Genomic DNA, 72089 nt, shown 5'->3' on the forward strand with positions numbered 1-72089 from the left:
TCGAGCGCGACATCATTCCAATGACCGTTTTCCACCTCCTCCTTGGACGCCCATGGCAATTTGATACAGGATTCACCCACAATGGTCGAACGAACCAATACATCTTCAAGATCAAGGGCAAGGAGTACGTACTTCGTCCCATGTTTCCAAGCCAAGTGATCGCTAACAAGCAAGCCACCCATCATGGAGAGAATAGTGAGAGAGCGAGCCACCAAAAAGAGAGTGAGCGCCACAAGCCCAATCGAGCGCCTCCACGATGAGCGACAAGAAGAACTTAGTTATATTTTCCACCAAAAGTGAGATAAGAAGAGTGTGTGAGAACAGATCTAGTGTCCTACACTATGTAATTTTATGCAAGGACAACGCAACACAAGCTAACAACTCTCACACTCTTCCTCTAGTGTTGTCTTCTCTTTTGCAGCAATTTCAAGATGTTTTCCCCGACGAGCTACCTCCAGGACTACCTCCACTATGAGGCATTGAGCACCGCATCGACCTCATCCCCGGAGAACCGCTTCCGAACAAAGCTCCCTACTGCGTCAACCCCGAAGAAACCAAAGAAATACAAAGGCAAGTAAAGCATCTCATAGACCATGGACATGTGCGTGAAAGTTTGAGCCCTTTTGCCGTCCTGGTCATTCTTGTGCCAAAACGAGACGGTAGCTTTCGCATGTGCTCCTATTGTAGACCTATCAATGCTATCGCCATTCCACATAGGTATCCCATTCCAGGCCTTGACGATATCCTTGATGAACTTAGCGGTTCCACTATCTTTTCAAAAATTGATCTTAAGAGTGATTACTATCAAATCCGCATACAAGAGGGTGATGAATGGTTAGTCATGCCTATGGGTCTATCGGAAGCACCGGGTACTTTTATGCGTCTTATGAATCATGTCTTTAGCCCTTACATAGGTGTGTTTGTTGTGGTCTACTTCGATGATATCCTTGTTTTTAGCAAGTCTCTCAAAAAGCATGTCACCCATGTCTGCACCGTTTTACAAACTCTTCGAAAAGAGCGTCTCTATGCTAATATGGAGAAATGCCTTTTTGGTGTTGATAAGCTTGTTTCTTGGGTTTTGTTGTATCTTCTAAGGGTGTTCATGTGGATGAGTCCAAGATCAATTCTATTAAGACTTGGCCACAACCGACCAACTTGCAACAAGTGCGTAGCTTTCTTGGCCTTGCGGGTTTCTATCGTCGCTTTGTGAAAGATTTTAGCACCATTGCTTTGCCTTTGCATGCGTTGATCTAGAAGAATGCACCTTTTGTTTGGGGATCATCCCAAGATACCGCTTTCAATGAGCTTAAGAATTTGCTTACTCATGCTCCCGTGCTTGCATTACCCAACTTTGACAAACCTTTTGAGATTCATTACGATGCTAGTGGTAATGGCATAGGAGGTGTGTTAGCGCAAGAGAAGCGCCCCATAGCTTACTTTAGTGAGAAACTTTCCGGAGCGCAACTCAATTACCCAATCTATGACAAAGAGTTATATGCTTTAGTCTGTGTTTTGCATGAATGGGCACTATCTTCGCCCTCATGAATTTATCATTCATACCGATCATGAAACGCTCAAGTACCTTAAGGGCCAAACCAAGTTGAACAAGTGTCACGCTAAATGGAGTGAATTTATTGAGTCTTTTCCTTATGTCATCAAGTACATTAAAGGTAAGGAAAACATTGTGGCGGATGCCCTTTCCCGCATATGCATGCTTGTTACTCAACTTGAATTGGATGTCATTGGCTTTGAGCACATAAAAGACTTGTATGAGCATGATCCTACTTTTGCTAGACCTTATGCCAAATGTTCGACGCATAAATCTTGGGAACGCTATTACGTCAAAGATGGATATCTTATGAGAGCTAACAAGCTTTGCATCCCCGAGTCTTCTCTTCGTTTGTTGCTTTTGCAGGAATCTCATGGAGGAGGCTTAATGGGACATTTTGGACTCGACAAGACTCTTGCCACGCTCTCCAAGAACTACTATTGGCCCAAGATGTTTCGTGACGTCAACCGCTTCACCAACCGATGCTCTACATGTTGCAAAACTAAGTCTAAAGCTCAATCCCATGGCCTTTACATGAATCTCCCAATTCCATATCAACCATGGGAAGACATTAGCATGGATTTTGTACTTGGAGTGCCTAGGACTAAAAATGGAAAGGATTCGGTATTTGTCGTTGTGGACCGTTTCTCTAAGGTGGCTCATTTTATTCCTTGCAACAAGATAGACGATGCTTCACATGTCGCTAATCTCTTTTTAGGTAAATATTGCGTCTACATGGAGTGCCAAAAACGATCGTTTCGGACTCCGACGGTAAGTTTCTTAGCTACTTTTGGAAGACCCTGCGCGCCAAGCTCGGAATCAAGCTACTCTTCTCCATGGCGTATCATTCACAAACCGACGGCCAAACGGAGGTGACTACACATCAAGAAGAACATCAAGGAGTGGGAGGAGTGCCTACCTACCGCTGAGTTCGCCTACAACCGAGCAAGACACTCAACAACCGGCAAGTCCCCCTTCGAGGTCGTCTACGGATTCAACCCATTGTCACCATTGGACATTCTTCCTCTTCCACTCCAAGAGCGCATCAGTTTGGACGCAAGTGCACGTGTGACTCATCTCAAGAAGGTGCATGAAGATACAAGACATACTATCGAGCACCAAGTACAACGACTTGCGACCAATCTCAACATCAACAAGCACCCCATGGTCTTCAACATTGGTGATCTCGTGTGGCTACACCTTCGCAAGGACTGCTTTCCACAAGAACGCAAGTCCAAACTTCGACCACGAGCGGACGGACTCTTCAAGGTGATTGCACGCTACAATGACAACGCTTACAAAATTGACCTCCCCCGCGATAAGTACAACGTGAGCGATATCTTCAATGTCAAGGACCTCTCGCCCTTCCATGGTGATGAAGAATTTGATTCGAGAACGGATCTTTCCCAAGGGAGGGGAGATGATGCGGAGCATCCCAAGGTAATCCCCATGGACCTACCTACGTCTCCTACGACACCACTTGGACCAATGACAAGAGCCCGAGCGAAGGCTATCGAAGATAAGGTGAACTCTCTCCTCTCCGAACTTCCACTTTCTATGCATGAGACATACTACCTAAGTTTGAGTTGTTGTGCATGATTAGATACGAAGAGGACCCCCCCGAAGATGCACATGAAGATGTAGAAGTCCCCGAGTTCATGGATGAAGAGTTACACCGAGAGAAGAAGAAGGGAGCTCCAGGACCCGGACGTCCGGCTCCAAGCCCGGACATACGGCCGCTGGAGACTTCGACCACAACAGCCTACCAGCCGTCGTGCATCTACAGGCCCCAGACATCCGGCCAGGCCCGAAAATCCAAACACCACCTTCCCAAGAGCAACATGGCCAGCTTCACCAGCCCGGACATCCGGCCCTCCGTGAACGCCCGGACATCTGGCCTCGCCAGCCCGGACATCCGGCCCCACGTGAAAGCTCGGACATCTGGCCCAACGCCTGGACGTCCGGCCTCCCTGTCTGCGCACAGTGAAGGGCCAAGCCCCGTGTACCCCTTCTAACCCCTAGACTATATATACTCCACATCATCCAACTTTCTAGGGTTAGCATTGGTTTAGATCATATTTAGAGATAGAGCATTGCTCATCCACATCAGATCTACTCCATGAGATAGACCGCGCCCCCTCTTCGGAGAAGATCCCTTTGGATTCAAGATCTCCTTGCAGAGACGATCCCTTCGTGGATTGAAGACCTCCTCACGGAGTACCTCTTGTATCGTCCGTTGTTGACTTTGGATCTTGTATCTCCCTTTGTGTTCATGGATCTAGCGCATGTGTGATCATACTTGTTGGTTTGAGTGTTCTCTTGTGTTCCCCTTGTGATTTTCCCCTCGTTTCCCTCCTCGTGTTCTTCGTGTTCATCGCGGGATCCGCTCCTTTCGTGAAAGATCGGCCGATTAGGGTTCCTACCCTATGTCACACGCTCGCTCTTCCTCTTCTCGTTGGCCTTGTCGTTGCCGTTCTTGTGCTTGCTCGAGAGTAGCTTGGTTTTGACGATGTCGATGTTCTTGCGCATGAGCTTGCTCTTGAGAGACATTGCCGTGTAGAGGATTACGGTTTGTGTGACGATCTTGACACGTTGCATGACGAAGAGTGTTTGATGTCGGTGTACTTGAGCCGGAGATGGTGTAGTCAGAGTGTCGACTTGAGCGGCTCCGTCTTGATGAGGACGAAGTGGAAGAAGAGCGGTTGAGCAACAAAGCACGAATCTCGTCCATTCTTGCGTCATTTTCTTGCTTGTGGTCGTCGATCTTGTTGTTGAAATAGTCTCTTGTATGTTGCTCGGAGAGTCGCAAGTCGGTGGCGAGGTTGTCTATGCATTCACTCTTGCTTGTTGCTCCTGATGCAAAGCACGTTGTGCACCAAAGAGGTGGCTCGTTGTGACATATGAGGACATGTCGTCATCTTTCTTGAGGAAGAGTGGGTTGGTAGAAGTACTTGGCCTAAACATCATTCCAAACAATTTTGTGAGTGGTAGAAGGAGAAGAATAATACCAAATGTACCTTGACCGAAGTTGAAGATGGATCAATGATAAGTCCAACGTGGAACAAGGAAATAGCACAATTGGTACCAATTCTTGTCGGTTTCTCACACCTACGCAGGTAAAAGGTTATGGTGGAGCTCGGTTAGGATGGTGGCACAAAATTTGATGCAATTGTTATTCAGCTTCAATAATGTTGGAAAAGATTCGCAAGTTTGCAATGCAACAAGTAGACCAATAACAATATATGGTACACGGAAACACACACAAAGAGATAAATGGGGTCGTGCAACCAAGGATGAGCCAAAATGTGGAATCCACAAAAATGCCCTTTTTGCACAACACTAGAGAGATGCTAGGACGATTGCACAATAAGCAGATACGAAGACTTGTGCACAACCTACTAAGAAAAAATGCAATGGTTCTCTCCCAAGTACGCTCTATGTATGGTGTTCCGATGATATGGACCAAGATGATCTAGTATGACAATCTTAATGTTGTATGATGCTATGGTTCTTGCTTAAAAGCCCTTTTCTTATCTTTCTCTTTTTGCTTAAAAGCTTGTTTGGCTCTTTCTCTTTTGAGCTCTTTTCTCATGCAATGTTTCACGAACCAAGATAGCAATTGTGCATGCGATGACAACTTTGTGACACAAAATATGATACCAAGATATCCACCAATGATATGTTATGTATGCTATGGGAAGGATGATCACTAATGTGCACAAGTCACGTTGCCCACAATACTCAAAAGCTAATCTCGATGGGTAAGCTACGCAAAAAGTAAGGCTATGGGGTTATCAAAGCAATGGCAAGAATGATGTATCACGATACCAAGATGAGGTTACCGATTCTTGCTTATGGTATGGTGTCAAAATGGTGGAGTGGTTGTAGTTGATGACGCGTCTGTGGCGAAGATGAGCGGCGGTGATGTTGATGACGAACCGTACCTAAATAGCCAAATCACAATAGGACACGGAACCTCAACTCGAATTCTCAAAGCACAATGTGGCCAAAATCATGTCGGAGTGCGCAGCAAGTAAGCAATGGTGGTTGTGGGAAATGGTGGTGGTATGCGAATGCGTACGCGGAAGTGGGGCGGTGGCTGAAATTTTCGGGGGGGGGGGGGATTTAGTTTCGTTAGGGTTTTACGGACGTCCGAGAGGGGGCCTGTCGTCCGGTCGTCGGACGTTCGGTGCCTGTGCGAAATCCGGGCACGGGATGAACTGCTAGGGTTCGATGTGGATGAGGGGAAAATGATCGAATTCGGGCGATTTTGTGGATGAAAAAGGCGGAGATGAAGGCGAAAAGCTAGATCCACTCAAGGCAAAGCAAATCCACGGATAAAATGCAACAAAATTTCATCACACCAACAAATCACAAAAAAATTGGGGATATTTTTGTGGGGAATTTTCAAATTTAGGACGAAATCAACAAAACAAGGCTATAAAACACAACGGGTAGGCTCCGAAATCGTGATCAACGTGGCTCATGATACTAAGATGATGTAGGGTGGAACCCTAGATGGCCGATCTTTCACGAAAGGAGTGGATCCCGTGAGGAACACATAGAACACAAGGAGAAAACATGAAGGGAAACGCGGGGGAGACATGAGAGAAACACTAAAACCAACAAGAATGATCACACATGCGCTAGATCCTCGAACATAAAAGAGGTACAAGATCCATGGTCAACTAGGGACGATACAAGTAGCACGATCTTCTCCATGAGGAGGTCTTGCGATGCGGAGCATCCTATGGACATCACCATATCAAGAGTCCGTTCGGCGAGTGACACGTGCTACATCTACTTCACATACACAAAGGTGAATCATCTCCTTTACACGTGCTCATATGACCCCTTCGAGGATGGTATACTACTTGACACTTCTCCCGTGTGCATGCATAGGTATTGTTAGAATGCTACGGACGACATGGAGGAGTGCAAGCACCAAGGAACACCTACACTATCCGCGAAGGAAGCATGGACGCGAAGACGCAAGAAGAAGAGCTGTCGAAGAAGCTCCAGCAAGCGGACGTCCGGACGACACCGGACGACCGGCCCCTCCCACCGACCGGACGTTCGGCCCCCGTCGGACGACCGACACATCTACACCCCGGCCAAATCAGCCGGACGACTGAAGAACACTGGACGTCCGACAAGTCCAAGCGCCCGGACGACCGACACCGACCGGACGTCCGACGCCACCGGTCGAGAGAATAAACTTCTGAAGTCCGACGCCCTCTAGACGACCGAACCCCCACGAGCGACCGGACGTCCGACACTGCCTGTGTGCAGCCAGGCCTTTGGCCTTGTATCCCTCATGCACTTACCCCTTCATGGCTTAGACTATAAATAGACCACCTCCACCTCCTTTCCAGGGTTAGCGTTGTGTTAGCTAATTTGTGAGACAGAGCTTTGCTCATCCATATCAGATCTACTCCTTGAGAGAGACCGCGCCCCCTATTCGGAGAAGATCCACCTTGGATTCAAGACCCCTTTATGGGAAGATCCCCTTGTGGATTCAAGACCACCTCACGGAGAAGAACCGGATTCCCTTTGTATTGTCCCTTGCTGGATTTGGACCGTGTATCTCTTTGTGTTTCGAGGATCTAGCACATGTGTGACTAAATCTTGTTGGTTTGAGTGATTCTCTCGTGTTTCCCCATGTGATTCCCCTTATGTTCTTCGTGTTCTTCGCGGGATCCGCTCCTTGCGTGAAAGATCAGGCATCTAGGACTCCACCCTACACCATCTTGGTATCACGAGCCACATTGATCACGATTTCGGATCCTCCCTTCGTTGTTTTCTAGCCTAATTCCGTTGTGTTCTTCCCCAGTTTCGAAAATCCCCACCAAAAATAGCCCCAATTTTTTTTTGTGATTTGTTGGTTTGATGAAGTTTTGTTTGATTTGATCCATGGATTTGCTTGGTTTCTAGTGGATCGAGCATCTCCCCAAGTTTCCCCATCTTTCACCCACGAAATCTCATCAATTTTGACCCCAAAATCCCCAAATTCCGCCCAAAATTGCGCCCTGGATCTCGCATCTCGCTTTGATCCCGACCCACCGGACGACCGACAATTTACGGACGTCCGGAGACCATGGAACGACCGGACGTCCAACCTTTTCTGGATATCCGGAACCCCTAACCCAAGCCAAATTTACGGATTTCCGACCCGACCGGACGTCCGGCCCCCGGACATCCGTCCTTTTACGGACGTCCGTAACCTGTAGTTTCAGATTTCGGCTGATTATTGTTTCGGCCGTAACTAATTCATCTGAACTCCGATTGTGACGTTCTTTAGCTTGTTTTGAAGCTCTTGACATTCCGCTTCCCACAAAAATACCACCAACACCCTTTGACTCCATCAAATTTTGTGAATTTTGGCATCTTTGCCTAGGGCTTCCACCACATCATCTGCTACACCACCACCGACTTCCGCAACCTAACCATTTTTGTTCCTTATAGCATTTGAGGTTGTTTGAGTTGTCACTTGAGTCCCCTAAGGTGTTTAGGCTACTCAGGGACGATTTGTTCTTCATCAACCACCACCACCTCCATAACATCCGCATAGGCTTGCCCACCATACACTTCCACCACCCCGACTGAACCCAATTTTGTTTGTGTTGTGAGTTGTGTCTACTAAGGTGTTTCGGCTACTTAGGGACCGTGCTTCCAACTCCAACACCGTGTATAGTCCACCACCTTACACACCATTTCTGCATTGCGTACTCCACAACCCATCATTGACATTCCGCAATTACATTGAGCTTCCACAAAACCACCACCACATCCCGCTACCACCATTTGACATTTGACATTTGAGATTTTGAGTTTGCGGTTTTTACCGTTTCCTAAGGTGTTTCGGATACTTAGGGACGAGTCTCCATAATCTTGGTATCTCCATCAAGATCACCGCCACTCATCATTGCCAAGGACGGTAACCTCCATATCATCTTAGTATCGTGGTATCCCTCCATTTGTATATTCCCTTGGCATTGCATTGTTAACCCCTAGCCCATTTTGTGTCACTTTCCTATCGGGACTAGCCATTTGAGTATTGCCAGCAACGTTACTTGTGCACATTAGTGATCTACACCAGATATTGCATACATACCATATCATATTGGTATCATATCATCCCTTGTGCCACAAGTTTGTTCACGCATATATACAATTGCTATCTTGGTTTGTGCATTGTGCCAAAGTGGCCATACAAAAAAGAAAAGAAAATAAAGCTTTTAAGCAAAAGAGAAAGAACAAAGAGCTTGTAAGCAAGTGCGATAGCATCATACCACATTGCATAAGATTGTCATATCCGATCATTTTGGATCATACCACCGGAACATCATACATATATAGCATACTTGGGATAGAAGTTCATACATTTTGCATCTCATAGGTTGTGCACAAGTGTTGTATCCGCCTATAGAGCAATCGTGCTAGTGTCTCTCTTGAGTTGTGCAACACGAGCGTTTTCCGTGGATTCCACATTTTGTGCTCATTCCTTGGTTACATGACCCCATTTATCTATCCGTGTGTGTGTTTTCGTGTGCCACATATTGCTATGGTCTACTTCTTTCACTTGCAAATTTGTGAGTCTCTTTTAACTTTATTGTCTCTTGCTAACATTTTGCATTAAATTTTTGTGCTACTATCCTCACCGAGCTCCACCATAAGCCTTATTTGTGTAGGTGTGAGAAATTGACAAGATCGGTACCATTTGTGCTATTTCCTTGTTACATCATTGAGGTATCATTGATCCATCTTCAACATCGGTCAAGGTACATTAGGTATAGTTCTTCTCTTTATCCCACTCATATTTGCTCGAGTCTTGTGATGGATAGGCAAGGCATTTCATCTTCGGTCTACAACAACAATGACGAGTTCGATGCCACGAACAACTCCAACGACGCCAAGATGCAAGCTCAAATTGAGCAGATCAAAGCCCTCATCAAGTCCTACAAGAGGTCTTCCTCATCTTCGAGAAGACGCTCAAGAGCACATGCCTCTGAGCTACCATCTTCGACAAAATCACATCGGCATCGACACCATCACCAACAAGGATGTGAAGGTCAAGAGCTCAACACCAACAACCGCTCAACGACTTCACCATATCCCTTGGCATCTTCGCCAAGTGACTTCAAGGCATCTTCTCCTATGGACATACGGCATCTTCGCCCACAAGCACTTCAAGAGAAGCTCCCCAAGCTCAAGTCCATGACTTCCACGAGCTACTAGGACCTCGACACCAACCATGAGATTCGTTTCTATGGGACTCTAGAACCCGAGGAGTATCTCGAGTGGGAGCGTTTGATGGACGACTACCTCAAGCTACATCAAGTTCCTCCCGAAGATCAAGTGAAGTGTGCCACAAGGAACTTCCACGACTACGCGTCCACACGATGGCTTCACACACCTTCAGAGACCTACACCATGAGTTGGCCCAAGATGAAGAGAGCTTTGCGGCAAGAGTTCGTGCCTCCAACCTACATGGAACAACTTCTACGCCAATTGGAGAACACCACCCAAGGATCCAAGTCAATCGACAAGTACTTCAAGGAGATGAAGATACCACTACTAGGGAAAAGCCTATACACAGAATCTTACCAGCAGCGCGCTTTAAAATCAGGCGCTGCTGCTAAGTAGCAGTAGCGCGGGTTTTTAACCCTCTCTACTACTAAGTTGATAGCAGTAGCGCTGGTTTTTTACCCTCGCTACTACTAAGCGGTCTCTACCATGCCCCCCGGGACATGCCATAGTAGTAGCGCGGGTTTTTAACCCTCGCTACTACTAAGTTGATAGCAGCAGCGCTGGTTTTTACCCCTCGCTACTACTAAGCGGTCTCTACCGTGCCCCTGGGCCATGCCATAGTAGTAGCGAGGGTTATAAACCCGCGCTACTACTAAGTTTTTACCCCTCGCTACTACTAAGAGGTCTCAACCGTGCCCCTCTAGGACATGCCATAGTAGTAGCGAGGGGTAAAATCCCTCGCTACTACTAAAGGTCCCATTTTGAAACTCTACCCCCCCCCCCGGTGGATCGCCTTTTCGGTTTTGTAAAAAGCAAAAGAAAATGATAAAAACTTCAAAAATTAAAATCCTTCGAGATGTAGTTATGTTACTACATCTACTAGTTAGGAAAATTTGAAAACTTAAATTTCGACATGTTTTGCAATGGAGACAGCCTACGGCCTCTTTGCAAATTTTTAGAATCATCAAATTCTAAAAGGAAAAAAAGTTATGCTCAAATTTCAGTTTTTTTAATTTTGGTCAAATCTGGTCAAACTGTGGTCAAACTACTTATTCAAGAAGTATTAGTGTTACTAAATAATTATTCAAGAATATTAGTGTTACTAAATAATTATTTCAGTTTTTTGGAATTTTGGTCAAATCTAGTCAAACTATGGTCAAACTTTGGTCAAAATGTGGTCAAACTCCTTATTCAAGAAATATTAGTGTTACTAAATAATTATTGTTTTTTAGAACAATAGTTTTAAACTCAAACAGCGAAATGTGTGACTTCATGCTCAAGCTAAACTCCTGAGGGTTAATAGGATTGACATCTTACTATTGTCAGGAAAACAACAAGTGCAGACTTGGAATCGAGGGAGAATAGAACCCGGAAGTTAAGCGTGCTCAGGCTGGAGTAGTGAGAGGATGGGTGACCATCCGGGAAGTTAGATGATTTGGAATGATGAGGGGTGATTAGAGATTAAATTGAGCAGCGATGAGGGTGATTAGAGATTAGAGGTTAAAATAATTCAGAAATTTGAAAATTCGCGCAAAAAATTTGAAAAAAAATTCCGCGGGTTAGTAGTAGCGCGGGTTTTTACCCACGCTACTACTAACGGACGTAGTAGTAGCGCGGGTGGCACCCGCGCTGCTGCTATATGTTAGCTGTAGCGCCGGCCCCCGCGCTGCTAATAGGCCCAAAACCCGCGCTGCTGCTAGGCTTTTCCCTAATAGTGTACCCTTGCGACGAGCCGGCGTGGACGACCCCATTTCGATGAAGTTCCACTTCATGATGGGATTGCACAATGACATCTCCAAGACGATCTTCCTCGAGAACTACAAGTCCCTCGACGACAACTACATTGGTGCTCTCAAGGTGGAACAAGAACTCATGAAGGCCAAGGCTTCTCGACCCCAAGCACACTTCTCTAAGAGCAAGCTCCAAGACGACGAGCATGAGGCTAGTACCACCATGATGTCCAAGCCTGACGAGCTCCAAGACAATGCTCCCAAGTTCGACTTCGCCGTCATCCCTCTTTGTGGCATTGATAATGCCGAGTCTACTTCGACTCTTTTTCAAGATAGTGCGGCGATGACTACGACTATGGAGCCAATCGAGGAACATGCTTTGAAGGCGATCGACATGTTGACGAGCACGGAGGATGCTTCCACCTTAGGAGGCGAGAGTGATGATGTGCCATCTTCGGCCTTCATCCATGGCGACGACAACGAGACGGTTGAGCACGGGATTTTCCCTTCGACCACGGCGACATATGATGACTTGAGTGACTTTAGCCACCATATTGAGAGCGAGAGTGACTTCACCACTAGACCCATATATGATGCGTTACCACAATTCCCATGTGAGGAGAGCCACAACCCCCACCACTTGAGTGAGATGAGTGACTCCACCATATGTGAGATTGAGTGGACCTACCTTGAGTGAGTGAGTGAACCACCACATAGAGAGAGTGAGATGGTTGATAGGTCATGTGAGGCCACTTTCAACACTAACGACTTGACCTCTACCTCTATTGTGTCTTCTCATTTGGTGCTAGGTCCCATCTATGATGACACGCCGATTCGCGATGACTTCGTCCTCCCTTTGGACAAGACGATGGCCATGGTGGAATATGATCCACCCCCACATGGTTCCATCAAGATGATGATCTTGACCACCATTTGGTCTTACCCACCTCACCTACACCACTAGAGTGGAATGAACAAGGTAACATAGGTGAAGGTGATGCTCTAGTCCCACTAGTGGACATTCTTGACATTGATTGCTTACATGATGTTGATCAACCTATTTCCATGCTTCATGCTAGTGTGACTTCCCCATGCGATGATTTACCCATTTATGATGAGTTTGATGATTTCCATGTGGAGTCTCTTAGTTGTGATGCCATTTTACATAGTATTTCTTGTGACAATTCTCTAGGCCACATCATGTTTGACAATCCGCTTGACTTGTCATGTGCTATTCATGAGATTAATCATAAGTCATATTTGCAATCTCATCTTAGTGGCTATGCATATGCCATTGAAATAAACTCAATTTGCACATATGGCATAGATGACAAGCCCATGGTTATTGGCATTTGTCTTTCTTGTGATGGTATTGATATGGTCCCTTTGCATAATTTATCTCATATGCCATGCCATGACCACCTAGCTTCGGACATGCATTGCTTTGGATGCTGTCCATTTTCTCCATATGATGTTTCTAACATTGCTCATGAGGAGACCCCAATAGTTTCCTCATACATTTTAGGAGATTTTGATTCATCCCATTCATTGCATGATCCCAATACTTGTGTGCACAATATGCTCGCCATGAATAAAAATGCTATTGTTGTGCCTTATACTTGTATGCTCAATTTGCATCCCCATCGTATTATACAAAATAACTATTCTTTCATTATGGATGACATGTTCTTATACCATGCATCAAATTTCTTTGAGCGATGCTTATCTTGTGCTAACTCTCACGTGCACATACACATCATGATGGATGATGTGTACATTTACCACACACACAATCTCTTTCGTTTGTGTCTCTTTTGTGTAGGTACCCATCAATTCTTGTCAACCTCGCAATCCCACAAGTTGACAAAACGAGCTCTAGAGAGCAATGATGACTTGGGATCCCATGGAGTGTCCATTATATATCCTTTGCCCATCTTGCCATGTTCACTTTGCATGCTATGCTCATTTCTATGCTTTTTCCATGCATTTGTGACCCATGCTTTGCATTACACATGATGATTGATTCTACTACTTGTGTGTGTATTTGCAAGCTTGGTGGAGATATTGCTTGATATTGCCATGTTTGCTTTGTACCCCATGCCTATGATGATACTTTCATCTTGCTTTGTGTTCGTGCTTGGGATATGTCATGTACATTGCCTATGACTATTATTTGCTCACATGAAATGATTGCCATGATTTCCTCTAGTATGTTGCATCTTCGCACTACTAGATTGCACGACTTGATTCCTAAGATTGCTTGCCTTGTTGCATCACCGATGATTCATACTTGCTCATTTCATGCTGTTGATGACAAACATCTACATGCTTTGCACATGATTGTTTTTGCTTCTTGTCATATATCTCCATATGTTGCCTCTATCATGCTAGATGATTTGACATGTATTGAGTGCCACAATGACCCTAGTCTTGTTAATGAGTTTGCTCCTATAGCATTCTCACATATGATTGGAGATTTTGAAAATTTCCTTGTGAAGCATGCGTGTCTTGCCTCTTTGCACCATATACCTAGTGCCATGAATATAGCCATTGTTGCATCATATTATTCATGCACTTGTGCTACTAATGGTTATGTGAAAGAGCGGAGAACCATCAAGATGGATGATCTGTTTATCTACCATGCACACACGTTCTTTGTTTTGTTGTGTGCATGTGTAGGATACTTGCACTTCGTCTCAACTTCCACTTCACGTGAGTTGACCGTTCGAGCTCCTGAGAGCGAAACACCTTCTACCACGACGATTCTACATCGCACTTCCTTGTGCTTCGGCATTGTGAAGAACGCACAGGGACATGCCTTCAAGGTGATATCATTCTCTTTTGAGAATCCCAAAACCATGAGCATGAATATTGTGGATCATACTACTTGTGTTGCTTGCACCATGAGACTTGGACCACTTGATTGCACACTTGTTAGAGATCTTGCTTCCACTTGTCATTTTCACCATTCCATGCATCATGATATATATGCCTTGTGTGTTGCATCCAATTCTTTGATTACTTGCTCCTCTCACATGTTTGGTTGCAACAATGTCGTTTCTTCATATATGCCATGTCCCATTGATTGCTACATGCTTTCCTTGATTGCCTCACACATGATGAACAATTTCTCTTTCTATTGTGTTGAGTGCCACACTATCTTCACTACACCCTATGCATGTTATGCTTGGATTTTCTTGCACTTGACCATGTGTTTAGACACTTCATTTCTTTCGGTGTTGTGAATGATTCCTATGCCTACCATAGACCTTTCATTGAGCGCTTTGCCCATGTTTGCTATGAACTTGAGGTAGATGCTTCTTCTCTTGTCACACATATTTGCATCACTACCTCACATTCACATGCTTGTCCCCTTGCGCTCAATTTATGTGCTTACATGCCATGTCACTATCCTTTGTCAAACCATATGCTTTGCATGATGAAGACACTTGTTTGGTGAATCACCTCTTGAATGCTTGGTTTTGCACTAACACTAACCACATTTATTTTTCCAAGTGTCTGTTATCCTTGCCCATTTTGAAGGAATCACTAGAAGATTCGACATTGGAGAGTGCCAACTTCAATCTTGAAGATGATGACTACTTGGTGAATGTCCACTTCTACACGGCGAAGCTATCTCTTTCCCATGGTGAGTTGGTTTTCGATCCGAGGTCGGATCTTTCCCAAGGGAGGGGAGATGATGCGGAGCATCCTATGGACATCAACATATCAAGAGGCCGTTCGGCGAGTGACACGTGCGAAATCTACTTCACATACACAAAGTTGAATCATCTCCTTTACACGTGCTCATTTGACCCATTCGAGGATGGTATAATACATGACACTTCTCCCGTGTGCATGCATAGGTATTATTAAAACACTACGGACGACATGGAGGAGTGCAAGCGCCAAGGAACACCTACACTATCCGCGAGGGAAGCGTGGAAGCGAAGACGCAAGAAGAAGAGATGCCGAAGAAGCTGCAGCAAGCGGACGTCCGGATGACACCGGACGACCGGCCCCAACTAGCGACCGGACGTCCGGCCCCCATTGAACGACCGACACATCTACACCCAAGCCAAATCAGCCGGACGACCAAAGAACACCGGACGTCCGACAAGTCCCAGCGCCCGGACGACCGACACCGACCGGACGTCCGACGCCACCAGTCCAGAGAATAAACTTCTGAAGTCTGACGCCCTCCAGACGATCTAACCCCCGTGAGCGACCGGATGTCCGACACTGCCTGTGTGCAGCCAGGCCTTTGGTCTTGTATCCCTCACGCACTTACCCCTTCGTGGCTTAGACTATAAATAGACCACCTCCACCTCCTTTCTAGGGTTAGCGGTGTTTTAGCTCATTTGTGAGACAGAGCTTCGCTCATCCATATCAGATCTACTCCTGGAGAGAGACTGCGCCCCCTCTTCGGAGAAGATCCACCTTGGATTCAAGACCCCTTTATGGGAAGATCCCCTTGTGGATTCAAGACCTCCTCACGGAGAAGAACCAGATTCCCTTTGTATTGTCCCTTGCTAGATTTGGACCGTGTATCTCTTTGTGTTTCGAGGATCTAGCACATGTGTGACTAAATCTTATTGGTTTGAGTGATTCTCTCATGTTTCCCCTTGTGATTCCCCTCGTGTTCTTCGTGTTCTTCGCGGGATCCGCACCTTACATGAAAGATGAGCCATCTAGGGTTCCACCCTACATCATCTTGAGGTTCTTCCCGTGAAGGGGTCTTGAATCCTCTTGGGGATCTTCTCCGAGGAGGCGCGATCTCCGAGGAGAAGGTAACCAAGTGGATGAGCAAAGGTCTCACACAAAATAAGCCAATCCTTTGATAACCCTTATTAGAAGTATGAGGTGGTCTATTTATAGTCTTAGTGCAAATGGGGGCGAAGTGAAGGGGTACATGGGCCTCGGGCCCGAATCCTGTGCACAGACAGGTACCAGATGTCCGGTGGGTAGCGGTCGTCCGGTAGCTCAAGAGTGTCCGGTCGTTCGGTGGTTTACGGACTTCCGCTCGTTCTGGCTCGGTCGCTGAAGTACCGGATTTCCGGAGGTGGCCGGTCATCATGTCGCCGGTCGTCCGGTGGCGTCGGACGTCCGCTCGTTTGGCTCGGGTACGGTGTTGCCGGTCGTCCGCTCGCTGGAGCTCGGCTGGGGCTTCAGGTTCCGGACGTCCAGTCCCGACCGGTCATCCGGTGGCTGTAGCTTCGTTGGCCTAACTTCTTCATGACCTTGGCACTTGGTGTTCTTGCCGTCTTGTCCGATGGGTGTAGCTGCTCTGGGGATCTCCTCCAAGTACCTGATCATGCATAGTGTTTCAGCTTGAGGTAGCAGCCATGTCTCATCACTACAAAAAAAGACACATCCGTGACATTTTGGGCCGAACGAAAAAAAATTCTGTCATACTTATGACACTTCTATCACAATAATTGTGACAAAACCTGGTATCATCATAGATGTGGTGGGCTCCTACTTCTATGACAAAAAATCATGACAGAAAATGGGCTTTTCGTCCTGGGCGGGCCAGAGACATAGTTGCATGACATTCTTTGGGCCGTCCATGACGAAAAAAACCATGGTAGAAGCGAGGGCGAGGAAAATATTGGGTTGTTCCCGGTTACGGTGGGTGGTCGGGGCCGAGCGATGCCCGTATCTCTCATACACGCATGTGCGTGGGTGCGAGGCATTGGGATCTATGAACCCGAGCGAGGCGTTGGGCCCTAACTGAACCGAGCAATTGCCTTGCAAGCTACGTGTTACTAAACCCGAGAAATCGATCGATGGCTGTTAACTGAACCTAATCGAGCAGTTCCTTCGCTACTACTGCTAACTGAAGCTGATCGATGCTGCCTCTAGATGAACAGTGAGTGTTGCAGGGGGGTTTGGATGAACATTTCCAGGTGGGGTGGATGAACAGGACCCCGTGGTGATGCCTCTCGATGAACAGGACCCCAATCGATCGAGCCGGTTGGGGCTGGATGAATAGGACCCCGTGGAGGGCAGGATGAACAGGACCACCCCGTGGAGGGCTGAATTAACATTCAACGATGGAGGGATGGATGAACAGTAGCCCGTGGAGGGGTGGTTGAACAAGAGCCCATGGAGAGGGCTGGTTGAACAATAGCCGGTGGAGTAGCGCACAGTGGAGGCTGGATGAACAGGAGCTCATGGATGAACAATCGCAGGTGGAGGCTGGAGGAGGTCGACGGTGGATGAACGGTAGCCCGTGGAGGCTGGAGGGGGTCGACGATCGAGATGAACAGTATCCCGTGGAGTCCTGTTTGTGGTAGGCCACACCCCTCCCATTGAACAGGACCCACGTTTTGACCATAGCGCTCCAACACAACTCTATTTCCTTCGTTTTGCGCTACGCCACACCCCTCCCGATCAACAGGACCCCCGTTTCGACCATAGGAGGTCCGTTTCCTCCATTTTGCGGTACGCCAGACCCCTCCCAATGAACAGGATCCTGTTTCGACCATGGCCGGTCGAACACAAGGCCGGGTCCACCGTTCTGTGGTACGCCAGGCCTCATTTCCATTGGCTATTCCGTCCAAGCCCTCCCGATGAACACGACAACGCATTCCGTTCCGACCCAGCCAGTTGGCTCCCCATGACGACGTTGTTTCTCCGTTCCGACCCAGCCATGTACACGAGCCCTAGCCGTACGTATGCGCGAGTAGGCGTTCGAGACCCTGCCCGTATGTACGTATGTGGCCGTATTTTCTTTCTTGCACACTGGCCGCTGTACATACGTGTACACGCTACGTGCGCGCATCTACTACGACACGTGCGCGCATCTACATCGACCAGTATGTACGTACACGTTCGCGACCAGAATGACAACAATACGTATGCTTCGACTAGGTGGGTCCTGACTGTCAGGCACTTCCTTGCCTGCGAAGATGTAACTGGTGGGTCCCAGCAGTCTGGGGGGCGAATCGTTTTTTTTTGCCCGGACGCACTTCCTTGCGTGCGAAGATGTAGCTGGTGGGTCCCAACAGTCATGGGGAAACATTTTTTTCGCAAAATTAGGTGGCCCGTCCTATGGGTCCCTGCTGTCAGGTGGAGGAATAATTATTTTGCACATAATAAGGAGGCACTTCCTTGCGGCCGTCGTGGACCCAGCTGTCAGCCTCTCCACGTACATACTCTTCCGATGGAAGTCGTTCCTTGACCACGGTGACCACGCCGCACCGTGAGCACCAGGGCGGTGGACGAAGGCGAGCGGCGAGGCCTAGGAAGGGGACGATGCGGAGCTGGGGAAGACGCGACAGTGGAAGCCCGCACGGAGAGGAGTACGAGGGTTCACTGGTTCGGCTGCGGTGTGAGGCTGCCTTCACCGCAGGTCCTGGCCAGCGGTGGGAATAGTAAGGGCGGTGATGCCTACGCGGCAGCACAGCTCGCCACAGGAGGCAGGAGCATGCGGCACGACCGACGCTGCTTTGGGTGGCTGGAGCAAGAAGACCAAAGGTTGAAGAAGCACTACGGTCGTTGGATGGACATCGTATGGTCACTGGAGCTAGAATCGTTCATATTGACTAAGTTGACAAAGCACTCCGTCCCCATCAACTTAGTAGGCCCACAAGTCAGCCTCCCACCAAGGTGGGTCCCAACTAGCAGGGGGAGTATTCATTTTTTTGTGCGTAATAAGGAGGCACTTCCGGTGGGTCTGAGCTGACAGTGGGGGAACATTTTTTCGCGAAATACGGTGGCCCGTCCGGTGGGTCCCAGCAGTCAGGGGGGAAACGTTTTTTCGCCAAATACGGTGGCCCGTCCGGTGGGTCCCTACTGTCAGGTGGAGGAATAATTATTTTCCGCGTAATAAGGAGGCACTTCCTTGCGGCTGTCGTGGCCTCACCTGTCAGCCTCTCCACGTACAGTACTTTTCGGATGGAAGACGTTCCTTGACCATGTTGACCACATCGTGCCGAGAGCACCAGGGCAGTGGACGACGGCGAGCGGAGAGGCCTATGAAGGGGACGACGCGGAGCCGGGGAAGACGCGATAGTGAAAGCCCGTGCGGAGAGGAGTACGAGGGTTCACTGGTTCAGCTGCGGTGTGAGGCTGCCGTTGCCATATAATAACATGGGGTGTGGGTGAGTGGAGGGATGGCCTGGCCAATAGTGGGAGTAGTAGGGGGCGGTGAGGCCTCCACGGCAGCACAGCCGGCCACGGGAGGTAGGAGCAGGTGGCACGACTGGCGCTGCTTTGGGCGGCTGGAGCAAGAAGACCAGAGGTTGAAGAAGCACTATGGCCGTTGGATGGACATCGTACGATCAATAAAGCTAGAATTGTTCATATTGACTAAGTTGACGAAGTCCTTGGTACGCATCAACTTAGTAGGCCCACAGGTCAGATTTCGAAATGGTGCGCCCCAGCTGTCAGGGGGAGGAATCATTTTTTGGGCGGGTGAAGCTAGAATATCCGAGATTGAAGAAGAAGCACATCATCCATTGGATGGACATCCAACAACCACTGCTGCTAGAACCGTTTGTTGACTATAATAAGTTGACAAAGCCTTGCATACGCGTCAACTTGTTTTTTTAGGGGACGCGTCAACTTAGTAGGCCCACAAGTGTCTGGCAGAGAACTTATAGCCCATTTGCGATTTCTAATAATGTACAACCCATTTTTGAATTCTAATGGAATTTACTACAGCCCATTTACAGTTTGTTAAAAGTACATTCCATTTTCTAGCTAGGACAACGATTAATAATTTCAACCAAACGTTCAAGACAGAATTTAACAAAATTTCCCACATTTTGATGGGATCCGAAATATTTGTATCCCGAAATTTCTAGTCAGATTAAATATAAATTTGTATTACGTAAAAATCTAACGAAACATTGCGCACGCAACAATTAAAAATTAAGATTTTCAAAATCCATAAATAATATTTTATAAACTAATTTCGTGCTTGGTGCATTTCTTTATAGTTACTGCCCAGTTTTTATAATTACATCCCATTTATTATTTTTAAAGCCCATTTTCCTATTAAGCCTAACGCATCCCTCCTAGGAAAGATTTGCAGCCCAGCGGGGCAGAGAATAACAAGTTGACCTTGCCTGGGTATTCCTCAAAAAAACGTAAAGCTGGGCTAGCCATTTTAATCTTGAAAAAATTAATATCTGGGCTTGATATCTTTCCTGGGCTAGATGGGCCACAGCCCGCCCAGTTAATACCCTGCTCTCCTTTGAACAACAACGAAAACATCGCCAAGAAAAACTCTGCAGTGCTCACGCCTCAAAAACACAAATACTGCTCAAGCTGCTTGGCCCCAGCTGTCGACCGCACCGTGTGCAATTCTCTCATTTATATTGACTACATAGGTTAACAATGGTGTGGGACTGTGATGTCAGGAAACCAGGAGGAAGCAAAAAAAATAGTTGTACACAATAAGGAGGCACTTGCGTACGTACGGCTATGGCCCTAGTGGGTCCCTACAATGCTCGGCGCCACGGCAAGCGCAACAACTCGAAGCATGACGGAGAGGGCCTCGCGGGCCCAACGGATGGTCTGATACAGCGCCCGCTGCTCATTCAGGAAGCCAGGATCATCGGGCACCTATGAGCACATTCGAGATGCTGAGACAGCATGAAACGGTAAGGCCGCGCTTGGGGGATCTGGTTTATAGGACACTTGTATTAATATACAAGTGTAATTTACTCGTCATCGGAAACAACGCGTAAAATACAGGCGTAATGAAACCGAGGGCCCGAGGTCTATAAGTAAAACCGGCGGCTTACGTGTGTAATTTGAGAGACCAGTGTATATTTTACTAGTCAAAATCGACCAACGAAGTGCTTCGCCCGAGACCATCTGCTTTTATTTACAAGCGTCAGTTTTACAAGCGGTTTTGGTTGGAAAACGACGATCCAATCACGGCCTAAGATGATGAGTTGGTCAGAAGATCATATGGTTTCACGTCTAACCTACCCAACTTGTCGCATAGGCTATGAATGAAACATAAGACGATGAACTTTTTAAGCACGGAAACAATAGAAGAGGATGATCTTCCTAACAAGCAAATCACTGGCATTAGACCGACATGCAAAACAATACAAAGCATTATTCTCAGGAGGCACGGTAAACAGCTCGTGATGCCGCATGCCACAACATTCCAAGCTCAACTTTGCGATCAAACACAAGGCCTGGCATTACATAGACAATATTCGGAACAAACTCTTAAAATATCTTACATAAGTCAACATTCATGTGACTATGCATCTCAGTAGAGTAAATATTTACTTCTGAACTAAAGACAGGAATAGGAAAAACAATCAATGTTGCTCACAGCTAAGGGGCGTCCCACTCTAAAATATCAAATGCATGTCTTCTGGCTAACATCAATGAGCAAAAATTGACAAGGTTTTCCAATTCCAATATATTAAACTAATGTCAACTTTGACAAGATTTTCCCATTCAAAATATGTAATGCCTATGATTGGGGAACGGGTAGGGTTTGTCATCAGTTTGTCATCTGATAGTCCTGTCGCTCAAGGTGACGATGAATGATTAGAGAACCATTCGATGTATTGTGCATGATGTGAAGTATTATGGAGGACACGAACCATCTGAACATTTTGTGCAGTTCCACTAAAATCAAGCTGAGCATCCCTGTGGATTTCGTATTTATATGCTGCCAGAAGACAAAGACACATCAGCACACACATGAATATTGGCCCTAGTGTCAACCCACCAATCGGTGGAATAACAAACTGAAAGTACGTTAAAAAGATTACCATACCCAGATTCCCCATCATTGTCACTTCGAGTGACATTGACAGACTTGGAGTTCTGTCCTGGCTTCTTGGTACATGTTTGGGCACTTGTTTGCCCAATGTTCCTCCGAACAACAAGTACAGCAGCCATCTCACTTTTTGTCTTTCTTCTTACCCTTCTTAATGGCCAACGCTGCCAGCACCATTCAAACACATAGTCCGCTGGCTCAAGGTGACGACTAATGATTAGAGAACCATTCGATGTATTGTGCATGATGAAGTATTATGGAGGACACAAACCATTTGAACATTTTGTGCAGTTCCACTAAAATCAAGCTGAGCATCCCTGTGGATATCGTATTCATATGCGGCAAGAAAACAAAGACACAGCAGAACACACATGAATATTGGCCCCAGTGTCAACCCACCAATCGGTGGACTAACAAACTGAAAGTACGGTAAACAGATTACCATAGCCATATGCCCCATCATTGTTACTTAGAATGCCATTGACAGATTTGGAGTCATGTCCTGGCTTCCTATACTTGTTTGGGCACTTTTTGCCCAATGCACTCCTCGTGTTGTAGAGTTTCCTATGCTCTCTGCAGACTAGTCATGTCACCAACGTCTACTAATACTCTGTAAAGCTTCTAAATCATTCCTTGTGCAATGTAGCGCAAACAGTGACTGCTTCTTTCTGCAAAGTGGTAAGACCAACTGGACCCACTAATGCAGTAGTTTCCTTAGACACTCTCGGTGTTCTGGGAACAGGGGTCCCCAGACTTGCCTGCCTGCGGCCCACGACATGGCTTTGCTAGCAGGCCTATACGACCCGTCTTCATCAACAAGACATTCAAGACCCTTGTGAGGGGCCAAGCCTCACGAGGCAGACGACTCAAGACCTCCTCAGGGGCGGCCTCACCAGGCTGGCTTGCGAGGGGCGGAGAGTTCAAGGCCAGGCAAACCTCGCGAGGTTCTAGTGACGTGAGCCATGACAATCGAGACCAGGCGGGGGCCAGCGCGCGCAGCGTCCTTGTTTCCTCTTTGGTGCTAAGGGGGCAAGCGCAGGCACAGAGTATCGAGGCATCAAGCAAAGGTTTCCATATCGGTCCAACGAGACCAAGACCAGCAGGACGGCAAGACAGAGGTCACCGTGGAGCCCAAGACGGCATCACCACCAGAGCCTTTTGCAGGCGAAGACCACTTTTTTCAGGATAACCTGTACTAGCTGCCCCCTTTCAAATTGGCCGTTGTTGGCTCCCTTCCCACTCAATATTTGGGGACCAGGGCCTCTATAAATAGGACTAGCCACCACCATAGCTAGAGAGACCAAACCGTAGACGCAGAGAGAGAGAAAGACCAGAGCACGCACAAGTTCGCCAAGCACAAGAACACCTCAACCTTAGGAGGTTGTTCTTCCCCCTGTACTGTTCATCCTCAGCCCAAGAGGCAATCCACCACCACCACACTGGAGTAGTGTATTACACCACAACAGTGGCCCGAACCAGTATAAATCTTGTGTCCTTTGCATTGCGAGTTCGTTGAGTTAGTCTGTAAGATCTTAGCCGAGCTAGGACGTGGATCGGTAGGGGGGAGATCTTCGTGCGCACCCCAGTGTTTGAACCTTAAGGGTTTTGCCAGAACCCGTGATCCAACATTTGGCGTGCCAGTTAGGGGTACGCTGAAGCTTCCTTTCCGTCGCTCCGTGTCACATCTCTTCATCGTCCCCATGGCGCACGCACGCCGTGCCCGCGCCGAGCGCTGGGCTGCCCTCGCCTCCCGCGTTGCTCAGTCGGCCCCTGTCGGCAAGCCACCCCGTCGCTCTCTGTCACCTGCTGCCAACGTCGCCACCAGCCCGGCTGGGAACGAGCAGCAAGCATCCTCTCTGTACCCCTCAGTGTGACCGGACGACCTCACCGCCACTCCATCGCTGACTCCCGCAGGTTCGTCGTCTCACGCTCGTCATGTTCCCACAGACGCACGAGCCGTGCTCCTTATGGCGCACGAGCTCCTGTGCTACCGCCCAGTCGAGACCTCTACTAGGACTGGCTTGACCGCATCGCCGAGCTTGTCCGCGCCTCAAGAGGCTCCCCTGCGCCGTCGCACTCTCTGCCTCGTCCTCCGCCAGCCATGGGCAACACGGCTCACGAAGCACCTCCACCACCTGTGTACCAAGACGGAGCCCTAGCACCAAGGCGCGTGGCTCCACGGCGCGAGCCACCACGTCCGGCGCCCGCGCGTGAAGAAAGAAGCTGCCAAGCAGTCCCTCGACCGCAAGGGAACGCTCCGCCACTCCTCGCACCACCGTGCCAGGATCATTCGTTGCGGCAAGGCCCCCCACCGCTTGCTGTAGCGGCGCGTGGGCGCCAAGACCAAGTTCCACCTCCAAGGCGGGCCCTGGTGACCACGGCCGGCTGCCGCGCCTTCACCCCCGAGCTACGTACCGTCGCCTGGCTATGCAAGTTCAAGCCAGATTTGCCTCCTCGCTACGACGGCGCCCCTGATCCCGCGGAGTTCATGCAGCTCTATGAGCTGAGCATCGAGGCGGCCAACGGCGATGAGAAAGTCATGGCGAACTAGTTTCCCATGGCTCTCAAGGGTGGCGCCCGCTTCTGGCTCCTGAACCTGCCTCCAGGCTCAATTTCCTCCTGGTACGAGATGCGCAACCACTTCATCGCCATCTTCCAGGGAACTCGTGACCGCCCCCCGGTCGCTGGTGACCTGCGCCGCATCAAGCAACAACCAGGAGAGACCCTGCAGAAGTACATCCAGTGCTTCAACAGCGCGCGAATCAAGATCCCCAAGGTGACCGACGAGCCCATCATCTCAGCGTTCTCCGACGGCGCCCGCGACGTCAAGATGAGGGAGGAGCTCGCCATCCACGAGGAGCTATGCACGACCTTGGAGTTGTTCAACATCGCGGACCCAAAAGGGAAGAAGACCAAGGCCAAGACGTGAAACGCAAGGGAGTGGCCGTGCTCGCGGCGGAGCCAGACACCAAGCGCGGCCGAGACCTTCCTAAGTCATCCAAGAGCAGCCAATTGTTCCGCGCCTTCCATAACCTGCATACCCACAACACCAGCGACTGTCAAGAGCTTAGAGCCATTCGAGAAGGACGCTATGGTCGATGCTCTGAGCGTAGCGACCGAGGCTACGACTGAGGAGGAGGACGTGGTGGCGGACGCTGGGACGACCCGCTAGGAGTGGCACGACCGGCCTCATGAGGACCGCTGGCAGGATCAGCCTCGCGAGGGCGCCTGGAGGGACCAGCCTCGTGAGGACCATCCTCAAGGCAATGCTGGCATTCCTCCACTACCGCCACCACCCAGAAGGAATGACGACCACCATCAAGACGAGGGGGTTGTGGGCTTCCAGGAGCCGCGTGCTATCGCCTACATATTGGGCGGAGCTCAAGCACCAGCCTCGCAGCGTATCTTCAAAAAGTTTGCTCGTGAAGTGAATGCAATCCTCACCAAGCTCGAAGCCACACGCCCACTCAGATGGTCTAGGTGCCCCATCACGTTCAGTTTGGCAGATCAGCTCAAGTGCGCAGCTACTGCAGGCGTCCTCCCAATGCATTGTTCACCAGTCATCAGCAACGTGCAAGTTACCAAGACCCTCATCGACGATGGCGCAGGGCTCAATGTCCTATCCGTCGACACATTCGACAATCTTGAAGTGCCATATGACCAGCTCCAGCCTACCAAGCCTTTCTCAAGAGTGACCGACGGCTCTACTACCCCAATCGGGCATGTCCGCCTCCCCGTTACCTCCGGAGAACGCAACAACTACCCACTGAACTCATCGACTTTGATGTCGCCTACATCCGCCTGCCATACAACGCCATCCTCGGGTATCCAGCCCTGGCCAAGTTCATGGCGGTGACTCCCTCAAGATGCCGGGAAGCGGCGGAATCATCACAGTCCCGTCCGAGGAAAGAGACGCGGTGTGCTCCCTCGAGCGTGCCTTCCAAGCTGCAGCAATCGACGACCCTGACAGTCAGGGCAAGTGCTCTCCTGAGTCCACCCCAAGAAGAAGAAGCAGTTGCACCATGCAGGGCCTCAGGCAAGCGGCGCCTTGTCAGGATCGGCGCTCGCGCCTGCAGAGCCTCCCTCCATCGCATAGGAAAGCACGCCCAGCGCCACTCTCGGGTAGGGCTCAGGGGCTCTCTTCTGGATTGCCTTAGACTTTGTCAATATCACGAGGGAGGCGCTTGGGCATCACTTGGAGGCATGCTTTGCGACACGTTTTCCATAGGAGAACACAGGGCAAGGAGTGCCCACCGTTCAGGAGTTCATCGCAAAGACCACTCAGGAACTACAAGACGCAAGGCCCATGCACGGCGGCCGCCACTCACCAGGCGCAGCTCCCCATCTAGGCAAGGATGCCAGGCTGCGTGTCTGCATCGACATCCCAGGGCTCAACTGGTCCGCCTCTCAGGAGATTTTCTGGCCTTCGCGCGTGGGACACTGCGAGGGCCTGCCTCACAGCTATGTTTGCATGCCTTTTGTCCTGCCGAGCGTAGCGACCGCCTATCAGCACAACCTATGGAGCATCCTGGCGGCTCAGGAGGCCAGGCACCACGCTGTGCTGGCAGAGATGAAGACGGTCCTCAAGGAACCCCCTGGACCCCCAGAGCCTCCCGAGGCTCAGGGCCCCGGTGGCTCATAAGGAGTAGCCCCTTCGCCGCATACCTTGAGCTGCCACAACTCTCCTTCATCGACAGAACCAGGTGACATTTTCCAAATTCATTCAGCTGGGAGCGCCCCTAGGGCTGCATCATTCCCAGGTCGCGTGGGTCCGTCCCTTTGGCATGTGTCCTTTTTATGTCTTTAGCTTACCTTGTTGGGGGTGCTCCTAGGGCTGCATCATCCCCAAGCCGCTCGGGCCTGACCCAGTGGCATGCATCTTCCCTGCATTTACTTAAGCCAGTATGCTTTCCATGCTTAAGCTATCTATGACTATCACCTGCTTGATTGTCGCCCACCATGGGAGCCGTGCGCCGGCCATTTTTCTTCAAGACCCTTCGTGTTGTCTAATCACCTCGTAGGACCAAGACACCGAACAAGAACCAAGACCAGGCGCAACCCGCCTTGAGGTAGGGCCTCATGAGTCCCGCGCTGGCTCACGAGTGTCCAGTTACACCTCGTCTAGCCCTGCCGTGAAAGCCGCATGTCAGGGCGGGGCTGCACACGCCCTGGGGGCTCTCCGCAGTAGGGAGTCCCCTCACGCACCAGAAGTGAATCAGCAATCACCACGGCGACCGGTGCCCCTCCGCACGCTAGCTTGTAGGGACCTCCTGAGGGCCACAGTAGGCGGCACTGCGGACTCTCCCTCTCCTCTCATGCCATTAGCTTGCACGTTAAAAGTGGGGCTCCTGAGCATCGCGCCTCAGGAGCTCTTACTGGCTCTCCAGCCCTCACCCCCTGGCCTTGACCCTGGCATGCGACCTTGCATACCAGCGGCGGCTGCGCTCGCTCGAGGGCCGGGACCTGAGGACACGGAGCACCAAGAAGAACATGGAGGGGAGGGGGAGGCCCGCACGGGCCTAACCAAGCTACACTACGGTGGCCGACGTACGAGTTCGGCATGACTCGAGGAGCCGCCCCCAGGTAGCCAAGATAAGTTCTCGCTCTAGATCCACCAGTCGCTACGGCACGAGACCCTCGATCACTCCCTTCACTGCCCTGCTGCGGCAATGTTTTCTTCCTTTCCCATCCTAAGACAGCTGCTTGCGCACTAAAGGGGACCTCTTGAGCATCACGCCTCAGGAGCTCTTACTGGACCTCGGGCCGCTCACCTCCTGGCCTTGACCACGGCACGCGACCTGGCATACCAGCAACGACTGTATCCTGCCTGGGGACCGGGACCTCTCAGCGTAGAGCACCAAGCTGCCGCAGGGTTGGAAAGGGGAGGCAGAGCCTCGACAGTATATGCGCACACAAAAATTCATAATGAGGGCTATGTTGACAAAAGGCATTACAGGCGCTTTACATGCCCCCACGGGGTTCATTTCTTGATTCCTCGCAGGGAACAAAAGGGAAGGAATTCCTAGGAGTTCTATCTACGCGCACCCAATTTTGCCGATGCCATCATCAACAGTGGGCCATGCGAGGCCGGCGCCAACCCCATCCTGATCAGCGGCGATGGCGGCTGGACGCCGCAGCCCTGCTCCGGGCTCGGCGGGAGCTCAGAGGCATGTAGCTATCATCGCTCGTCTCCGGAGACTCCACGAGCTCAAGAGAGTCGCTGGACCACTAGGATTCGCCGCTGTCGCTGGAGGAGCTGTAGGCGAGACCTGTGGCAGGCCCAGCGCCCGCCGCAGCGTCATCCTAGCGACCTCCCTCAGGGCAGCACTCCAGGCGGCGGCCTTCCTCATCGAAGACCTTGAAGAACAGCACGGAGGCGCCGTAGTACTCAAAGTGGATCGTGAGGGCGCCCTCCGCACAGCACACTCGGGCAATCTTGCCCCAGCCTCGGGTCATGAAGATCTTCCCGGAGGCAACGACTCCAATCTCCGCTCCAGTTGCTGGGGCGTCGCAGTTGGCGTGTTGCAGCCAAAGCTCGCGAAGGCCCCTTGGCGGCATCTCGGCGGCGAAGAACTACGGAAGGCAAATCCAGGTGCTCGGGGGCATCGCCGCCCACAGCACGAACTCGCGTGAGGAGTCCGTCGTGTGGACCCTTGGGCCACGGCATGCGCCTCTACGGCGCGGAGGCCACGGCTCTGGCGCGGTCGGTGCCGCTCATCGCTCCTCCCTCCGAAATCGTTGGTATGAGCATACAAGGGCAGCGGGTACCCAGGAGACGGCCTTTTGTACCAGGGCCGTGACACCACTACCCTCACTACCATCTCACGGTGATGGGACCTCCTCTTCTTCGGCGGGAGCAGCTCGGGCTCCGTGAGGGGAGCTTTGCCATTCTCGGCGGCCGAGAACCTCCGGATCGGCACCATGTCCGCACAAGCAAGGAGTGGAGCTATGAAGGAGAAGAAGCGGGAGAGGCAGAGGAAGAATTGGGCGATGGGGGCTCTGCCCCCCTCCTCATTTATAGCAGGAGAAGGCCAACCAGCACCCCCCACGATCACAGGTAATGATGGTTTTCCTTGCATGTCGCATGGACTTGTCAAGTCGAGCAGTTGCCGAGGCAGCATGGGGAAGCGGAGACGCCCACGTCCAATCAACCACCACGCGTCGACCAAGGCCGCAGGCTATTGGGCCCGCGGCGCTCCGCACTTGTCCAGCGAAGCCTGAGCGCGCCTTGGGCTCGGGGGCTACTTTCGGCGTTCTAGGAACGGGGGTCCCCAGACTTGCATGTCTGCGGCCCACGGTGTGGATTTGCTAGCAGGCCTGTACGGCCCATCTTCATCAACAAGAAATTGATGACCCTCGCGAGGCAGACGACACAAGACCTCCTTAGGGGCGGCCTCACCAGGCTGGCTCGCGAGCGGCGGAGAGTTCAAGGCCAGGCAAACCTCGCGAGGTTCTAGTGACATGAGCCATGACGATCGAGACCAGGCGGGCGCCAGTGTGCGCAGCGTCCTTGTTTCCACTTTGGTGCTAAGGGGGCAAGCATAGGCGCGGAGTACCGAGGCATCAAGCAAAGGTTTCCATTTCGATGCAACGGGACTAAGACAAGCAGGACGACAAGATGGAGGTTACCGTGGAGCCCAAGACGGCGTCACCACCAGAGCCTTTTGCAGGCGAAGACCACTTTTGTCAGGATAAGATGTACTAGCCGTCCCCTTTCAAATTGGTTGTTCTTGGCTCCCTTTCTGCTCAATATTTGGGGAGGGGACCAGGGCCTCTACAAAAGGACTAGCCACCACCATAGCTAGAGAGACCGAACCGTAGACGCACAGAGAGAGAAAGACCAGAGCACACACAAGTTCGCCAAGCACAAGAACACCTCAACCTCACGAGGTTGTTCTTCCCCATGTACTATTCATCCTCAGCCCAAGAGGCAATCCACCACCACCACACTAGAGTAGGGTATTACACCACAATGGTGGCCCGAACTAGTATAAATCTTTTGTCCTTTGCGTTGCGAGTTCGTCGAGTTATTCTGTAAGATGTTAGCCAAGCTAGGACGTGGATCGGTAGGGGGGAGATCTTCGCGCACACCCCAGTGTTCGGAGCTTAAGGGTTTTGGCAGAACCTGTGATCCGACAGACACATTGGCTCCTTTTGTGCAGTTCAACTAAAATCAAAGTCGGAATAAAACCGAGCTTTAATTTTGATATCCCTGTAAGCAACAAAAGGTATACGGGAAACAATTACTGAGAAATAACGGTTGATGGCTTGTACTCCTAGAAGAAAAACATCTACTGATCTACCTTATCTAAATGGGAAACAAAGCGGGAGAGTGGCAATTCTCAATTAGTATGATTCATTCATATTAACTGAGACATTATCTTAACAATGCCTTGTTTCAACATGTATAAAGAACGACAAAGAAGAAAAGCATCATTCCTAAAACAATGCGAATGATTCATTTTAACAGAGACATTATCTTAACAATACCTTTGTTAAACATGTAGAAAGAACTACAAAGCGGGATAGTACCATTTGTAAGATACTGTAACTGATATATAATAATAGAGACATTATCTGAACAATACATTTCTTAAACATGTACTCCGGCCGATCCCTAACAGAAATCGTACTCCCGCCGATCCCTAACAAGTGTTGCAGTCTTGAACTAAGATTCAGTTGTTAATTCTGAGGAAAGTCGGTACTGACCTTTCAATAACGAGATTTGAAACAACTCGTGAGGAAGTCCTGAGAGAGATCTCAACACATATATGGAAATCCGGTCTCATTTTGTGCAGTTCCACCAAAATTGAGCGAAGCAAAATGTCGCAATAGCAACAAGTTGAATAGATATCCCTGTTTTAACAGAGGCAAAAAAGGAATCAATTACTGGCCAATAAAGGAGGATGAAACATGCGGCCACAAAAATGGTAATCCCGCCAATCCCAAACAAGTGTTGCAGTTTTGAAATAAGATTCAGTAGTTAATTCTGAGAGTGGCATTCCTTAATTTTACCAGCGGCATTAGATTAACCAAAAGCATAAGCAGTTCCAGGGGAGAGTGGGCGCAACAACTGTTGGGGAACGTAGTAATTTCAAAAAAATTCCTACGCACACGCAAGATCATGGTGATGCATAGCAACGAGAGGGGAGAGTGTGATCTACGTACCCTTGTAGACCGACAGCGGAAGCGTTAGCACAACGCGGTTGATGTAGTCGTATGTCTTCACGGCCCGACCGATCAAGCACCGAAACTACGGCACCTCCGAGTTTTAGCACACGTTCAACTCGATGACGATCCCCGGACTCCGATCCAGCAAAGTGTCGGGGAAGAGTTCCGTTAGCACGACGGTGTGGTGACGATCGTGATGTACTACCGTCGCAGGGCTTCGCCTAAGCACCACTACAATATTATCGAGGATTATGGTGGAAGAGGGCACCGCACACGGCTAAGAATATGATCACGTGGATCAACTTGTGTCTAGCGGTGCCCCCTGACCCCGTATATAAAGGAGCAAGGGGAGGAGGCCGGCCGGCCCCTATTGGCGCACCAGGAGGAGTCCTCCTCCTAGTAGGAGTAGGACTCCTACTAGGAGGGGGGAAGGAAGTGGGGAGGGAGAAGGAAAGGGGGGCGCCGCCCCCCTCTCCTAGTCCAATTCGGACTAGGGGGGAGGAGGCGCGCGGCCCATCCTGGCTGCCCCTCTCTCTCCCCTAAGGCCCATATGGCCCATTACTTCTCCCGGTAGGGTTCCGGTAACCCTCCGGCTCTCCGGTTTTCTCCGAAATCACCCGGAACACTTCCGGTGTCCGAATATAGCCATCCAATATATCAATATTTATGTCTTGACCATTTCGAAACTCCTCGTTATGTCCGTGATCACATCCGGGACTCCGAACTAAATTTGGTAGATCAAAACTCATAAACTCATAATATAACTGTGATCAAAACCTTAAGTGTGCGGACACTATGGGTTCGAGAACAATGTAGACATGACCGAGACACGTCTCCGGTCAATAACCAATAGCAGAACCTGGATGCTCATATTGGCTCCTACATATTCTACGAAGATCTTTATCGGTCAGACCGCATAACAACATACGTTGTTCCCTTTGTCATCGGTATTTTACTTGCCCGAGATTCGATCGTCAGTATCTCAATACCTAGTTCAGTCTCGTTACCGGCAAGTCTCTTTACTCGTTTCGTAATACATCATCTCGCAACTAACTCATTAGTTGCAATAATTGCAAGGCTTATGTGATGTGCATTACCGAGAGGGCCCAGAGATACCTCTCCGACAATCGGAGTGACAAATCATAATCTCAAAATACGCCAATCCAACATGTACCTTTGGAGACACCTATAGAGCTCCTTTATAATCACCCAGTTATGTTGTGACGTTTGGTAGCACACAAAGTGTTCCTCCGGCAAACGGGAGTTGCATAATCTCATAGTCATAGGAACATGTATAAGTTATGAAGAAAGCAATAGCAACATACTAAACGATCGGGTGCTAAGCTAATGGAATGGGTCATGTCAATCACATCATTCTCCTAATAATGTGATCCCGTTAATCAAATGACAACACATGTCTATGGTTAGGAAACATAACCATCTTTGATTAATGAGCTAGTCAAGTAGAGGCATACTACCGACGTTTGGTTTGTCTATGTATTCACACAAGTACTATGTTTCCGGATAATACAATTCTAGCATGAATAATAAACTTTTATCATGATATAAGGAAATAAAATAATAACATTATTATTTCCTCTAGGGCATATTTCCTTCAGTCTCCCACTTGCACTTGAGTCAATAATCTAGATTACACAGTAATGATTCTAACACCCATGGAGCTTTGGTGCTGATCATGTTTTTCTCATGGAAGAGGCTTAGTCAATGGGTCTGCTACATTCAGATCTGTATGTATCTTGCAAATCTCTATGTCTCCCACCTGGACTAGATCCCGGATGGAATTGAAGCGTCTCTTGATGTGCTTGGTTCTCTTGTGAAATCTGGATTCCTTTGCCAAGGCAATTGCACCAGTATTGTCACAAAATATTTTCATTGGACCCGATGCACTAGGTATGACACCTAGATCGGATATGAACTCCTTCATCCAGACTCCTTCGTTTGCTGCTTCCGAAGCAGCTATGTACTCCGCTTCACATGTAGATCCCGCCACAACACTTTGTTTAGAACTACACCAACTGATAGCTCCACCGTTTAATGTAAACACGTATCCGGTTTGCGATTTAGAATCGTCCGGATCAGTGTCAAAGCTTGCATCAACGTAACCATTTATGATGAGCTCTTTGTCACCTCCATATATGAGAAACATATCCTTAGTCCTTTTCAGGTATTTCAGGATGTTCTTGACCACTGTCCAGTGATCCACTCCTGGATTACTTTGGTACCTGCCTGCTAGACTTATAGCAAGACACACATCAGGTCTGGTACACAGCATTGCATACATGATAGAGCCTATGGCTGAAGCATAGGGAACATCTTTCATTTTCTCTCTATCTCCTACATTGGTCGGGCATTGAGTCTTACTCAATTTCACACCTTGTAACACAGGCAAGAATCCATTCTTTGCTTGATCCATTTTGAACTTTTTCAAAACTTTGTCAAGGTATGTGCTTTGTGAAAGTCTAATTAAGCGCCTTGATCTGTCTCTATAGATCTTAATGCCCAATATGTAAGCAGCTTCATCGAGGTCTTTCATTGAAAAACTCTTATTCAAGTATCCCTTTATGCTATCCAGAAATTCTATATCATTTCCGATTAGTAATATGTCAGCTACATAAAATATCAGAAATGCTACAGAGCTCCCACTCACTTTCTTGTAAATACAGGCTTCTCCAAAAGTCTGTACAAAACCAAATGCTTTGATCACACTATCAAAGCGTTTATTCCAACTCCGAGAGGCTTGCACTAGTCCATAAATGGATCGCTGGAGCTTGCACACTTTGTTAGCTCCCTTTGGATCGACAAAACCTTCCAGTTGCATCATATACAACTCATCTTGCAGGAATCCATTCAGGAATGCAGTTTTGACATCCATCTGCCAAATTTCATAGTCATAAAATGCGGCAATTGCTAACATGATTCGGACAGACTTAAGCATCGCTACGGGTGAGAAGGTCTCATCGTAGTCAATCCCTTGAACTTGTCAAAAACCTTTTGCGACAAGTCGAGCTTTGTAGACAGTAACATTACCGCCAGCGTCAGTCTTCTTCTTAAAGATCCATTTATTCTCAATTGCTTGCCGATCATTGGGCAAGTCAACCAAAGTCCATACTTTGTTCTCATACATGGATCCCATCTCAGATTTCATGGCTTCAAGCCATTTTTCGGAATCTGGGCTCACCATCGCTTCTCCATAGTTCGTAGGTTAATCATGATCTAGTAGCATGACTTCCAGAATAGGATTACCGTACCACTCTGGTGCGGATCTTACTCTAGTTGATCTACGAGGTTCAGTAGTATCTTGTTCTGAAGCTTCATGATCATCATCATTAGCTTCCTCACTAATTGGTGTAGGTGTCACAGAAACTGGTTTCTGTGATGTACTACTTTCCAATAAGGGAGCAGGTACAGTTACCTCATCAAGTTCTACTTTCCTCCCACTCACTTCTTTCGAGAGAAACTCCTTCTCTAGAAAGTTTCCGAATTTAGCAACAAAAGTTTTTCCTTCGGATCTGTGATAGAAGGTGTATCCAATAGTTTCCTTTGGATATCCTATGAAGACACATTTCTCCGATTTGGGTTCGAGCTTATCAGGTTGAAGCTTTTTCACATAAGCTTCGCAACCCCAAACTTTCAGAAACGACAACTTTGGTTTCTTGCCAAACCATAGTTCATACGGCGTTGTCTCAACGGATTTTGATGGTGCCCTATTTAACGTGAATGCGGCCGTCTCTAGAGCATAACCCCAAAATGATAGCGGTAAATCAGTAAGAGACATCATAGATCGCACCATATCTAGTAAAGTACGATTACGACGTTCAGACACACCATTACGCTGTGGTGTTCCGGGTGGCATGAGTTGCGAAACTATTCCGCATTGTTTCAAATGTACACCAAACTCGTAACTCAAATATTCTCCTCCACGATCAGATCGCAGGAATTTTATTTTCTTGTTACGATGATTTTCAACTTCACTCTGAAATTCTTTGAACTTTTCTAATGTTTCAGGCTTATGTTTCATTAAGTAGATATACCCATATCTGCTTAAGTCATCTGTGAAGGTGAGAAAATAACGATATCCGCCACGAGCCTCAACATTCATCAGACCACATACATCTGTATGTATGATTTCCAACAAATCTGTTGCTCTCTCCATAGTACCAGAGAATGGTGTTTTTGTCATCTTACCCATAAGGCACGGTTCGCAAGTACCAAGTGATTCATAATCAAGTGGTTCCAAAAGCCCATCAGTATGGAGTTTCTTCATGCGCTTTACACCGATATGACCCAAACGGCAGTGTCACAAATAAGTTGCACTATCATTATCAACTCTGCATCTTTTGGCTTCAACATTATGAATATGTGTGTCACTACTATCGAGATTTAATAAGAATAGACCACTCTTTAAGGGTGCATGACCATAAAAGATATTACTCATATAAATAGAACAACCATTATTCTCTGATTTAAATGAATAACCGTCTCGCATCAAACAAGATCCAGATATAATGTTCATGGTTAACGCTGGCACCAAATAACAATTATTTAGGTCTAATACTAATCCCGAAGGTAGATGTAGAGGTAGTGTGCCGACCGCGATCACATCGACTTTGGAACCATTTCCCACGCGCATCGTCACCTCGTCCTTAGCCAATCTTCGCTTAATCCGTAGTCCCTGTTTCGAGTTGCAAATTTTAGCAACAGAACCAGTATCAAATACCCAGGTGCTACTACGAGCATTAGTAAGGTACACATCAATAACATGTATATCACATATACCTTTGTTCACCTTGCCATCCTTCTTATCCGCCAAATACTTGGGGCAGTTCCGCTTCCAGTGACCAGTCGGCTTGCAGTAGAAGCACTCAGTTTTAGGCTTAGGTCCAGGTTTGGGTTTCTTCTCTTGAGTAGCAACTTGCTTGCTGTTCTTTTTGAAGTTCCCCTTCTTCTTCCCTTTGCCCTTTTTCTTGAAACTAGTGGTCTTATTGACCATCAACACTTGATGCCCCTTCTTGATTTCTACCTCCGCAGCTTTCAGCATTGCGAAGAGCTCGGGAATAGTCTTATTTATCCCTTGCATATTATAGTTCATCACGAAGCTCTTGTAGCTTGGTGGCAGTGATTGGAGAATTCTGTCAATGACGCAATCATCTAGAAGATTAAGTCCCAATTGAATCAAGTGATTATTATACCCAGACATTTTGAGTATATGCTCGCTGACAGAACTGTTCTCCTCCGTCTTGCAGCTATAGAACTTATTGGAGACTTCATATCTCTCAATCCGGGCATTTGCTTGAAATATTAACTTCAACTCCTGGAACATCTCATATGCTCCATGACATTCAAAACGTCGTTGAAGTCCCGATTCTAAGCCGTAAAGCATGGCACACTGAACTATCGAGTAGTCATCAGCTTTGCTCTTCCAGATGTTCATAACATCTGGTGTTGCTCCAGCAGCACGCCTGGCACCCAGCGGTGCTTCCAGGACGTAATTCTTCTGTGCAGCAATGAGGATAATCCTCAAGTTACGGACCCAGTCCGTGTAATTGCTACCATCATCTTTCAACTTTGCTTTCTCAAGGAACGCATTAAAATTCAACGGAACAACAGCACGGGCCATCTATCTACAATCAAATATAAACAAGCAAGATAATATCAGGTACAAAGTTCATGATAAATTTAGGTTCAATTAATCATATTACTAAAGAACTCCCACTTAGATAGACATCCCTCTAATCCTCTAAGTGATTACGTGATCCAAATCAACTAAACCATGTCCGATCATCACGTGAGATGGAGTAGTTTCATTGGTGAACATCGCTATGTTGATCATATCTACTATATGATTCACGCTTGACCTTTCGGTCTCTATGTTCCGAGGCCATATCTGTATATGCTTGGCTCGTCAAGTATAACCTGAGTATTCTGCGTGTGCAACTGTTTTGCACCCGTTGTATTTGAACGTAGAGCCTATCACACCCGATCATCATGTGGTGTCTCAGCACGAAGAACTTTCGCAATGGTGCATACTTAGGGAGAACACTTCTTGATAATTAGTGAGAGATCATCTTAAAATGCTACCGTCAATCAAAGCAAGATAAGATGCATAAAACATAAACATCACATGCAATCAATATAAGTGATATGATATGGCCATCATCATCTTGTTCTTGTAATCTCCATCTTCGAAGCACCGTCGTGATCACCATCGTGACCGGCACGACACCTTGATCACCATCGTAGCATCGTTGTCGTCTCGCCAATCTTATGCTTCCACGACTATCGCTACCGCTTAGTGATAAAGTAAAGCATTATAGCGCAATTGCATTGCATACAATAAAGCGACAACCATATGGCTCCTTCCAGTTGCCGATAACTTGGTTACAAAACATGATCATCTCATACAATGAAATTTAGCATCCTGTCTTGACCATATCACATCACAACATGCCTTGCAAAAACAAGTTAGACGTCCTCTACTTTGTTGTTGCAAGTTTTACGTGGCTGCTACGGGCTTAAGCAAGAACCAATCTTACCTACGCATCAAAACCACAATGATAGTTTGTCAAGTTGGTGCTGTTTTAACCTTCGCAAGGACCGGGCGTAGCCACACTCGGTTCAACTAAAGTTGGAGAAACTGTCACCCGCTAGCCACCTTTGTGCAAAGCACGTCGGGAGAACCCGTCTCGCGTAAGCGTATGCGTAATGTCGGTCCGGGCAACTTCATCCAACAATACCGCCGAACCAAAGTATGACATGCTGGTAAGCAGTATAACTTATATCGCCCACAACTCACTTGTGTTCTACTCGTGCATATAACATCAACACATAAAACCTAGGCTCGGATGCCACTATTGGGGAACGTAGTAATTTCAAAAAAATTCCCACGCACACGCAAGATCATGGTGATGCATAGCAACGAGTGGGGAGAGTGTGATCTACATACCCTTGTAGACCGACAGGGGAAGCGTTAGCACAACGCGGTTGATGTAGTCGTATGTCTTCATGGCCCGACCGATCAAGCACTGAAACTACGGAACCTCTGAGTTTTAGCACACGTTCAGCTCAATGACGATCCCCGGACTCCGATCCAGCAAAGTGTCGGGGAAGAGTTTCTTCAGCACGACGGCGTGGTGACGATCTTGATATACTACCATCGCAGGGCTTCGCGTAAGCACCGCTACAATATTATCAAGGATTATGGTGGAAGGGGGCACCGCACACGACTAAGAATATGCTCACGTGGATCAACTTGTGTCTAGGGGTGCCCCCTGCCCCCGTATATAAAGGAGCAAGTAGAGGAGGCCGGCCGGCCCCTATTGGCACGCCAGGAGGAGTCCTCCTCCTAGTAGGAGTAGGACTCCTACTAGGAGGGGGAAGGAAGTGGGGAGGGAGAAGGAAAGGGGGGCGCCGCCCCCCCTCTCCTAGTCCAATTCGGACCAGGGGGGGAGGAGGTGCGCGGCCCACCCTGGATGCCCCTCTCTCTCCACTAAGGCCCATATGGCCCATTACTTCTCCCGGTAGGGTTCCGGTAACCCTCCGGCTCTCCGGTTTTCTCCAAAATCACCCGGAACACTTCCGGTGTCCGAATATAGCTGTCCAATATATAAATCTTTATGTCTCGACCATTTCGAGACTCCTCGTTATGTCCGTGATCAAATCCGGGACTCTGAACTAACTTCGGTACATCAAAACTCATAAACTCATAATATAACTGTCATCGAAACCTTAAGCGTGCGGACCCTACGGGTTTGAGAACAATGTAGACATGATCGAGACACGTCTCCGGTCAATAACCAATAGCCGAACCTGGATGCTCATATTGGCTCCTACATATTCTACGAAGATCTTTATCAGTCAGACCTCATAACAACATATGTTGTTCCCTTTGTCATCGGTATTTTACTTGCCCGAGATTCGATCGTCGGTATCTCAATAACTAGTTCAATCTCGTTATCGGCAAGTCTCTTTACTCGTTTCGTAATACATCATCTCGCAACTAACTCATTAGTTGCAATGCTTGCAAGGCTTATGTGATGTGCATTACCGAGAGGCCCAGAGATACCTCTCCGACAATCGGAGTGACAAATCCTAATCTCGAAATACACCAACCCAACATGTACCTTTGGAGACACCTGTAGAGCTCCTTTATAATCACCCAGTTACGTTGTGACGTTTGGTAGCACACAAAGTGTTCCTCCGGCAAACGGGAGTTGCATAATCTCATAGTCATAGGAACATGTATAAGTTATGAAGAAAGCAATAGCAACATACTAAACAATCGGGTGCTAAGCTAATGGAATGGGTCATGTCAATCACATCATTCTCCTAATAATGTGATCCCATTAATCAAATGACAACACATGTCTATGGTTAGGAAACATAACCATCTTTGATTAATGAGCTAGTCAAGTAGAGGCATACTACCGACGTTTGGTTTGTCTATGTATTCACACAAGTATTATGTTTCCGGATAATACAATTCTAGCATGAATAAAAAACTTTTATCATGATATAAGGAAATAAAATAATAACATTATTATTGCTTCTAGGGCATATTTCCTTCAACAACAACATGTACAAAGCAACAAGCATAATGTCTGGGTTGGTCCCATTTTTGTTTACTACTTAATGGGAAAAGACAACAATACAATAGCTTCAATTCAACATTTATTTAGAACAATACTAATACAAGTAGCACAGCATCCCAAAACACACTGCACGATCATGTGGATGAAGGCAAGTACTAACCTGTCATGATGCACACAAGATCACGTACGAATCTGCCAACATGAATAGGAAATCCAATCTCGTTTTGTGCAGTTACTCTAAAATCAAGTAAAGTCGCCGGTGTGACATTTAAGTTTGTTATAGCAAAAAGTTGTTAATAGTGGCAAAAAAGGACACAATTACTGCCAATAAAAGAGGATGAAACATGCGGCCACAAAAAGAAGCATCTACCTTATCTTGATGGAAAACAAAGTATAGGACAGTAGCATTTCTAAAACGGTTGCATTGATTCATATTAACAGAGAAATTCTCTTAAAATAGTTCAGTAGTTAATTCTGAGAGTGGCATTGCTTAAAATACAATAGCTTCAATTCAACATTTATTTAAAATAGTACCAATACAACTAGCACAACATCTCACAAGACACTTCACGATCATGTGGATGGGACATGGGACATGCTAGCACCATGTGCGTCCACACGTATGAATGGGTGATGCAGAGTATGTAGCCAAGCAGCATATCTGTGTTTGTCCCATATTTTTCTCTTTGAAACTTTTTCCGATGTGAGGGCAGCAAATCTAGTCCTGCCCAAACTACCCGACCCCCAGTTTATTTCCCTTACAAATGTGTGTACTGGGTTACCCCCTTTTCCCTTTTCAACCAACAAAGCGGCTGGATAGCTAGTCTATACTACTTTCCCTCCCTCCTTTCCTCATTGAACCATGTCCTAGATTCATGCTCCACCCCACCGCACCCTTCTTTCCTCTTTGAACCAATACCTAGATTCGACTATAGAATCGAAAAAGATCAGCATGCAGCTAGACCAATGACGGTTTCAAAGAAACTTATACCTTAGGGTTGTCGGGATGTGGCAAGGCGTGCGGCGGGAGGTCGGATCTGCCCACACTATGTACGATAGCGAGGAAGAAGGGGTCAATGGCCCTCCCACACATGCGCTGGGTGAAAGAGAAAAGTGCAACCGGCAGTGGATTGCCTCCCTCGCCGAAGGCGATAGAGTGAACACTGCACCTCCTCCCCTTCCCGGTGCGACGATATCCAGACACCTCCTTCGCCAGTTGTGAGGGGGTGAGAGAGACAGAGGCCGCAATGCAGTCTTGTTTAGATCTGGTGAAGAGGGTGAGACACAGTGAATATTGCAAACCCTAGCAAAGGAACACTGAGCCTCCAGCGTGTATATATATATATATATATATGTAGTGCAGCGAGTGTGTGGATAGTGCAAACCCGAGAGGACGGTGTGCATCGGCTTCCTCCATCGCTGATGGCGACAATGTTAATGCTGCACCTCCTCACCTCCCGCAACGGACGGGATTCGGCCGGATCTGTGACCAACGGTGAGGAGAGAGATAGTGTGGACACTTTCATCTTGTTTTGATATGGAGAGGGTGAGAGAGTGAGACGCAAGAAACTCTATCAAACAAGAGGCTATAATGGAGTAAAACAATCTCTCTGTAGCAGTGGTTTTAAATAGAATACGCGCGTTCCCGGAAAAAAGAAACAGGAGAGAAAGTTATCGTATACTCGGTTTGCGGTGAGTGGCATGCCAAGCGACCGTGTGGGTCGAGCCGTGGAGGAGGGTGAGACATGAACGCGACAGGCGTGATTTAAACATTGGTTTTGCTCGATGGCGCGATCCAACGAAACGAAACTTTGGTTTCTCTTCGTTTCCATTTTTTCTCCGAAAAAACGGAAACTTTCCACTCCATTTTCATTCCTACTCCAAGGTTGCCCCTTTACAACATTCCATCAAATACAAAGGAAAACTAACATGCATGCTGATGCATCTCAATGATTCATAGATCCTAGCCAATATTTACTTCACAACTAAAGACAAAAGTTGTGAGAGGGTGTACAAAAGAAAAACTATTGATGGGGTCACTACGACTTATACCCTAAACCCTAAACAGGATTTAATTTCCTGGCCAGGTAGAACCTATCGAAGGAAAGACGGCTGGCACCCTCGGATCATACGATGCTTTTGTGCAGTTCCACTAAAATTGAGCTGAGCATCCCTGATGGAAAAGATATTGAAGAAGTGTGATATGAAAAATAGTACTGGCACTAGTTCATGAGACATAAACTCATCACAAGTAGAAGCCGGTAGAAGTAGAGAAAGGTCGACATGGAGATGGAGCTACCTAGGGAGCTGCGGCAGTGGAGCAAGCCCGCTCCAAAAGGAAGATGGACTACCTGGGACGTCAGGTTGTAGCTAGAAGGGCGGTAGGGACGCAGCATCGCCCCATACCGCGGTGACCCCCGATTGGGACACACCGACTGTGGATTTTCTCCCTCGCCGATGTCGACCGCGTCTACGAAGAACATTGTTCCCTTGCCCCAGCTGCGGGATCAGGCTGGATATGTGACCAGCGGTGTCGCCACCGTCGTTCTATGCTTGTGAAGAGAGCAACCCAAGCAAGTAGGCTTGTAGCTTAGGCTCCTGCTAGAGTATATATAGTGGTTCTATTTTTCTCTCCATATCAACCATTTTATATTTCTTATGTGTCATTGAAGAGTGAAATGATGGTTGCTTCTTCCGACTAACTTACTGTGTGATTTGACTGCTCCTTTCGTGGCCCCTACACGTACTCCCCCTACGTGTATGCATCAGTCACACGTGCACATGGACACAAAAACGCGCGCGACGCCCTAATGCATGCATGTCCGAGCACATGACGAAACACACACGGTCACGCTCAAGTGCTCAACCTACACATGCATGCACACACGTACTCAGCCAGGGTGAGCTAGTGACCGTATAAACACCAGAAAATGTATATATTTGAGCATAATGAGCATATTATGAAGTCCACTGACCGTATTTTTACAAATATACAGTGACAGACAGTGTATTTATCTCATTTGAAATTAAGCCATATTAACCGGAGAGGAGGCAGTATGGACTAGCATTACTTTCCTGTGTCCCATCAACTTGCCGAACGAGGAGAAGCTTGCATGACGGGAGAAGCTTGCTCGTGGTGGCTCGTAGGACAAGGAGAAACTTTTGACTAATGCAAGCTCTCCTTCTCTCAGGCGATGGACGTGCAACAGTTAATTCGGTGTCAGATTGCCAGAAGCATACACTGCACTAGTACTATTATTGTTGCACTTCCCGAAGAGGCGAACAGCCAAGCACAAAGTTTACAAGTACTAGTAGTACTACTATAGTCTATAGAGGTATGTACTATACTAGTACTAGGAACCCGATGGAGGAGCGTCTGCACTCTTATTATATTTTTAAAATGTGATAAAGCAATCTTCAACACATTTGGTTCTCTTCGAGGGTTCTCGCATGTGATAATGGAAGTTGATTGCATGGAACACTTGCCACAATTCTCGCTTAATTCTGGCTCATATCCTGTTACAAATAGGAGCGTTCGGTAATATTTCCTCTTTGTTTGTTATTCAGCATGTAAACACGTTAGCAAACCTTGTGGCGCATCTATGTGCGAACCATGCTTGCTGCACTTTGAATGTGGCCGAGAGTTGGCTTGATGAAACACCTCGCTTCCTACTTCTTTGTTTGAGGGGTACCTCGCTTCCTAGTGACCAGTGTCTTGGTTGATCGTCCTAAGAATGCTTATATATGAATAAAGCTCTCTCATTTACCCACAAAAAAGATTAAGCCATATTAACCGGAAAGGAGGGAGTATGGACTAGCACTACTTGTTGGTGTGTCCCGTCAACTCATAGAACGAGGAGAAGCTTGCAGGACAAGGTGAAGCTCCCTTACGCCTTTTGACTAATGCAACGTACCCTCGCCCAGGCGGTGGACATGCATCATTTCATTCAGTGTCAGATTGCCAGAGGCATACACTGTAGTACCGAACATGCGGACTACCATCATTGTTTGACTTCACGAAGAGGCAAGGAGCCAAGCGCAAGGTTTAGTAGTACGAGTAGTACTACTACTAGAACCGCAAGGTGGAGCCTCTGTAGTCTTATTTTTTTTTAATCTTTGATAAAGTACACATTTATTCCAGAGAAGGGCGGAAAACGGCAGCCCAACATGTAATGATGATATCGATCGACCATGCTTGAATATATCTTGGCCTCTGTGCGAGCTCGTCTCTGTGTTCTCGCTCCTCATCTCTCTCAAGGAACGGTGGGTTGGCCATTTTTCCATCAATTGAGATCGGTTTGCTCACACTCCGGCACCACTTGTCAGTGATATGCCAAGAGGAGGTGCGTTGACCAACTGGCCATACGCGTACTTTTCTTTGCACCTTCATACTACTCCTCCCTCCGTCACAGTTTACAGGGCGCGTTTCATTATGATGCATTTCCCTCAATGCATTTCCACCACCAGAGAGACTTTAGACGTGTTTGGTTTAATGCTCAATTAATTAGGGCGTGGTAACCGCAATTTTCTCTCGATGTAGTACTACGGAGTGGAGTAAGTGCATGCATGTGTGTACCCGGGGTGGAAGCACTGCATGCATGTGTTATGCATTATTTCCTCTAGTAATAGACGCCATGCTATAACTACCAATGCTATTTTTCAGGCCGATCGCTAGTCGCCTTGGTCCCAGAGATTTTCTCTTTTCCTGAAGCGCGCTCTATAAACAATGATGGATGGAGTAGTATGAGCGGATTCAAAGAAGAGCGTATTGATGGTTGCTTCTTTCGAGCAACTTACAATGGGAAAGGTGGGGCTTATGATTTGACTGCTCATTACTTACTATTAATGCGGTGCAACGACCGGTCTGAGTCTCCGATGCGGCTGTGCACTACACCCTCGGTTCTTAAATATACTCCGGAGTATTTGTCTTTCTAGAGATTTCAATGAGTGACTACTCAAATATTTGTCTTTTTAGAGAGTCAAATGGACTACTACATACGGATGTATATAGACATATTTTAGAGTGTAGATTCACTCATTTTGCTCTGTATTTAGTCACTTGTTGAAATTTCTAGAAAGACAAAAATTTAGGAACGGAGGGAGTACACATAAGAAGCAAAATGAGTGAATCTACTCTAAAATATGCCCATTTGAAATTTGTAAAAAGACAAATATTTAGGAACGAAGGAGTATAATTTTGTGCATGGCACATGGACCCGGATGCCGAAGAGGCTTCTGGAAATGCTATGAAGCTTCGAGCATTTGTTTACATAATTGATATACTGTACAAATAATTTTCCTGCGACATGAAATTGTACAATGGTGTGAGCTTTCAACTTTTGTTTCGTGTGTCTTGCCATCGATGCTCTTTCAGAAATAATAAAAAACTAACTTCCTTGCTAATCAGAGCTAATATTTACATAACAACTGACGACAAAGTTGTGAGAAGGTGTTAAATTAAAATTGATCCATGCTTTCATTGGCAGCAACGTCCCCCCAGCTCTATCTAAATCAACAAGGCATGTTGGGAAAAAAAGTAGTTGTCTGAGCATGCAACATTCTGATCATTTTGTGCAGTTCCACTAAAATAGAGCTGAGCATCCCTGTTCCAAAGATATTAAGTGTGATTAGGATAATAGAGAACTGCTTATGAAACAATAAACACACAAATAGAAGCCGGTCACCTTTGCAGTCTCTCTTAAGACTAACTAGTTGGAGAAGATTAGGCTCGGAGTTGGATGAGGAGGATCGAGCAAAACCAATCTCCCTTTGTGCAGTCGCACTGAAATGTAGAGACGTTGCCCGTGTGACATTTTGGTAGAACTGCACAAAACACTCTTAAGAAAAAAAGTGATTTGTGCAGTTCACCAAAAGGTCGCAATAGCAACAAGTTGAAATGGATAGCCCTATTTGCAAAAAAGAGGTATAAAGGAAACAATTACTGGCCAATAACAGTAGATGACACATGCGATGACGAAAAAGAAGCATATTCCTTGTCCTAAGGGAAGATAATAACACGGTTGTGTTTGTCTAAAACGGTGTGGGGACGAGATTGCAATATGGAAAGTATGCCAGACGAGCTACGTTTTGGGCAAAGAACTATGGAAGATCCACATGCAGCGACGTGGGAAGATGGGCAGTGGAGCAAGGCCGGAGGGGATACCTGGAGGTCATCGGGATGTAACTAGGTGAGCGGCGACGGGCGGAATCTGCCCATACTGCGGCAGCGAGCAGGTGGTGTAGGTCCTACCAAGCCGAAGCTTGGTCAAAGAGAACGACATGTACCGCAGATCGGGACGTGCTGCCTCGGCGCCGTCGAACGGAGAAACGATGCACGTCCTCCCTTTCCTCCGGCGGACAAGATGCGGCCGGATCAGTGACCAACGGTGAGAGAGAGAGAGAGAGGCCACCGCAGGCTTGTGTGAGATACTCTGAAGAGAGACAAACCAGGAAGGCAGGCTCCATTGTAAATAGTCGAGCGGACTACCTTTTTCTCCATAAATATCATTTTATATTCTGTGTACGTGCCATTGAGCTATATAATTTTATTTAAAAATAACGCGCCAAGGCATCAAGTCGAACTTTGTTTCGTGCACGCGTGGTACATGACCTCCGTAGGTAAACAACCGCTACACGCATTCAAATTAGGACATGGGTTGCCATTTCGTACAAAAATGAGCTCCACCGTGTACCCGCGCGGGTGTGGCTGGGAACGAAGCGTGAGTACGTGCACGGTGCACCTATTCTCTTCTTGTATACGTACACCACCTACGTGGGGTTGTGTGAGAGAGATACAAACGTAGAGAGATAGTATAGTGTGTGGGTTCATGAGAGTTTTTTTTGGGGGGTGGGGGTGGGGTCAATCAAAAAATGTAACATATGCAATGTGTGTAAAATAGAGTCCTGGATATATCATATATATATAGAGGGGGCGATCCACGAGAAGAGAGTGGTGGTATCATCGGCTTGAGGTGTCCATAGAATCGAAGATAGGGATGATGTGTGTGTGTGTGCGCACGCGGTCGATAAAGAGTGCCATCGAATTTGTGTGTGCCCACGTCAAAGATATAGACTAGCTGGCCTACTAGAACGTGAGAGGGGACAAGTGTAGTTTGCCTCTGTGGCGTGGATACCTACCTACAGCGCTCGACTATCGGTGTGTGGTGGGGGGAGGCAGGCCTAATTAACTATAGAGGTACAATGGCTGGTATATGTGTGGAGGAGGAGAGAGGCCTACCTCTTGTATTAAGGGAGATTGATCTACCTCATGTATTAAGGGAGATCGATCGGCATCCATGCATATGTGTAGGAGAGGAATAAGGTTGGGAGAGAGACAAAGCTAGAGTGTTGGAGGGGTTGTAGTGGAGTTTCTTCTAACAAATGGTCGGATAGGCTTGCTAGACAACTGGAGGGCACGCCTGCAATATCAATGAGGGGATGGTTCACTGTCTGTGCACGTGCGTGTGAGAGACGAGTCAGGAGGCATGCATGAATGATGAGGGGGGCGATATGGATGTGGTAAGGAGACATAACTACATAGGAAGATCAATCGTCCTTTGTCAGAGAAAGGAGAGACATAACTTGTGAGGTACGTCGATCGATGGGGGGATAGTTAAAATCGACCTAGGTATATGTTGGGATATCGGTCGGTATACATACATGTGTGTGTTAGAAGCAAATGAGGGACGAGGAGAAGGATAGAGGGAGAGGGATGCATCTACGAGGTGGTGCGAGAGTCATACTATATCGAGGGGGGGAGGAGTGTGTGAGTACGAGATCGATGAAAAGAGTGGTGGGAGTGACCCATGGACGGTGATAAGAGAAGAGGGGAAGCTTGTGTTTTGTGCCAGGCACACCTGGCTAGAGAGGCATATCGATCAATGTGTGCTGTAAAGGAGCTGGGGGGCCTACACACACTGTGGGTGAACGGCCTAAAGTGAAAAGATGAATTTGCGCGATGGAGCTAGAGAATGCCGAGGAAGGGTGAGAGGGATGCGGGCGTGTGCATGCACGAGAGAAAGTTAGCGCTAGCTAGCTGCAAAGATAAGAGGATTGTGTGGGTGTAAAAGACGAATAGAGATCATACTTCATTACAAAAAGCGAATTTAGATATTTGAAGAATTTATCATAGTGTTTTAAACTGACGCATGTGTGAATATATATAACGGTGATACACATGGTGTGGTTATGAACATGTGATACTACATATAATATATTTTATCTCTACTCTTATAAAAAAATGGAGTTTTTGATGATGGTGTGCCTGCCATCCTGCAATATAGGCCGTCCGATTTATATCTGATGGCTAGGAAGGAAACTATGGCAATTTTGAAAAAAGATACCCACACCCCTCTCCACATTTGCAAATAATGCCTTCCCTCATTCATCCTTTTGTCCCACAAGATAAACTACTCATACAAATATACCCCGCGATATGACCCGGCCGGACTTGGCGGCTCACAGAGACCCAATGAGTATTTGGTGACTTACTGATGACCCCAACGACGGGTCAGATGGATGACAAGGCCCAAGGCTTAGAAGGCCGGTTCATGTAAAGCGGGCCGGTTTAAGAGGAAAGGCATAAGGAATATTCTCCTACATAGGAAGCAAGACTAGGACTCCACTTGTAATAGGTTAATCCTAATCCTACTAGGACTAGTCATGTGACCCGCCCATTTCAACATATATAAGGAGGGGCAGGGCACCGCAAGAGAGGACAAGAAACAATATCTAGGGCTAGACACAAAGGGGGAGCCGGCTTATGCAGCGACTCTCTCATGAGCATAATGAGATCTAGCGACAAACAACATGTAGGGTTATTACCGGATGATATTACCCGGGGCCCGAAGCTGTCTAAATCCTTGTTGTTGCGTCTCTCGATTCCACTCAACCCCTCTCAAGCTACTACAAAGATGCGTTGGCCTCGCGACTAAGTCCTCATACTAGGACGTCTGCCGTGACAATTTCACGACAGTTGGCGCCCACCGTGGGGCCTGCGCACGATGGTGTTGAGTTCTTGGAGGGAGATCTTTAGGGATCAAGAAGCTCGCGTTTTATTGGACGAAGAAGAGCTGGCATATTCATCGCTTATCTGCAGCAGACACCTCGATGATTCATCGAATCCGACATAAGATTCAGTTTTGGCTGTTACGCCGCCGCAAGTTGCGACTCCGACATGAGTTCATAAGTTTTCCTTTAATTAGGCGTCATACCGTGCGTCGTGCGATCGGTCCAATCCTAATTTTTGCCAGCAACGAATATCTGCTGAGACCAACTAAATCAGTATTTTTATGGACGCATCAATCGAGTTTCCGCCGTATTCAGTCCCATATGTCAAGTTTCAAGGAAAGCAACTGTCGCTGCTGCTATTACCACTATGGAGTACTAGTGTATCGGGGCAAAAGAACAAGGGAAATTACTGGATTGGCTGGCTGCTATTGCGTGAGCAATATAAAAAAGATTCAGTAGATAGTGTGGAAAAAAGAGGGCATGAAATAGTTGACATGTATATTGTTTAACTAAAACGGATAGCATGACATAATTTCACATATATGATGTCTATCTAAACTGGATAACATAGCATAACATAATTCAAAGATATGATGAATAACTAAATAGGATCGCATGACATAATTCACCTAATATCCGTTTTAGTTAAACAATATACATGTCAACTATTTCATGCCCTCTTTTTTCCACACTATCTATTGAATCTGTCTCTCATACAATGTCTGTACATTCAACTATGTTTCCTGCTTATTAGCCATTTGAATTGGAGCGGGTGACGCCGACATCTAGCGGACTAAAAACATGGTCTTCAAATAAAACAGTGCTACCTCTTCATGGAGATAGCACCCCGGTTGTACATGCACGAGAACCAGCCCTACCACACATAACCCAAACTCTAGGAAAATGCTAGTTGCAGCTGTTTGTCCAGGAGTTATGTGTAAGTAATGTTATTCATGGTAATTAGTTTGCTTTGTCCCATACATCCTACCTCCATGATGGTTATAATACAGAAATTTTTCCCATTTCTCTCTATAGAGAAGGACCGATTCGGAAACTCAGGATGAGGTAACCTGTGCTAATACCTCTGCTATCTTCAAGAATGCTTGGTGGCAGTATCGGAATTACCTAAAGAAAACATACTTCACCGGCAAACAAAATCATCAAATTCCCTTACGTTCTCCTCAGACACATTTACTGGACGATGGCTGGGAACGCCTTGTTCTGTACTGGTCCCGAACCAAGAATGTGGTAAGGTCTATGACCTCATTTTCTATTTTTAAGTACTATATTCTTGCGTCCTACTGTACTCTATTCATGTAGAACAAGTGCCTAAACCTGAAGAACAATTGTTATAATTTAAGATTCCATTGCTATCATAGTTCAAAAAAGCGCTAGGCATTAATTATGCGTTTTGCCACCGCCTTGCGCTTTACTGACCAAAGCGCATGCTTACCCGCAGTTATGCACAGATTAAGCGTAGTTATGCGCAATGTGTTTCGCCAATGCCTAGAGCCTAGGCGCGCTTAAGCGCTCACTTAGGCGCTCCTTTTTTAACTATGATTGCTATCTTGCATACTGCTTTACTCCTGTATCACTGTATTTACTCATACAAACTTATTTTTAAATTGAAGGATCCAATTAAAACTCCAATGGAACAGCAGGTATGTTCACGCATGTTTCTTTAACATGCTTGCTCTTATCAATAGCTCTGTTGATTTCAATTTCAATTGTGTATACAGTTGACTTCTCATATCATGCACATTACTAGCATCACAACAGAGCCGATAGTGTTGTTGTACATGTAGACCCATGGTGTCCATCTGAAATCTTGTTGTCCCGTGTAGTTTCCCACGCTTTGTATTCTTTCACTTGTGCTTTGTCTTGAACTGATATGATTTGAACCTTGTCTCTATTTTGATTTGGCAAGACAATGCAGTGACCATAGGACATAGATATATGTTTGTTTGATGCTTTTATTATGTACTAGTACTTGGCAATAGAAGACTTGGTAGTTTAGTCTTGTCCACCTTACTAATGAACTGGTTCACCGAAATGAGTTTCATATACTAGTACATGCTAAACCTGTTCTGTGTCTGCTTGTTTCTTCTTTTAGGATGCTGATAGAATATTGGGGAAGAGTGCCTTATTAAGCAATGGTAAAGGAAGTAATGCAGATAAGGTTCAGGATAGTGACACATCCTTGTTGGTCTCTAACAAAGATGATAAAACAGCTAAGGAAGACTATCTCAAAGACAGTGAGACAACCCCAAAGTCCTGTCTTGGTTTAGTGTTCGAGTTATAGGCCAGTACCGCTTGCACAAGCTATTCAAACTCACTATCTGAATCAGTTTGATTTCTTGAGTCTCAACTACAAGCTGAAAGACATCGATCAGCTGTGCTGCAACAAGAAGCGGAAGGACTGAGGAAGTCCCTGGAGCATTCAGATGCATACTTTCTGGTGCAACATCAAGCGTTTGGAGGATTTTAGCGCCAAACAAGACAAAGCTAATAAGTTTGCTAAGCTTATTGCCAGCATGGTGGATACCACGTGTCATGAGCTCTTCTGAAGTTGTTTGAGTTATGCTCTTGTTTTGCTGCCGCGTTTATTTGCACTGGTGGCCAATTTTGACGGCCAGTGTATGTAATATGTTGCTTTGTTCCCTATATTTGCACTTGTGGCGAACTTTGATGCCTAGTGGATGTAATATGTGTAATAGCGGTAATAGGCTAGCGTTAATTGCTTGCTTATTTATTTCCTTATTGTCTTGTTTAGTTGTTTGCTTGTAGTCACTGCAGTTCTTTTTCTGTGTTTTTCTAGTGGCCACAATAACCTATTTTTTGAAACTAGGCCAAAATAATCATGGCAACACACGGACTATTGTAACCATGGGCCTCCTACGGGCCGTATGATCCATGGGTCTTCTACGGGCCATAGGATCCATTGGCCTTCTATACGGGTCGTAGGATCCATTGGCCTTCTATACGGGCCGTAGGATCCATTGGCCTTCTACAGGCCGTACGATTCGTGGGCCTTTTACAGGCCGTAGGATCCATGGGCCTTCTACGGGGTGTATCATCATTTTGCCAATCATGGGTCGTACTATTCATGGAAACATCCCAACGGGTTTTTCTCGACATGAAAACGGCCCAACGTATTAACGGGCCACAAACGGGCCGACTGTAACCACTGGCTGAATTTGGCCCACAAGCAGAAAATGACAGTAATGGGCCATCAGTAGCCGAATGCTGGAAATGTGCCCAAGAATAATTGGGCCCTCAGAAGGCTGAAAGATAACATGGGCTGGAAACAGCCCAACGGAATAATGGGCCATTAATGGGTATAAAGTGATACACTGTTCATTAGGGGCCAGTTTTACCACGGGCTGTTAAGGGGCCGAGGGTTACTAAGGGCCTCATATGGGCCGAAAGACGTCATGGGCCATACATGGGCTGGAAGTTAAAACGGGCTGGAATTATATTGGATGGCCTAGATGACGCTACTGGTCCTAATTCGGATATGCCGTAAACAGGCCCTGGGATAGCGGGCTGTAAATGGCCTATATGCGAACAGGCTGTTAACAGGCTTGCCGTGGGCCGGCCCGCCACCTTTTGACCAAGTCAAATGAGCCGGCCTTTTCACAGGAATGGGCCTCTGTTGGGCCATGCCACGTGTCGACGTATCATAGGCGCTATGGGTCCAATGAGTGGATGACATCTGTCCCAACGGTGAGCCGACACATGTTTCCTCCAGCCAATGATGATTTTACACGTGGAAAATCCCCATCGGTCGGGGCTGTTAACGGGCTATCGGATCCAAAACCGGAGCCGATAGATTAACGGCGTTCTGTTACAGCGGATGCCACGTGTAGGTCACCCTTGACGAAAGCACTTTGGTGACACACGATTTATCGTCATGGAAGTGGACACTTTCGTGATGATAATTTTGGTAAATGTCATGGAACACTTCTACGACAGCACATGTATGACTATCTTGATTCTGTCATAAATTCGTCATGGATGTACATGCATGATAGGAAATGTCACCTACTGTGACAAACACGTATCATCATGGAAGTGTATTTTTTGTAGTGCAAGTATAGAAAGGGGTAGTTCGGAGAGGAGCGAGTTCACCTTATCTTTGATAGCCCTTGCTCGTGCTCTTGTCATTGGTCCAAGTGGTTTCGTGGGAGACGTAGGTACGTCCATGGGGATGACCTTGGAATGCTCCACATCAAGTTAACCGGGGAGAAAAGTTTCCCCAGAAACAGCATCGTTGTTGATGATCGAAGGAGCCATCGAACCTTCTACCGACGACACAGTGGATCTCTCAATGAAAGCACCAATGTCGGTGTCAAAACTGGTCGAACTCGGGTAGGGGGTCCTGAACTGTGCGTCTGAGGATCGAAGGTAACAAGGGACATGGGGAACACGATGTTTACCCAGGTTCGGGACCTCTTAATGGAGGTAAAACCCTATGTCCTTCTTGATTGCATTTGATGAGTATAGGGGTTACAATAGTCGATCTACCTCAAGATTGTAATTTTTAAAACCCTAGATGTCTAGCCTATATGAATTTTGATAGCCTCTATGGAATAAACCCTCAGGTTTATATACACACCGGAGAGGCCTAGGGTTGTAAAGAGTCGGTTTGCACAAGAAGGAAATTACATATCCGGACACGAATCTTGTAACCCACGCATAGGAGAGTCCTATCCGGACACGGGGGAAGGTCTTCTACCTTGTACCCTCACGGCCCATCAGTCTAACCCATATCACACAGCCCGTACAGCCGAGGACCCCCTAATCCAGGACTCCCTCAGGTACCAAAGTAATCCAGGAGTGGATCACTGGACAGCGGTCATGAACATCCTGAAATACCTGAAAAGGACTAAGGATATGTTTCTTGTTTATGGAGGTAACAAAGAGCTTGTCGTAAATGGTTACGTCGATGCTAGCTTTAACACTGATCCGAATCACTCTAAAATCGCAAACCGGATACGTATTTATATTGAATGGTGGAGCTGTTAGTTGGTGTAGTTCCAACCAGAGCGTCCTGGAGGGATCTACATGTGAAGCGGAGTACATAGCTGCTTTGGAAGTAGCAAATGAAGGAGTCTGGATGAAGGAGTTCATATCCGATCTAGGTGTTATACCTAGTGCATCGGGTCCAATGAAAATCTTTTGTGACAATACTGGAGCAATTTCCTTAGCGAAGGAATCCATATTTCACAAGAGAACCAAACACATCAAGAGATGCTTCTACTCCATCCGCGATCAAGTCAAGGAGAGAGACATAGAGATTTGCAAAATACATATGAATCTGAATGTTGCAGACCCGTTGACTAAGCATCTTCCATAAGTAAAACATGATCAGCACCAAGACTCCATGGGTGTTAGAATCATTACAATGTAATCTCAATTACTGACTCTAGTGCAAGTGGGAGACTGAAGGAAATATGCCCTAGAGGCAATAATAAAGTTGTTATTTATATTTCCTTCTATCTTGATAAATGTTTATTATTCATGCTAGAATTGTATTAACCAGAAACTTGATACATGTGTGAATACATAGACAAAACAGAGTGTCCCTAGTATGCCGCTACTTGACTGGCTCGTCAATCAAAGATGGTTAAGTTTCCTGACCATAGACATGTGTTGTCGTTTGATGAATGGGATCACATCATTAGAGAATGATGTGATGGACAAGACCCATCCGTTAGCTTAGCATAATGATCGTTAAGTTTTATTGCTATTGCTTTCTTCATGACTTATGCATATTCCTTTGACTATGAGATTGTACAACTCCCGAATACCGGAGGAACACCTTGTGTGCTATCAAACGTCATAATGTAACTGGGTGATTATACAGATGCTCTACAGTTGTCTCCGAAGGTGTTTGTTGGGTTGGCATTGATCGGGATTAGGATTTTTCACTGCGAGCATCAGAGAGGTATCTCTGGGCCCTCTCGGTAATGCACATCACGATAAGCCTTGCAAGCAATGTGACTAATGAGTTAGTTGCGGGATGATACATTACGGAACGAGTAAAGAGATTTGCCGGTAACGAGATTGAACTAGGTATGAAGATACCGATGATCGAATCTCGGTCAACTAACATGCCGATGACAAAGGGAATGACGTATGTTCTCATTGCGGTTTGACCGATAAAGATCTTTGTAGAATATGTAGGAACCAATATGAGCATCCAGGTTCCGCTGTTGGTTATTGATCGGAGCTGTGTCTCGATCATGTCTAGATAGTTCTCAAACCCGTAGGGTCCGCACGCTTAACGTTCAATGATGATTTGTATTATGAGTTATGTGTTTTGGTGACAGAAGATTGTTCGGAGTCCCGGACGATATCACGGACATGACGAGAGTCTCGAAATGGTTGAGAGGTAAAGATTGATATATTCGACGATAGTATTCGGACACGAGAATGGTTCCGGAGTGTTTCAGGAATTTTTCGGAGTACCGGGAGGTTACTAGAACCCCCCCCCCCCCCGGGAAGTAATGGGCCTACATGGGCCATAGGGGAGAGAGAGGGGAGCCCGCAAGGGGTGGCGCCCCCTTGTCGGCGTTTTGGAATGGGGGTCCCCAGACCTGCCTGCCTACGGCCCACGGCATGGCCAAGCAGCAGGCCATACGGCCCATCTTCACCAACAAAGCATCCAAGACCCTCGCGAGGGTCCAAGCCTCGTGAGGCGGATGACTCAAGACCTCCTCCTGAGCGGCCTAGTCAGGCAGGCTCACGAGGGGCGGAGATATCAAGGCAGGGCAAACCTCACGAGGCTCTCGTGACATGAGCCATGACGATCGACACCAAGCGGGCGCCAGCGCGCGCAGCATCCCTGTTTCCTCTTTGGTGCAAAGGAGGCAAGCGCAGCCGTGAAGTACCGAGGCATCAGGCAAAGGTTTTCCATTTCAGTGCAACAAGACCAAGACCATGGACTGCAAGACGGAGGTCATCATGGAGCCCAAGACGGCGTCACCACCAGAGCCTTTCACAGGCGAAGACTGCTTTTGTCAGGATAGCTTGTACTAGTTGTCCCCTTCAAATTAGCCCGCCATTGTTGGATCCCTTCCCGCTCGATATTTGGGAAGAGGGCCAGGGCCTCTATAAATAGGACTAGCCACCACAGTAGAGGAGGGAGATCATCAGACCCAGAGGGCTCATCAGACCCCGAGATACACACAAGTCTGAAAGCACAAGAACACATCAACCTCAGGAGGCTGTTCTTCCCCTTGTATTGTTCATCATCAGCCCAAGAGGCAATCCACCACCACAACACTAGAGTAGGGTATTACAGCACAACGGTGGCCCGAACCAGTACAAACCCCGTGTCTTTCTGTGTTGTGAGTTCGTCGAGTTCGTCCGCAAGATCTTAGTGAGCTAGAGCATAGATCTGTAGGAGGGAAAGACTTCACGCGAACCCCAGTGTTCGAACCATAAGGGTTAGCCGGAGCCCCACATCCGACATTTGGCACGCCAGGTAGGGGTGCGCCGGGGCTTCTCTCCACCAACCAGCGCCCCGTGCCGCCGCACTATGCTCCCATGGCAGGTGCCCCGCCACCAACCTCAGCGGTCAACACCAGCAGCTGGGAGTCTGGGTACCGAGCCCTGGCCCCCACTCTGCGGCGAGTGCAGTGGCCGGCCAAGTTCAGGCCGGAGATGCCACCGCGTTATGATGGCGCGGCAGACTCGGCGTTGTTCCTGCTAGCAGAGGAGGAGGCCGTCCTCGAAGCCGGAGGCGACGACAAGATCATGGAAAACTTGTTCCCCCTGGCCCTCGCCGGCGAGCCGCGTGCTTGACTGCACGACCTCCCGGGATCCACGGTGACGTCCTGGGGGGAACTCCACGACCTCTTCACTGCGCACTACGCGGCACCGGCACACCACGCAGTCGCGGCACTGCTGGGTGGCTCTCAAGCACCTCCTTCAGATCACCATGCCAAGCCTTTCTTCCGTCAGATTGGGGCAGCCTGCAAGCACCCGGGGGCTCCGCCGGGTTGGGCTACGCCGGAGGCCGACCTCACCTTCGACTCGGAAGACCACCCTGGCTCCACCGCCGGCTCAGGGATGCTCCCGATGCTCTGCACACCCACCATCTGCAACATGGCCGTCACCAAGACCCTCATCGACGGCGACGGCAGCCTCAACTTGCTCTCCGTGGAAGCCTTCAGCCTTCTTCATGTGCCGCTCGAACGACTCGGCCTCAGCAAGCCCTTCACAGGAGTGGGTGGTGGAGCTGCTCACCCTCTGGGGCAGATCCGCCTCCCTGTCACCTTTGGCGTGCGAGACAACTATCGCACCGAGCTGGTGGACTTTGACATCGCCCGCATCGGTCTCCCGTACAATGCCATCCTCGGGTACCCAGCTCTCGCTCAGTTCATGGTGGCGACTCACCCGGCCTACCACCTCATGAAGATGCCAGGGAGCAAGGTCGTCCTCACCATCAAGGGGGACACTAAGGAGGCCGTGACGGCACTCAGGCTCGCCTTCAAGACCGCGGTAGTAGCGCAGCTAGCCGACGCTGGTGCGCCCGAGGCCAAGGAGACCGCGCCCACCATGAAAAAGCAGTTGTTCACCCAAGACAAGGTGGAGACCAAGCAGGTGCCGGTCAATGAGGACGGGTCTTCAGGAGCCTCCTTCACCATAGGAATCGACCTTGACCCGGGACAAGAAGAAGCGCGCGAACAAGGAGATATTCGCGTGGGAGCCCAATCAACTGGTAGGGGTGCCGAGAGAGGTAATCCAGCATCATCTAAGGGTGTGCCCCAACGTACGCCCTGTGAAGCAGTGAGCAAGACGGTAGTCCACTGAGAAGCAGGCCTTCATCATCCATGAGACACACAAGCTGGAGGCGGCAGGTACCATCCGAGAAGTTCGACACCCCGAATGGCTAGCGAACCCCGTTGTAGTACCAAAGAAAGGTGGGAAGGAACGGATGTGCGTCGACTTCACCAACCTCAACAAAGCCTACCCCAAGATCCGTTCCCCCTTCTGCGCATCGATCAAATCGTCGACTCCACCACCGAGTGCGATTTTTTGTGTTTCCTGGATGCGTTCTCTGGATACCATCAGATCAAGATGGCGGTGGAGGATGTGGAGAAGACGGCCTTCTTGACACCATGTGGGGTGTACTGCTACACCTGCATGCCTTTCGGCCTTCACAACGTGGGCGCAACCTTTCAGCGGTTGATTCACATCGCCTTGGGGCGGCAGCTCGGCAGGAACACAAAGGCCTACGTTGATGACATAGTGGTCAAATATCGCGAGGCGAGGATGTTGATTCAAGACTTAGAGGAGACCTTTGAGAGTTTGCGCCAGGTGAACTTGAGGCTTAACCCGGAGAAGTGTGTGTTTGGTGTCCCCTTTGGCAAGCTGCTAGGGTTTCTCGTATCCCACAGAGGGATCGAGGCGAACCCGGAGAAGATCAAGGCCATCGAAGACATGAGCCCACCACAGACCCTCAAGGAGATGCAAAAGCTGGCAGGACGGGTGACCGCGTTAGGGCGTTTCCTCTCTAAGCACCTTACCCTTCTTTAAGCTCATGAAGAAGAAAGGCCCCTTCGAGTGGACCCCGGAGTCCGACCGGGCCTTCCAAGACTTCAAGAAATACCTCACCAGCCCCCCGGTGATGGTGGCGCCACGGCCTCTCGAGCCTCTGGTACTGTACCTCGCCGCCAGCCCGTACTCCGCCAGCGCGGCATTGGTGGCGGTTCAGGAGGAGCGCAAAGATAAGGGTGTGCCGCGCCAAGCCAGAGCTGATGCAGCGCAGGGTCGGGAAGGCACACTCGGGCCCTCAGCGGCGGAAGATCAAGCTCGGCAGGGCAACGTCGCGGAAACTCCTGAGGATGGCCAAGTCTCAGGAAGCCCTCCACCTCAGGATATGCCACAATCTCCGCAAGACTCAAGCCTCAACAGTGTGCTAGCCCTCGCCGAGCATCCGGTGTACTTCGTCAGCACCGTACTGTGGGACACAAGGGCACGCTACCCCATGCCGCAAAAGCTCCTTCTCGCACTCTTGGTGGCCTCGCGCAAGCTGCGGCACTACTTCCAGGGGCACCCCATCAAGTTCGTCTCATCTTACCCATTGGAGAGGGTACTCGGGAGCCCAAACTCAGCTGGAAGGGTTGCTGAATGGAACATCGAGCTGCAAGCATTCCAGCTGGAGTTCAGCACCACTAGGGTCATCAAGGGAGCCGCGCTCGCCGATTTTGTGGCAGAATGGATAGATGCCCCGCCTCTTGAGGAAGAAGAAGACCGGTCCACCTCCCCAGGAAGTGAGGCGCCAGACGGCTGGGTCATGTATCTTAATGGCGCCTTTGCGCACCAGGGCGCGGGGGCTGGAGCAGTGCTCATCTCACCCACTCAGGACAAGCTTTACTACTCCTTGCAACTCTGCTTCCAGCACGGCAATAAGGTCTCCAACAATATCGCAGAATACGAAGGACTCATAGCCGGCCTAAAGGCTGCGGTGGCTATGGGGGTGAGGCGCCTAACCGTTAAGGGCGACTCGCAGCTCCTCGTCAACTTGTCCAACAAAGTGTACGAGCCAAAGGACGAGCACATGGAGGCCTACCTTGCGGAGGTGCTCAAAATGGAAAAGCAGTTCGTAGGGTTGGAGCTGCAGCACGTGCCCCGGGGCACCAATAAGGAAGTCAACGACATCGCCAAGAGAGCATCCAAGCGGCAACCACAAGAGCCCGGCGTCTTCGAAGAGCGGCTCTTCAAGCCGTCAGCTACGCCACCTCTTTCAAGCATGACTCAGTCTCGAGAGGAGCTCCCACAGCCCCCGGCCACGGGAGCCCTAGCTTGCGGCCCAACCTCAGGAGCTCGGCTACTCTTGGCGCTCGAGCCCAGGAGGAGTGCTAGACCAAGGGGTTCAAGGAGTACCTGATGCATGGGACACTGCCGGAGAAGGAAGAAGATGCGGAGTGCGTGGCCCGACATGCCACGACATACTACATTCAAGACGGTGAGTTGTACAGGAAATGGCCGAACGATGTCATGCTGCGCTGCATCTCCAGTGATCAAGGGAGGGAGCTGCTGATTGACATACACGGCAGGGACTATGGACATCACTCATCATCACCGACCCTCGTCGGTAAGGCCTTTCGCAGCGGATTCTATTAGCCCACAACACTCAACGATGCAGCCGAGCTGGTGAAGTCCTGCGAAGCTTGCCAATTCCACGCCAAGCAAATCCATCAGCCTGCTCAAGGCCTCCAAACCATCCCGCTCACGTGGCCGTTCGCGGTCTGGGGGCTAGACATCCTAGGTGCGTTCCCACGAGTGCCAGGGGGCTACCGTTATCTCTACGTCGCCATCGACAAGTTCACCAAGTGGGCGGAAGTGGAAGCCGTTCGGACAATCCCAGCCGGCTCTACTGTCAAGTTCATCAAGGGCCTCGTGAGCCACTTCGGGGTCCCCAAACGCATCATCACAGATAACAGCTCGCAGTTTCTAGTAACCTGTTTAAAACCTATTGTGCTAACCTTGGAACGCAGATCTGCTACGCTTCGGTGGCCCACCCGAGGAGCAATGGTCAGGCTAAGCGCGCCAACGCTGAGGTCCTAAGGGGCCTCAAGACCAGGACCTTCAAGAAGAAGCTGGAGGCCTGCGGTAGGGGCTCGCACGATGAGTTCCAGTCCGTGATGTGGTCCATCCGCACCACCGCTGCCAAGCCAATGGGCGAGACTCCGTTCTTTCTCGTCTACGGAGCTGAAGCAGTCCTCCCTCACGAGGTCAAGCATCGCTCCGCCCGGGTCCTGGCGTTCGACGAAACGCAACAGGACGCCATGCGGGGGATGGATCTTGTGCTAGGGGAGGAACGTCGTCGCGAAGCTGCATTAAGAGTGGCAAGGTACCAGCAAGCGCTGCGGCGTTAGCACTGCCGCAGCATTCGCTCCAGGACGCTCGTGACGGGTGACCTGGTCCTGAGGCGGGTCCTCTCCAGGGAAGGGTTGCACAAGCTCTCACCCATGTGGGAGGGCCCGTTCAGGGTCATCCACATCTCCAGGCCTGGCGCCGTCTGCCTGGAGACGCAAGAGGGGACACCTATCCAAAACACTTGGAACATCCAGCACCTCCAGATGTTCTACCCATGAAGCAAGGCTTAGAGCTTGTGAAGCAAGGCCCAGAGCCTGTGAAGCAAGGCCCAAAGCCTATGAAGCAAGGCCCAGAGCCTGTGAAGTAGGGCCCAGAGCCTGTGAAGAAAGGCCTAGAGCCTGTGAAGAAGGCCCGGTGCCTGTGAAGAATCACGGCCCGTGACACTCTGACGTAATAATGAGTTGGGGCTATACACTCCCCGGAGTCTCAGGAGCGCCGGCCTCAGGCCCTGGGGCTCCCTCCCACGCCTAGTGGACAACACTTAGCTCCGCGCTGGTGAGAAGACTTGAAGACTACATTAGGTGCCTAACGCGGCTTTTTATTTGCTTTCTGCAGTTGGCTCGTTTCTCCTTAACCAAAGTTTGCTTTGGCGTTCCTTGCTGGTTTGGTTCCTTCGCCTTTTACTATGTTTTTCGGCTCTGGTTTGCTCATGATCTCTCTCTCGCATACCTCGCGAGGGGGCTAGGCAGGTTCCCTCGCGAGCATTTTTCTTTTCTCTGCCTTCTCGCGAGTCACCCTCGTTCGAGCCTGGAAGCTGGCGCATCTCTCCTAATCCGTGCCCCTTGGGTACCACGATGCAAAGCGCCAAGTTAAGGTTTGGGTGAACGGCAAATCCTCTAGCGCACCCCCTAACAAATTTTTTGCAGTTTTTGAGCAAACGCAGTCATCTCGTGAAGGAAAGGGCGTCCCAAACGCGCCAGGTTAGGTTATCTTTGCGCAAAATAACAACATGACATGGGAATAACACGCACGTTGCATTAACCAAGAACCACAGTTCGATACACGCCCCTCTGGGCCCATACTGGTTTCATTTTCTGATGCAGGAAAAAAAAGGAAAAAGCTAAACAAAGTGGCGTTTCAGCAATGCACGGAGGCAGCCCCTTAGCGACGCCCCGAGCCTAGCCAGACCCCTCCTCGCGCTTCACGGAGGTGCGGCAACGAGATGACCTGCTGCCTCCTTCGAAGCGGGCGCGGCGGCTGGTCGTAGCCACCGCTGCCGGAGCTGTCACTGGAGGAAGAGCCGTCGAAGCTGGAAGAGACGTGGTCGCCGCCAAGGGCAGGCTCGACCTCATCCTCGTCGCGACTGTCACCAAGGCCGAGCACCTCCTCACCGTCGTTCGTCTCGGGGCAGCACCCGGCGTGGCGACCATCTTCCCAGAACACCCTCACATAGAGGGTCGACCCACCGTCATACATGAAGTGGAGCGTGCACCGCCTGCCTAGGCCGCACGCGTGGGCAAACGTCTGCCAGCCGCGGGCCAGGGCCATGTTGCCCACGGTAGAAGTCTCGACCGCGACTAAGGAGACCTTGCTACAACAACCATCCGCCTGCAACCGGAGCCCGCCTGGACCAGGGGTCGGTAGTTCATTGACAAGGAAGCGCGGAAGCTAGAGCCAATTGCCGGCCGGGTTTTCCGGCCAGACAACGAACTCTGGCGACACCCCCGCTGAATGGAAGCGCGGGCGGGGAGGTCGCACCACCATCGCGTGCCTCCCCTCGTCAGCTGGACCGCCATGGTTCGGACGGTCCCCTCCGCATGCCGCAGCGCCGTGATAGAGGCAAAGGTGTCCCGATGTTTCGATGAGATAGTGGCTATCGTTTCTGTGGGATTCGACCTTGACGATCCGACTACGATCGTAAGAGACGTCGCGCCTTAGCAATCGCTAAACCAACTTCCGAGGGGTTATTGACCACGCCGAAGCACGATCAACCTGACCACGAGGGTCTGTTTCCTGCGAGCAAATGAAGAACAAGCAAGAAACTGAGATTGCAATCTGGATATTAAGAATATAAAATGAAATCTTTATTGATCAAGGCGGGGTTCTGTGACGTCTTGGTCTGGTCGTTGGACACAAACGAAGTACACGAAGTTGCAGCTATGGCGAACTTTTAATCTAAACAAAACCCAAAGTCTAAACGATGCCCTAAGGGCTGTATATATGGAGGAGAGAGGGGGAATTTTGTGGCCCTTGGTGGAGGGGTCCGAAACCAACCCTAACTCTTGTTTCCCCACACATACGGACTCTAAAAACAGCCTATACTTAAGTACTTTGAAAATACATGGGCCTGGCCCAATAATAAGGTGACGCATCACCTAGAATAGCCTCTGGACTAAATTTATGAAGTGGCATCTTGTGTATTTCGTCCCATGCTTCATGCACTCATTATGGTGGCTTCAGAGTCTTGGAATCATCACTTGTAACTCCGTTCTTGTTCCCCCTGCACATGCCATCATCTTCTTGCTTGAACTTGCTCCAAGGTTCATCTTTCTTGTCCAAGCTAGGCCCTTCATTTGTAAGCAAAACAAGTGTATCCAATTTAGGCAGCATCATATTCTCATGAACATTAGAATCGTTACCAAGAAACGAAAGTACCTGATAATTCCATTGGCGTGTGCGAGCTCTAGTAATTGGTCCAGTATGTTTAGCAGCAGGGGCTGTGGGTGTAACAATGGTATTGATGTCCTCATCATCCTCCTCTTCTTGAAATGAAGTAGTCCTCGACGAAAGTTCATCGTCCTCACCCAAATAAGGCTTCAAATCTGCAATGTTAAAAGTGGGACTAACCCCAAAATTTGCAGGCAGCTCAAGTTTATATGCATTATCATTTATTTTCTCTAACACCTTAAAAGGACCATCAGCACATGGCATTAGCGTTGATTTGCGCAAATTAGGAAATCTATCCTTACGCAAATGTAACCAAACAAGATCTCTAGGTGCAAACACAACATGTTTTCTACCCTTATCTCCAGCAAGTTTATATTTAGCATTCATGCGCTCAATGTTTTCCTTACTTAACTCATGAATTTTTAAAATCAATTCAGCACGTTCTTTAGCATCAAAATTAACCTTCTGCAAAGATGGAAGAGGCAACAAATTAATAGGTGCACAAGGTATGAAACCATACACAATTTCAAAAGGGCACATCTTAGTAGTAGAATGCAATGAACGATTATAAGCAAATTCAATATGAGGCAAGCATTCTTCCCACATTTTCTTATTATTCTTCAAAACAGCCCTAAGCATAGTTGACAATGTTCTATTGACTACTTCAGTTTGTCCATCAGTTTGGGGGTGACAAGTAGTACTAAAAAGTAGTTTAGTCCCCAACTTAGCCCATAAACATCTCCAAAAGTGGCTAAGAAATTTAGTATCACGATCTGAAACAATAGTATTTGGCACACAATGCAAGCAAATAATTTCACCAAAGAACAAATCAGCAACGTTAACAGCATCATCGCTTTTATGACATGGTATAAAGTGTGCCATTTTCGAGAACCTATCCACGACAACAAATATGCTGTCCCTCCCCTTCTTTGTTCGAGGTAAACCTAAAACAAAGTCCGTAGATATATCCTCCCAAGGAACACTAGGTACAGGCAAAGGCATATATAAACCATGAGGATTGAGTCGTGACTTAGCTTTTTGACATGTAGTGTAGCGAGCAACAAAACGCTCAACATCCCGTCTCATCTTTGGCCAAAAGAAATGTGTATGTTCGGAGGTTATCAAATGTGAGCCTCAAGTCGTGTACTAGAGATTCAACATGTCTTGTTTTGACGACCACATCATCTACATATGCCTCCACTGTTTTGCCGATCTGGCTTGCCAGACATGACTGAATCATGCGCTGATATGTTGCGCCGGCGTTTTTGAGCCCGAAGGGCATCGTGTGGGAAGCACAATGGGCCGTATGGTGTGATAAATGCCGTTGCGGCTTGGTCTGGTTCTGCCATCTGATTTGATGGTAGCCGGAATATGCGTCGAGGAAACACAACGAATCGTGTCCTGCGGTAGCGTCTATAATTTGATCGATGCGGGGGAGGGGGAAGGGATCCTTTGGGCAAGCCTTGTTAAGGTCTTCAAAATCAACACACGGGCGCCAGGATTTGTCCTTCTTTGGTACCATCACCAGGTTTGCTAGCCAGTCCGGATGTTTTATATCTCTGATGAATCCGGCCTCCAATAGCTTTGCTAGCTCCTCTCCCATGGCCTGTCTCTTAGGTTCGAAAAAACGCCGAAGAGCCTGTTTGACAGGTTTGAATCCTGTTTGGATATTTAAGCTGTGCTCGGCCAGCCTGCGTGGGATTGCTGGCATGTCTGAAGGGTGCTAGGCGAAAATGTCCTAGTTCTCTCGTAGGAACTCTCGCCGTGCGGTGTCTACATCAGGGTTTAACTGTGCCCCGATGGAAGCTGTTTTATTGCGGTCCGTTGGATGAACTTGGAATTTGACTATTTCGTCCGCTGGTTTAAAGGAGGTGGACTTGGATCTTTTGTCGAGTACCACATCATCCCTATTCACCGTAGAGCGTAGCGCAGTCAGTTCCTCAGCCGCTAGGGCTTCGGATAGTGCCTCGAGGGCCAGTGCGGCTGTCTTGTTTTCGGCGCGGAGTGCTATGTCCGGATCACTAGCGAGAGTGATGATCCCGTTAGGCCCGGGCATCTTGAGCTTCATGTACCCGTAATGGGGTATTTCTTGGAAGATTGTAAACGCTTCCCGCCCTAGCAGAGCGTGATAACCGCTGCTGAACGGAGCCACATGGAACGTGACCTCTTCGGACCTGTAATTATCCGGCGTGCCGAACACCACATCTAGTGTGATTTTTCCTGTACAGCGCGGTTCCCGACTGGGGATTATTCCTCTCAAGGTTGTGCTGCTTCGCTCAATGCGGTTCCAGTCTATTTCCATTTTTTGAAGGGTTTCCTCATAAATGAGGTTCAATCCGCTGCCGCCGTCCATGAGTACCTTGGTAAGACGAAAGCCGTACACTATTGGACTGAGGACCAATGCGGCTAGTGCTCGGGCTGTTCGGAATTTAGGTTCATCACTGGCGTTAAAGGTAATAGCCGTGTCACCCCATGGGTTTATTGTTGCTACTTGGTAGACTTCGACAAGGTTGCGGAGTGTCCTTTTTCGCATATTATTTGATGCGAAAGTCTCGAAGAATGTTAATACCGTATTAGTGTCTCTGGGGTGGCTTTCTGTGGCCTCCGGAATTAGGTGATTTTCGCCAATTTTGGCCACCTACCGGAGTATCCAACATGCTCTGATGCTGTGAGTTGGTGTGGCGTCCTCTGTATTGTGAATTTTACAAGGTCCATTAAGCCATCCTTCCAGTACGGTTCCATGCCCTGTAGAGGGTTTTTGCTTTTTAGTGCTTGACCCGGGTGTCTGGTGATGATGCACCCTTTTATTCCGGATTAGGTTTGTATTCAGGGCCGGATTGTCCCAAAATTTTATTTCGGTTTTCCAGGCGCTTTCCATCGCACAGTACTTTCGTACAATGGATGCCAAGTCAGCGAAGCGTGTAATATCACGGCGACTTATGGCGTTGAGTATTCCCTTGTCCCTGTAATTATTGCAGAAGATTGAGATTGCGTCTTCCTCGCGGCAGTCCCTTAGCCTATTCTTAACCAGGAGGAATCTGGCCCAGTAATGATGTACTGTTTCATTGGGTTCTTGCCTGATTTTGGATAGATCGCTTATGTTGGGGTGGGTGGGTGGAATTAAATCTGAAGCCTCGCCCCATCTGAGGCTCAGAGGCCGAGGAATTTCTGAACTCAAAAATTTGGATTCCTGGATGTTGTCCAATGAATCCAGCCCGTCGCCTGACTCTAAGTTCAGGTCTTGAGTGATATCCTCCCCTCCGCGGGTATCCGGCTTGGAGGGATCGGGAATCCGGACGTAGCGAGTACTTAAGATAGATGAAGGGTCGCCGCACTGTCCCTCTACCACGGCAACGTGATGGGTGACATGGGGAGAGTTAATCTCTCTCAGATCGGGTTTAGGCCCAATCTGGTCATAATCCGTAGCGACTCCCAGGGCGGCGAAGCGATCCAAGAGCTCGTTTATGGAGGAGAGCTCCACTGGATCTAACTGCTCGGCGAGTTCCGAGCTGACATGAAGATTGTTTTCGATGGCTCGAGAGGTCATCGTCGGGCAGAAGCCGAACAGGCGGTCATAAGAAAACCACCTAACCGGAGGGTTTGGCCGATAGCCAAAGCTCCATTAGCAACGGTGCCGTCTTTAAAGACGGGGCGAGGCATCCTTCCTGATGGCGACGACACAGAGGAACTCTCAATGAAAGCACCAATGTCGGTGTCAAAACCAGCGGATCTCGGGTAAGGGGTCCCGAACTGTGCGTCTAGGCCGGATGGTAACAGGAGGCAAGGGACACGAAGTTTTACCCAGGTTCGGGCCCTCTCGATGGAGGTAAAACCCTACGTCCTGCTTGATTAATATTGATGATATGGGTAGTACAAGAGTAGATCTACCACGAGATCGGAGAGGCTAAACCCTAGAAGCTAGCCTATGGTATGATTGTTGTTGCATATGTTGTCCTACACACTAAAAACCCTCCGGTTTATATAGACACCGGAGAGGGCTAGGGTTACACAAAGTCGGTTACAATGGTAGGAGATCTATATATCCGTATCGCCAAGCTTGCCTTCCACGCCAAGGAAAGTCCCTTCCAGACACGGGACGGAGTCTTCAATCTTGTATCTTCATAGTCCAGGAGTCCGGCCAAAGGTATAGTCCGGCCATCCGGACACCCCCTAATCCAGGACTCCCTCATCCACCATCTCCATGCTAGCCAAGTTATTGCAGCTCCCTCCATCTATGATGACGCGAACAGAACGTTCCTTCACAACCCCCTTTGTATGGAACAAATTATGCCTCTGATTTGCTCAGCTTGTGTAACCTGCACACTCAAAACATGTTGAGCAACTAAATATTCATACCTGTCAGCATCTTCAGCAGCTATGTATTGTGTCTCATGATCAGAATCATCCCCACTGTGTTCTTCATGTGTAATAAGAGCCAAAGTCTCCTCATCATAGTCACTAGCAGACTCATACCCACCATCCTCAGTAGCGATCATCACATGCTGAGATTGGCATTCTCTCGCAAAATGTCCTTTTCCCTTACAACGACGACAAATAATATCACTTGTGTGCCCTGTTGATGCCATGGAAGAAGAAGAGCTCTGCGCAGGCCCGGCAGGTGTGCTCTTGGCAGATAGTGGTGGTTGTGCCTGCTTTCTTGAATCACGGGTGGAGGTGGCACCTGATGGACGTGCTGGTGGAGTGGAAGTAGAGGATGCACGTGGTGTCCATGATGAAGATCGACCTGCAGAAAAGTTAGTTCGCGCCAATGCTTGTCGATCCTGCACTTCACGTTCAGCTTTACAAGCAAGATGGAATAAGCTAGTGATATTAGTATACTCCTGATACTCTAGAATGGTCTGAATCTCTCTATTTAATCCACCCATAAAACATGCAAGCATAGCTTCATTCTCCTCAACAATACCACATCTAATCATGCCAGTTTGTAATTCCTGATAATATTCTTCTACAGAATTTTTTCCTTGTCTTAAGCGTTGCAATTTTTGAAGTAATTCACGTTGATAATATGGTGGAACCCAACGAGTATGCATAGAAGTTTTCAAAGCATCCCAAGTAGCTGGAATAGGATATAATCTACAATGCTCAGACCACCAAACACATGCAAAGCTAGTGAAAGCACAAATAGCAATAGGAACACGTCTCTCCTCAGGATATTGTAAAAATGTAAATCATTGTTCAGTTTCTAACTCCCAAGTAAGATATATATCAGGAACATATCTACCCTCAAATGGTGGAATATTCAATTTTAGTTTAGGAAGATGGTCATGTACCTCAGGTGGTGGTGCAGCCCTACCGTTGCGATGATATGCATGAGGATGACCTAGTGGTGGTGGTGCTGGTGGTTGCACGTAGTTCTGATTTTGATCAACCTCATCCTCGTAATGGTCCTTGACCTCTGCAGTAGCAGCAGGAGCGACAGAAGCACCAACAGTAGGTACAACAGCACCAGAAGTTTGACCAGGCTCAATGGGAACGCGTTGTGCTCGTCCCACTTGATTTGGGAGATGATGTTGTTGTTGTTGTAGAGGTGCGATAGGTGCAGCGGGCGGTGGAAGACGCGTGAGCAATTCATTAAACTTGTTATTGAGCTTTGTTTCGAACACCTTCTCAATGCCATCTATCTTCTCCATGGCCTCTTCAAATCTGTTTGGCACACTTCCACCTGTCCACTCATCATTTGCTGAAACTTATCATGTAACTCTTTATTCATCATGTTCTCCCAGTCAATCACGTCGGGTTGTGATCCTGCCATGGTTAGAAGCAATAGAAACACCCAAGAATATGATCCTACAGACTACTAGAAAATGGCGGTGGTGGAGTGTCACAAATCCGTCAAGCAAATCTCAAATTCTTACCAGTTCTTACCCAGCAGCAGGCGGTGATCGGCAACCGTCGTAGTCAAAACTCTCAAAGCTCGGATACAGCGATTACCAGGGACAGTCAAATGCACGACGTAGATGTATCTGGAGCTAGGAAGGCTTATAATATGGTAGCAAAAAGGGTCAGCAATAATCAATTCAGAGATGCAAAGTTGAATAAACGCTCAACGACGGTACTGTGCTGATCCTAGGCTAGACCGTGCTAGAGACGCGAGCCTAGAACACTAACAAAAATCACGGCGCTGCACGTAAACAAGGGAAAAGCACACTCTCGAACTTTTTTTTTCGCTCTTTTTTTTGGCGCTCCTCTTTTTTTTGCTCCTCTTTTTTTGCGAAAAATCACTATAATGGCGAGTGTCTCAAAACTCTTCCCTCGTCAAACTAACAGGATGGGCACAAAAAAAATTTGACTTTTTTTCCCGAAATTAGGGCAGCGACGATGAAAAAGTGCGCCAAAAAATCGCTATGATGGCACGTGGCTCAAAAGACTCACAAAAGCCTAAAAATAGGATAGGGAAAAATATTTTTGCCTGTGAAAATTTTGGCCTAGAAATTGCCCGGGGGTCTCTAGACTTTTTTTTCCGAAACCTACTCAGGCAAGGAAACACGAATCGGAAAGTAAACGGACCTCGAAAACAAATCTAATATGAAAGGAACTCGGATTGGTGGTGGATATATGATGGTAGGATATGGCGGCGGTGGTGGTATATGGATACGGATTGCTTGTGGTATATGGATACAGATTGGTGATGGTATTTGGAGACGGATTGGTGATGGTATATGGAGACGGATTGGTGGCGGATAAGCGATGGTGGTAGATGGCAGGGGCGATAATGATGGTGCGGCGGCGGCGTGACAACTTATGACCAGAACTCGAAACTCTAAAAGACTAGACTCTAAGACCAGCAACTAGACACGACGATGCAACCGCAAATTCAACAAAGCAAAATACTAAAAAGACTATGCAAAGGCTCAGATTGGTTCAGATATGATGAACTACCCCTAATTTTTTTTGGCTTTTTTTCGTGGAATGTAGGTATGAAGAACAGACTCGGTCTAAACTACGAAAAACTGTAAAATCTCACCGAGCAACCTGGAAATCTGATACCACTTGATAGAGGAAAAGGTGTCCCGATGTTTCGATGAGATGGTGGCTATCGTTTTAGTGGGAGTCGACCTTGATGATCCGACTACGATCGTGCGATACGTCGCACCTTAGCAATCGCTAAACCAACTTCCGAGGGGTTATTAACCACGCCGGAGCACGATCAACCTAACCACGAGGGTCTGTTTCCTGCGAGCAAACGAAGAACAAGCAAGAAACAGAGATTGCAATCTGGATATTGAGAATATAAGATGAAAGCTTTATTGATCAAGGTGGGGTTCTGTGACGTCTTGGTCTGGTCGTTGGACACAAACGAAGTACGCGAAGTTGCATCTATGGCAAACTTTTAATCTAAACAAAACCCAAAGTCTAAACGATGCCCTAAGGGCTGTATATATGGAGGAGAGAGGGGGAATGTCGTGGCCCTTGGTGGAGGGTTCTGAAACCAACCCTAACTCTTGTTTCCCCACACATACGGACTCTAAAAACAGCACCTAGAATAGCCTCTGGACGAAATTTATGAAGTGGCATCTTGTATATTTCGTCCCATGCTTCATGCACTCATTATGGTGTCTTCACAGTCCTGGAATCATCACTTGTAACTCCGTTCTTGTTCCCCTTGCGCATGCCATTATCTCCATGCTTGAACTTGCTCCAAGGTTCATCTTTCTTGTCCAAGATAGGCCCTTCATTTGTAAGCAAAACAAATGTGTCCAATTTAGGCAGCATCATATTCTCATGAACATTACAATCGTTACCAAGAAACGAAAGTACCTGATAATTCAATTGGCGTGCGCGAGCTCTAGTATGTATAGCAGCAGGGGCTGTGGGTGTAACAATGGTATTGATTTCCTCATCATGCCGCCTCGACGGTGGGCCACGGCGGGGGTCGCAACGTGCTTGCGCGGACGGCCGCGACCGCGCTTCAGCGTCGGGGAACCGGGGCCCTCGCGAGGGGCCTTCCCCTTCTCGACGGCAGAGAACTTCCTTCGTGGCGCCATCGGAGGCACTACAGGCAATGAAGCAAAGAACAAGCGAGCAAGCTAGGAAGAGATGGGCAACGGGGGCTCCGCCCCCTCCCCATTTATAACAAGAGAAGGCCAATCGGCGTCTCCCACCATCGTAGGTAATGATTGTTTCCCTTGCATGCCGCAGGGACTTGTCAAGTCGTGCAGTCGTCGAGGCGGCGTGGGGAAGCAGAGACGCCCATGTCCAATCAACCACCATGCGTTAACCAGGGCTGCAGGCTTTTGGGGCCAGCGATTCTCCAAACTTGACCCTTGGCTTCGCCGCGAAGCCAAGCCCGAGTGCACCTTGGGCCCAGGTGCTACTGTCGGCGTTTTGGGAATGGGGGTCCCCACACCTGCCTGCCTACGGCCCACGGCGTGGCCAAGCAGCAGGCCGTACTGCCCATCTTCACCAACAAAGCATCCAAGACCCTCACGAGGGTCCAAGCCTCGTGAGGCAGATGACGCAAGACCTCCTCCTGAGCGGCCTAGTCA

This window comes from Triticum urartu, chromosome 5A (genome assembly GCF_056163025.1).
Source record: "Triticum urartu cultivar PI428250 chromosome 5A, HENAU_Tu73, whole genome shotgun sequence".
Taxonomy (NCBI): Eukaryota; Viridiplantae; Streptophyta; class Magnoliopsida; order Poales; family Poaceae; genus Triticum; species Triticum urartu.